Here is a 72089-nt window from a genome sequence, read left to right on the forward strand (position 1 = left end):
ATAAAACAAATAGAAAAACATGAATAAAACATTAACACATTGATTTTGATTGTGTTATTTTTTCTCAATTGGTTTTAAAAAATCTCCATTTATTTATAAAACTCCATTGCACTTTGTTTGAAATGTATGAATGGTTTACATTGTATTTTTATTTGAATTGAAGGTTATGAATGTTAAATATTAAAATTTTCTTTGTAAATACCCGTGGGTACCCGCATAACGAATACCTGCACGAATATGAATACGAGTACGAGGCGAATATTGGTCTAATGGGTAGGGTACTAGGGAGCTACTACCCGTACCCTACCTACCCTGTTGACATCCTTATGCTAGACATAAGAATAAAAACAACCAAGATCTTTAGAATGTTAACTAGAAAATTAGATAAGGGGAGGAGAAAATGGAAAGGCAAAAAATAATCAAGAAAAAACTACGGAGGGTTGTGGGTAGGATTTTGAGGGAAGGTGGAGATTGCAAGAGGAGCAACTGTGCTAGATTGTAGTGGCACTACTGCGTTCTAGGTAGAGGGAAATGTAACCTTCAAGAATTAGTACACGAAGTACAGGAAGCTAAACTTGTATATTAGTTTTCTCTTTTGTGGTTTGATGCATAGTTTGTGTGGTTCTTATTTAATGTATATACCACGATGCTTGAATGCCTTTTGTTTTTTTTTTATATTTTGCATTCGATATGTTTCCCTTGTTTGTTAGGTACGTCAACCCATTTGTGTGGGGTGGTGGGTTCTCCTTGAACCTTTGTGGACTTGCATGCATGAACCATATTGTTGGGAGTATGCAGTGTGTTGATCCAATGGTACAACATAGCTCTCATACAAAGGTGGATTGGCAAGGACCTATAATATGCAGTGTTTTGAGGGAATATTAGGTGTAGAAAGGTGGTTTTCCCATTTGTTTGTTTGTTACGTTATGAAGTTCTTGGCATGAACCCAATGTTTTCATGTTATTAGTGTATAGAGATATCTCATTCAAATGAGGGTTGGAGGCTTTCCTTAAAACATGGTTGATGTGCTGCAACAATGCATTTCAGTTATTGGGGTTTTTAGTGAGTTTTGTTTATTAGAAATCCATAGCATGCACATAAGGGTTTAAGTTGCAGTAGTGCATTCACATTTCTTCTACTATAACTATAAGAAAAGAAACTGGTAGGGACATTACCAAAACAACCCTATCTAAAATCGTGACAACTATCATTTTTATTGGTTTTTCATACTTTTTCACTATTTGTTTGTTTGTTACGTTATGAAGTTCTTGGCATGAACCCAATGTTTTCATGTTATTAGTGTATAGAGATATCTCATTCAAATGAGGGTTGGAGGCTTTCCTTAAAATGTGGTTGATGTGCTGCAACCATGCATTTCAGTTATTGGGATTTTTAGTGAGTTTTGTTTATTAGAAATCCATAGTATGCACATAAGGGTTTAAGTTGCAGTAGTGCATTCACGTTTCTTCTACTATAACTATAAGAAAAGAAACTGGTAGGGACATTACCAAAACAACCCTATCTAAAATCGTGACAACTATCATTTTTATTGGTTTTTCATACTTTTTCACTATCCCGGTCCACTTGTATTTTCTCTCTTCATGTAATGGTGCAAACACTGTATATGAAATGAACAACTTTCATTTCAGACTGCGGTAGTGGTTGACAAAGCTTCTAAGAATTAATGGAAGCTATATTTTGTTGTATGAGGTGTGTAAACCTACTTCCTTTTCTATTCCGCTCATCTGAAACCTCATTTCTCTATTTTTGTTTGGCTTTTGTTATGATTGTGAAGATTTTTTATACTTCATCTGGTGAAGACTAAATTACAATTTCACACAAAATAAAAATTGTAGACATTTGTGAACTTTAGTTAGTTTTTCTTAAATATTTATGTATATGAAAGGAAAAATGGTAAAGTATACTATAAATTCTAGTGTGGACAAAGAATTATCTTACTATAGATCCATCAGTACTAGCGCTAATCAAAGTTTAATATAGTTTTTAACTTTACTACACTACTATAAAAAATTTAATGACACACATTTGAATTATTTAGCGATTGATGAAGGATTATCTTCTTTTCTTTTAAGATTGTTGAATATGGTGTGAGTTGATTAAGAAAGCTAAGTGAAATCCCCACTGGACATTAAGATAGCAAGCTATCTAGATGTGAAGGTTCCTTTCACAAAGCTCAATAGAAGAAGATGATGGATTGCTTCAAAACAAAAAGGATATGGAAAACACATAAACCATAGAAAACCAAGAACAATTAAAGGAAGAAGAAAACATAAAATGGAAAGGAAAGAAATGGTAAAAATGTGAGAAGCACGCCACTACAAGGCTAGGCTAGAAGCCATGGCAACCTTGAAGATGAGTGGATGTGTGCCGCCACTTGCTATGCAAGATAAGGCTTAAAAGTATTCACTCCCAAGGGAGGAAACTCTCACAAATGGTTGAGACACAAGAGTGTTTTTACTTCAAAATGTTCAACCCTTTTACATGTCTAGGAGCACCCCTTATATAGACTAGTTTAGAGGCCTCTAAGCAAATAAAAGATACCTAAGGATGTCTCTACAAAAACCTAACCCTAGCTTCTAGAAACTAGGTCAAATAAGGTTACAAAAAATGAGAGACAAAAGAGCTAACTATGGTGTGTGCAAGGCTAATTTCGTTCTAGCACAAAAGGAGACAAAGAATGTGTCTCATATGTCTCCAAAAAGTGGCCAAAGTGTGCTAAAAACAAAGGAGACCAAAGGTACATAGGTACATTTGCTTCATGCCTTTTACTTTATGCTTTATGCCTTTGCTTTACTCTCTCCTCCACATCATTTATGCTCACCAATCACCATGCGCCACCTAGCATTGCTTTCTTACTCCTAATTAACCTACAAAGCAAATAAACATAGATTAGCATGTTGGCTTAAGTCAAGTCAACTATAGTCAACAAGTCAAACCTAGTCAAAGGTCAACAAGTCAACTAAAGTTGATTCAACTAACTCAACTTATGGAATCAAAAATAGCAAACACAAATGAAAGGGATGAATGATTAGTGAACTTCCTTTCTAAACATGCTTAGTGTTCTTAAGCATTTGCCTCCATCCTTGGTTGGGGTCAATCCTTCATCAGCGATTATAATGTTATAGTCATTATTGATCGATTATACCCTTATGTTTATTTTAAAATCAACATTAAATAAAAAACTGACATTATAATGAGTACATTTTCCAAATAAAATAATTCACAACATAAACCATAACATAAGGAATCTGCAAATGGAAGTAGGAGTTCAACTAAGAATAAAGGTTTAAAATTTCAAGTACATAAACATAAAGTACTTAATTTGAATAAAATACTAAAAGCAAAAAAGAAATCCTACTTTAATGTATGCTAACTAGTCCTTCTACCCGTGCAACGCACGGGTTTTTTTATATGTAATAATTGTGGTAATAGCAATGGGTTTTTGGATATTTAATAATCTATATGATGAGAATCTAATGTTTTAAAAAGATGTTGAAGTTTATCAATAGAATAGATCAATTTAGAATGTAATTAAAGTGGTATGTCAAGTTAATATTTGATTTCATTGAATATTATCGTCAACCACCAACAACAAAAATATGACTAATACACTACTTTGTTAATATAAGAATGAAAAAAGAATAAATTACATACCTAGAATGTATCCTTTGGTATTGAAGTTCATAAATTCGTTTTGTACATAATTTCCTTTTGTGTACACAATGACTTCTTTGTTCAACTTTTTCTGTACCATGATTTTCCTACATGGTAGAAAATAACATAAATCAATTGATATATATTTATAACAGTTTTGAAATGAAAAAAAAAATAGAAATGACATACCTATAATTGATTTCTTTTCAAAGAGTTTCAAAAATTTCTTTGTACACAACGTTTTTAGTTGTGTTTGTTACCTTTCCATCTTCATCCAATATAAGTATTTTCAATCCTCTTTTGGTTTTGACTCTAGAAATAGCAACATATAGTTGGCTATGTGTGAATACAGGTTCTGGAAGATAAAGGCCGACTCTAGAAAGTGTTTGTCCTTGACTTTTGTTAATCGTCATTGCAAAGCATAAAGATATCAGAAACTGTCTTCTTTGAAATTTGAAAGGCAACCCTGAATCAGATGGCACTAAATCCATTCTTGGTATAAAAATCCTGTCACCAATGTTTTTTCCAATAATTACAGTTGCACATATTATATTCTTGCCTAAATGGTTGACTTGCAATCTTGTGCCATTGCATAGACCTTTCGCTTGATCAATGTTTCTCAAGAGCATAATTGGAACACCTGTTTTCAACTTCAGTTTATGATTTGGTATCCCTGAACATTTGATATCATTTAAAAATTCATATGTAAACCATTCAGATTGCACTTCATCTTGTTCATCAGATTGGCAAGGTGTATCTGAACTTAAATAAGTCACCTCTTCACCACCAATTAAAGACAACATGAAATCATTTACTTGCTCTACAGAATCATTTGTTGGGCACAAAATTGCTCCATCATCAAAATAATTAGGATTCAACATGTTAACCACAAATTGAGGATACACAAAGTCAACCAATGCCAATAAAGGTAAATCTGTGTTTGTAATCAGGATTTGTTCTGGAATTTCAACCATGCACTCACCATTCTCATTTAGATCCATTTTCCCGTCTCCAATCTTCAATATCTAATCAGCAAATTCTTGAATATCATTGGTTGTTTCAGTATTTGATGTAGTACTTAATCTCATGTTCTTGGATAACTTTAGCACTTTACAACAATTCCATAACTCTGAATAGTTGATTGATGATTTTATGATATCAAACCTAGATCCTTTTTTGATAACTGGTAGAATTTGTCTAAAGTCACCTCCCAACACAACTGCTTTGCCACCAAATGGTTTGTCTTTATTGGCATCATCAACATTTCGCATAATATCTCTTAGTGTTCTATCAAATGCCTCAAAGCACATTCTATTCATCATTAGTGCTTCATCCCAGATAATCAAACTGGTTGCCATAAGAAGTTTTGCCCTGAGACTACCTTGTGCTATGTTGCAAGTTGATTCATCATTAATTAACAGTGGGATGCAAAAGGTAGAGTGTGCTGTTTTTCCACCAGGAAGTAATAAAGAAGCAATTCCACTTGATGCTACGTTCAAAACAATCATGCCCTTGCTTCTTAGACCAGCCGACAATGTCTTCCACATAAAAGTCTTACCTGTACCACCATAGCCATATAAGAAAAAGAATCCTCCCTTCTTTGAAAGAACAGCTGTCATGATATCCTGATATACATGAATTTGTTCATCATTCAGTGTTTTAAACAAACTGTCATGTTCTTTCGCCATGTCTTGTTTATTATATTGCAGCTCATCAACAATAAATCTATTATTGAATGTATGTACATCTGAAAGATCAAGTTGAGGTAATGAAGGATAATCTTTCAAAGTTCTACCATTTGACATTAGCATTTCCTCTATTTCCAGCAGACATAGTTTTTGTAATTCAGCATTCTGAATTTGAAGACCTGCAATAAGTAAATAATACAATTAAAATATATATGTATAGCAAATTAAAAAAAATATAAAATACCTGGTAAGTTCATCTCCTTCCTTTTTTGGTACAAAATTCCATCACATAAGATACTCCAAGTAGAATTCCAAACTATATCTGGTTTAGAAATTGTATTCATCGACAACAAAGTAACAAATAATCTTCTAAGTTGATACCCAGAAGCAAATTCACTTGCTTCTTTGATTGCATCAATATATTCTTTGTCGTCACCCAACAATCCCAAAACATAGCAAGCTTCTTGGTATGTTTCATAATACTTTCCATCAATTGTCTTAATGCTTTCATAATCAATACAACCTTTTTGAATGGTCAGTAATATCCTCAAATAATAAAGTTCTCCAGACCCAGGAGGAATATAAGTAAGTCTACCAATGTTGTAGCCTTTCTTCCTTGGTTTCCATTCTTTTTCTTTGGCAAACCACACAAATTTGCTTGGAAATTCTGAATAAGTCAATTGTTTTCCTTCCTCATAAACTTTGTTAGCATTTTCGTATCTGTTGAAGACCACATTAATATCATCATCATCTTTAAACAAAGGTGATTGTTGGCCAGGAAAATGAAAGGTCAATCTCTGAACAGGAGGCCATCTGTGATGGATGTCAAAAGCAAATATTCTCCAAGCAGCTTCACATGGTGATAGATACCTACAATCGTAATACCTTTTGATCTCATCAATAATGGTTGATTTTTCAGACTGTGCAGAGTTGTTGCTTATTTTAAGAGTAGCTCTATCGGGACCTTTGTTCACATATTTGAACAAATATTTTATTGAATTGGTCTTATTGCAATACTCTGTATTGACGTGTGCTTGATACCTCACTAGAAGTGGTGGATTGTAAGGAACAACACTTCTATTGTCCAGCTTAATTCCATTCTTCTCAACAAATCTACCATTATCAAGTCTTCTATAGCATGGATATCCTTCTTCATCAATTGAAGTCGAAGATGTGAATTTTTTTGGATAAAATTTAGAACATCTTCCTTCCTTCATGCAAGGTGAATTATGTCTTGCAGGTCCGCATGGTCCATGAATCATGTAACTTGAGACAACTTTTTCCAATTTGGGGTACAAATCAGCATTTGGCAATTCAGCTGATATTGCTTTATCAATATCAATTGAATTCTTCAACTTGCTTTCTCCATCCAACCATAAAAGTATATGTGCATGATGTAAACCTCTTTTTTGGAATTCTACTGTGTACATTCCTGCATATATAAATAAAAAATAAATATAGTTGTCAGAATTTAATTTAATAAAAATTTATATAATGTATATTACTTCATATATAACATACCTACAGTGCTTTTTCCAAAGAAGTCCTTTTTCTTAAAATCTGTCATCATTTCATCCAGCTTTATTTTGAACACTCTACATACAATATCAGGTCTATCCGAAGCTGATAAGCCTTTTGCTAAGACAAATTCTTTTATTTCACTCCAATTCACATTGCATGTTATAGTAATGAACAAATCCGGATATCCAAATTTTTTACAAATTGCCATAGCATCTTGACAATTGTTGAACATGTATCTGGTACCACCAGTGAAAGAAGCAGGCAAGACAATACGTCTTCCAATTAAAGAAGGATTTGTCTCTCCTCTATTAACAGCTTCTTGTAATCCATTAAGAATATCACAGCGAATTAACTTCTGATTAGCTCTGATGAATGACAACCTTTGGGCTTCAACCATTGTATAGCAATCGACCAGAAACTGTTGGAACAATCTGCATGCATTCACAATATTTCCTGCTTCTACAGCTCTTTGTTGTATTCCAAAGGCAATAAATTCTCGCAAAGAAATTCTAACTCTTACCCTGGATTTTGTTTTTGAATGAGATTCTCTTATTGGGATATCCTCTTGATAACCATCTTCTCTATATGGAAACATCAGAGGATATTGTAGTGGAATGAGAGTTGTGTGAGTTTCGTGCAGTTTGGTTAATTCACCAGAACATTTTTTGACCACTATATCTCTGCCTACATCCATATTGCCAAAATCACCAACTATAAATGCAGCTATTTCATCACATGAAGGTGTATTGTAGACTCTAGGGTCTTTGTTTCTGCCTTTAAATAGTCTTAGCGTGAAATCTGATTCCATATGTTCCAGTGACAAATCTCTTACTCTTCTAAAAGATTTCGCAAGAACATTGTGATTGTCAATCATTTCAATCAAATCAGCAACCAATGATTCATCTATAACAGATTCCTTGGTGTTTGAACTAAAAAATAATAAAGAGAATACATGTCAACACATGTATTTAAATATTTCATATAATCAAATTAGTTAATATATTCACTGACCTAAAATGCTTGACTCTGTTAGTCATTTCATTTTTGGTATCATATATGTACAGTGTGAAAATGATAACATACAGTCAGTGTATGCACATACTAAAGCAACATACATCTATACATATGATTATAGAACAAAGAACTTTTCATTATTCGTCCAACTATTAATCTTTCAATTGAATCATATATATTTCATTTGAATTATAGAACAAAATAATTTTATTTATGAATATCATACCATAACATGTATCACTTTTCATCTTTCAGAGAAATTCAGAGAAATTCAGAGAAGCTTCAAAGAGATTTCATTGATAAGAAGGAAGAACTATACATATGCATTGCTGAAAATAAAAAAACTTCTAGGTTGAAAACTACATAAGTGGCATAAATAAAAAGAAAACTATTTATACTAACTGTAAATTAAAAATTACAATATGTTAGCACTTTGACATTCTGATTGCTTTTTATGTGGTCCACTTCAAACACCAAGTCAATAGTTTGATGAAATCCATGAGCAGTACAAAATTCCTTCCAGCCACTTCCAATTTTGCTAGACTTCTTAGGATGATTTCTCAACAGTAGTTTGCACTTCACTGTTTTACGCGGTCCATAAAGAAAAATGTATTTAAATCTTCCTTGACTAAGATAATTGCCAAAATCAGCTGGCAAATCCTAAAACATACATAAAGTATTAATGAAATTATTATATGGATTAAATTTTTAAAATAATTTGGAAACATAAATAAAAATATGAAATAAACATCCATTTAGTAAAAAATATGAAATGAATCTCACCAGATGGCTAGCATTGCATTGATTTGGATTCAGAAATATGAAGAAATGCAACTTCGGTCCATTGAAAAGGGGTTGATCTGCCTCAATTCTTTTAAGAAAATGTGCAATAGACAAAGGTTTGCATTTACTGGGAAAAACAGTGATGTGGAAGCAAGAATCACCCACATATCCAAAATAAATAGTGTGGGAATTGTGAAGTTCATATATGTGCCTTAATTTAGTCCATCCTCCAATTAGCATTGGTTTTTGTAAATTCTTGTTATAAGTAACCACATGTCTATTCCCTTCTTCATCTTTTAAAGTCCATTGACGCTCAAAATCGTCATCATAAAGAATGGCGAATGCACGATCCACAAAACCAACAGCCTTCAAAGAGAGAATTTTTTAAAGAAAAAAATGGATTAGTTAAGGTTAAAATCAGGATATTGTAAAAGAGAAGAAGAAATCCGTCACACAAATAAAAAGAGTAGAAGAAATCTTGTAAAAGAAAATATGTATGAAAAATTTGACAATGAACTTACCTCGTCCTGAAGGTGAATAATAGAGAATTGGTACCTAATCATTTTATTAATAACGTCATCTTCATTGAAGTTGTTTTCCATTTGCTTGGACTTTGAGAGAGATAGTAGAGTAAAAGTTGGAAGAATGTAGAATATGATTGAACTGATCTTGAAGTTTAATCTTCATGGTAGAATGGAGATGAATATTTATTTATAGAAGACAAATGACACATGAAAAGACGGGACGATTACAAATAGATTCTTCAACAGTAATGTAATTATTACTGCATTGGAAAACGGGAAGACGATAATAAAAGAATAAAACATTAAAAAGATATAACGTTATTAAAGATATATTAAATTATTCTATTATGCTACACAATATCATAATATAATATATGTAATATATACCAATAACAAATTTCCAAAAATGAACTTCTGTAATATATAATATTATACGTAAAAATATAATATTTCATTCGTAATTTTTGTATAAAAATATCTTAATTATATTGTACAATGTTTAATAAGTTAGTAATTAACAGAAGATAAGTCAAAAAAAATAGTCAATAAAAATTGTATATGGCATCCAATTCTGTTGTGCCAACTTAAAATCTGTCAACAGATAATTGCTTTGCCATATTTATCTTATTTATGAAAAGTAAATATTATGAAAAATAGACATTTATAAATTCTGTTGTCAGAAAAAATAGATATATCTTATTTATGAGTCACACAAGTTTAAACAAAAGATCTTTTTCACAAAAGATATGTTATTTACGACTTTCATTACATCATGCTACAAAATGAAATCAATTTTCATAAGTTTTGATGTAGCTGGTAGTCATATTTGTTGACAAAAATTGAAAAATGTCAACAATATCTTGTGGACCAGCATATGAAATAAATAAAAATATAAATAATGTAACTCAAAAGCGCATAATATTGTTATCATGAAATTGAACATAGAAGTTGTAGTTCAGATGAAATTAAAGATGAAATTTAACATAGAAGTTGTAGTTCAGATGAAATTAAAGACAAAACGATGCGTAGACATATTACATTCCCAAAATGAAAGGCATAAAAAAATTTGTCTTGAAATAGAATAACTAAAATCAGATCTCAAATCACTGATTTTTTCTTCTTAATATTTCATTTTAAAAGCTTCAATGGAACATTGTCTTCTTCGATGGATTCAAGTGATGCAGTCTTCTTTCCAGATTCTCTCTTATGTGAACTGTTAGCATCATCGTTGGTTGGATTATCTTGGATTAGTTCAGGTGATTGGGATCCACACTCAATTGTTTCTTTGGTAAATCAGACTAATAAATCCTACAGTACATGTTCAAAATTGATAACATGATTAAAAGTATTAAAAAAATACATCATGTCAAAAACATTTATATAATTTGTATACATCTGAAATATTAACGGTGGACTCATTGACTATACGCATTTTTTCCCTGCTAAACTCACCATTCCCAGCATAAACATCCTTCAAATAGGTATAAATAATGAGATTATAAAAAAGAAAAAGATAACTGCATTATAATGAGATTATAATGTAACAAATTTGATCGTAAATTATATCTTACCACAGATTTCAACGAAGAATCATTAAATTTCTCAATTATATCAACATCAACACATATTTTCTTCACTCTGAAAGATTGCTCAAGTTTGAAATTCTGATTGTTTCTACCTTCCACTTTAAAAAGCAGACTTCTATCAACTAACTCATCAAACTGCTTAGGCAAATTTCCAGAAGAATTCATCTACAAAAACAAAATAATTAAACATTGTGTAATTAAATATATAAGTGGATATATTGAAGAGTATACCTTATCATGAGTGTCTAACATATCAGCACAAGTTTTTTTGAAAAGGGTAGTTGCATCCCTATCAAAGAGGACAAATGTGGTTGAATCGGAAGAGTCAATAACTTGGATCTTAATCCTATATCTGAAAATTGAAAAAAAAAAATTAATGAACAAAAGTTCTAATTACAATGTTGTTTTAAATTGACATTAATATTAAAAAACAATTAGTTAACCTTGGAAAGACTTTTATAACATGCTTGTTACACTTCTCACAAAAGAACATCTTGGAATCTGGATAAACAGCTTTGTTGCACACACAAGCAGTATACCACCAGTCATCGTCAACCAAGATATGCTTAATTGTTCCAAACAATATGTAAGTGGTGACCTTTCAATATAAAAAACATTAATCAAGAGATTATTGTGAATAACAAAAATTGCACAATAATAAAAAAATCTATTCTAACCTCTTTACAATCTTTTAGACCTTGAATGGTGGTCCTAGGTGTAAGTGTTAAAAAGTCCTCTTCGACAATATTTTTGGAAGTCTGAGAAAGTTGCGTTAATCCTTGAGAGGGAGATTCATTGTTCTCAAACATTCTGTGCAAAAGAAAATATAGTTGTTCTCATAAACAATAAATCTATTATTGAATGTATGTACATCTGAAATATCAAGTTGAGCAAATGAAGGATAATTTGCATTACAAAGTAACGAAAATATTGTTACAAAAATGGATTATAAAGTTCGAATAAACTGAAGAACAATTTCAATATTACCTTGATTTCAGTTCAGATGCTTCCTTGAAGTTAACATTGTACTTAATACGGGTGCAGAACTTACAATTTTGAACTTGAACCTTATCTATATTTAAAAATATAGTGTATGTGAGAGAAACATGGAATAAGTAGTACAAAGTACTTTGTAAAAGTAATAACAAAATTTTACCTTGAAAAGTTTTGACTTTCGCAAATTCTATACTTACAGCAGCATTTTGTACTTCTCCACTTGAAAGAAATACATTCAGTTCATCCACATAAATACCAAACAAAGTACACTCTATTCGAAACCTAAAGATTAAAAAAATGTTATGTCAAATCGTTATTTGAAAAGAAATATAAAAGGAATTTAATATAGTATAGATATAGAATACCCATAAGCTTCTATTGCTATGACATTTAATTTTGTTGTCTTTCCATCAACTTACAATTCTCTTTCAGTCCCCACTCCGACCAGTAATCCCAAAATATCTAAAATGCAATTCATAAATGTTAAATCATATACTTTAACAATAAATGTTTATTAATAAAAATATTAATAGTATTGGAACTAAAAAGATTGACTTACCAACTAAATAATCAGTATCAAATGCAGTGGTTATCAAGAAGGACAAAGGTGTGTATTGTGGTTTCATATCAGGAACCAAATTAACATTAAGCAAAGAAACTTTTGTACCAAACTGGAAATTTATCTTATAAGGGTGGTGTGTTGTTCTGTATATTCCAGAATTCGAAGCAACACTGAAATTTTGTATGGCATAAACATGGCCTTCAGAAATCTCATTCTGAAATTTGTAAATTAGACTACGTCTAATTGAAGCATGTATTTTAGAACCCTGAAACAGATAAAAAGAACATATATAAATTTAAGTATAAATATGTTTAGCATACAAATATTTAATTCATACAAATTTGTAAACAAAAGTAGGTGTAATGGAAGAATTTAAAGAATAACATGAATAATAACCTCTTTGTCTTGAATAACGAACTCCATGGAAAAAGGACACCTCTGTTTAGTGAAATCAGGAACAAACCATGAACGAATGACCCTAACGATAATATTCCAATTTTCCTTCTGGGGACTTACTTCGCTTACGCTCTGGCTTTGGTTTGGAACTTCACAGAGAGACATGTTGAACTCACAACAACAATATTGAAAAATGAAAAGTAAAAAAGTCAGGATTAGATTCGAGACATATTTATACTTACATAGAGAAATAAGGAACTAATAAGACAAAATTGTAATTCATCCAACTAAAGTAAAGAAATACTAAAAGAAGGTTGAAATAATAACTTTATCAGAATCTATTTTTTATTGGTCAAAGGAGAGTAAAAGAAGTGTAACGATTAATCAAAACATGGATATGGCAATTTTTGAAATGGTAGAAGAAAGCAAAAAGTAGAATATATTCAAATAAGGACTCTTCAAACATGGAGTACCAACGTTTTGACAGAAGTCATGCGAATATATATTGGTGAAACCTGCAAATAACAACTATTGATGTCAGAAGAAATTAAGTATTCATATTGATTTATTGACAGGTTTCATAGAAAAGGAAAATTAAGAGAGAAGCATTCTGATGAAAATAAAGCATGAAGCAGATGACTTGAAAGTGAATAAAAAAATTGTTGGCGTGATGGATTAAGCAGTGAACAATTAATTGAAACAGTAATGTGGAAAGAATCAAAAACTGCAAATACATCCTGGTTTCTTATGCATTCACAAAAGAGGAAATGTAGAAAAAAGTGATAGCAAACGATAATATCTTAGACGAAATTTCAGAACTGCAAATCTCATATCATTTCGTTTGTACAGCAAGACTACTATATTTGTACATAAAACAAATGAAGTACATACCTGTGATGAGTGGAAACGTTAATGGCTTGTAAGAATACGTGAATGGATGTGAAACGTGTTCTGGATGAAGAAACTGTGTTGGATCTCTACAAAAAGTCAAATAAAAGTGTGGTGTAGAAAAGCCAAAGAATCTTCTAGGAGAAGGAACTTTGTTAGAAACTTCAAGGAGAAGGCACTATGTTGGATTATTTAAGTTAATAACGTAAAAAAATAAAATAAAAAGAAATATAAATAGTACAATTAAATATTTAATGAAATGACGGATGCTTACAGCAAAAGAAATCTCATGGAAGGTGGAAGATAAAGAAACATAATGAAGCAGTGCAAAATGTCATATCAATAGACATTGAAATAAAATATTATAAAAGTATTATAAGGGATGTGTATGAAAAATGTTCTGGAAAGTGATATATTTAAATAAATATAAAAAATATTTAAAACGCAGAGACATGATATGATTTGTGTCTGACAGTAATTAAATGCCACAAATTTTCGTATATGGAAGAAGATATGGAGCAGGTATGAGTAAATAACTTTGCAGAAGTTCAAAATACACATAGTAAAACATATACATATATATAATATAATAATAAAAAATACAGATTATCAATCTGTTAAGTAATATTGTTTACAGATTCTTCATAGCGGATGATAATAATCATTTATATTACGAAGAACATTGACATCATTGCTTGCTTGTTGACCGTTAACCTCAAAAAGAATTAAATCTTTTTCCTCCAGTCCATGAACTTCACGAAAACGTTTCCATCCACTTCCTATCTTGACTGATCTAGGTCTAATCAACAACTTGCATTCAACTCGTGCCTTTGGACCGTAAAGCACAATGTGTGAGAACTGACTATTGGCAAAATATTGACGTAAGTCTGAATTTAAACCCTGAAAATAAAAAATATAAGAAATAATATAAAAAACAAATGATTTTGTATGTGTCAAGGTTAAAAAGAATAAAAAGAATTCCCAGTATGCCTTAAATAACATAGTTTGGGTGGTTGGACTTGATAAAACTTTCTTATATCAACCCAGCCATTAGTAATTTGCAGACCATAGGTATTCATGTTGAAGGTAACATGGTGAACATGGCCTTTTTTATCAGAAATAGTCCAACGTGGCCCCAGTTCATTGCCTAATTGAATGACAAACAAACGATTGACGAACGCAAAATCCTTCAAAATAAAACCAATATAAAAAAAATTAGTAAAGGATGTCGAAGAACAATGATGGTAAATAATGTATAAGAAGCAAGTTCACAAAAACCTGGTCTTCCATGAAAATAGTAAAGAATCCACCCTTCCACTTTGAGCCAAGTATGGATTGTTCACCAAGGATGCATTGCTTAGTGGTCATCTGTAAAATTGGTAAAATAGGTTTGTTTTTGGAAAAATAAATTAAACGCACTCTAACAATGTAAAACAAATTGTTGAAGATGATGAAAATAACAGATTATACGAACGTCTGTTTTAAAAAATGAAAGAAAGATGATGAACAGAACCGAATATAAAAATGACTGCTTACAAAAATCAGAGAAAGATGAACAGAAAAGATTATAAAAACCACTGCTTATAGAAACGTCTGCTTAGAAAAATGAAACGAAGATGAAGATCAAAACCGATTATAAAAAAGTCTGCTTATAAAAACATGCATAGAATATGGCGAGAAAGAAATATGGCGAGAAGATATAGGAGATGAAGAGAAGTATAGTTCATAAAAGGGTTTAACAGTCATACCTTTCTGTAATGAATAAGAACTTCTTGAAATGGCAGAGGATGGCTTGTTATCGCAGCGTAATGGTGTTAAGGTGAAGCAGAGAAGATAAGTGAAAATTTGATGATCTCTGAAATGTTAATTACTTTCATCCTGCAAAAAATATTAATGAAACAAATATATACCAGACAGTGGAAGAGTATGGAGACTGAGATAAGTATGACGCGGCAACAGACAGTGCAATCATTATTCTCGTGAGAAGTGAAAAACATAATGAGAAAAATGTTTCAAATAATTAAACATCTCTTGGAAAAAGAAATGGTAATTAATTTAATCGGCTGAATCAGTTGAAATAATGAATGAGTGTTGCAGATGATCGAGGAGTTCAATCATCATTACCTCGACCAGTGGAGTAATTAATGCGGGGAATACTAATAGAGAGGGTGATTTCAAATTAATTAAAAGGATTATTTACTGTAATATTAAATTAAATTAATATTACAAATTAAAAATTTAAATATTTTGATGTCTTCTCTACAAATAAATAATGAGTAATATTTTCTGTCTTTTAATGACGTGTAACATTAAAATTATATATGTAATTAACAATAATTGATATTTTGTTTAAAGTATTGATTTAAATGTAATATATTTATTTTATAAAAATATATTAGTGATTAATGTATTTGATAAAAATCTACAAAACTCGTCAATATGAAACGAAAAAAACAATTAACTTCATACACACTAAATGTATAAAAGCAAACACAGAGAGTAATATATGTTATAAGTGCATACAAAATATAATTCACCTTAAAATCTTCTTATATATTGATATATATATATATATATATATATATATATATATATATATATATATATATATATATATATATATATATATATATATATAAGAAGATTAACAAAAACAATATACAAAATGTTATAACTTAAAACCAGATTAATGGATAAAAAACTTTGATATGGTTGGTTGTTGTGTGACCTTCAACTTCAAAAAAAACCTCACGATGATCATCTGCAAAAAGTTGATGAAGATTACAAAAAGTTTTCCAGCCAGTTCCAATCTTAACAGAATTACGTCTTATGATCAATTTGCATTCGACTTCTCCCATTGGTCCGTGTAGAACAATAGATCTAAGACCACTTCTTTTAAAATAAGTGGCAAATTCTTTTTTCAAATACTGCAACAAAAAGGATAAAATATCTTACTTATTAAGAAGCCATGTAAATAAATAATCCAAAAAAATTAAAACTAACCAAGTGGCTGGCTCGACAGTAGTATGTTGATAGTTGAACTTCAAAATGCTTTAAGTTTGAAGTATGTAGAGGACGACGAATAGAAAGATGGTTGAAGAAGTTGGCTTTCAATGTTGAGTCGCAAACACGTTTAGAGACGTGTAGTTGGAAAGACGAATTTCCAAAATATTTGAAGACAATCAATTTGTCAGACTCATCTGCATAAGAAGATATTAAATCATTCTAGCCTTGGGTGATCATTGGAGTGTGAATATTCATGTTGTACGTAACATTATGAACATTCCTGTCGTAATCAACAATGGTCCACTGTGAACCAAGGTCCTTCATATTACGTATTATGAAGAGTCGATCGACGTGTCCAAAATCCTTGAAAGATAAGGAAGTTTAGAATAAAGAAATACAAACAAAGAATACAAAGGAATGTGAAGGAATAAAAAAATACCTGGTCTTTCAAAAACATAGTCACGAATCCGCCAAGCATTTTGCTAGAAAGTATGGCTTGTGGTGTACGCACGGATTCCATTGTTTGAGAAAAGAGTGGGTATGAAGAATAATTTGAAGAGAAGATAATGGGTCACACAACAGAAATAAGATTTGTCAGTATGTAGTCGCCAATATATAGAAAGAAAAAACGAAAAGTCATTACTGTTGCAAATATATAGAAAGAGAAAAGGATAAGTCATTCCTTTTGGTAGGGTCCGTACTTACAGGTGAAGCGTGCATCATAATTTTTACAATTAATTGTGAATATAAAAGTGAAAAAAAGTACGATTTAAAAGATAATAGGGTTGAAATAATAAAATAAATAAATAATTAAAATTACAAATTTAAGATTTGTGAACTATTTTTTTGACATAAATTAAAATATCTAAAAATATTTGAAATGTCGTGAAAAATGGAAAGTGGCAATCAGAACAGAATACACAGAGCTGTGAAAAATTTAAAGAAATAGTCGAAAAAAATTAAAAATAATAACAAATTACACATGAACAAAGCTGACATGCATGTGTTGGTAGTTTGGAGATCAAACCTTTAAACAAAAGAAAACTGATGAACATAAGAAGATGAAAAGAAAAAAGCTCAGAAAAAAATATAAAGCATCTCCAGAATCGGTATTTTGCGGTTAAAATAAGATGTTTGTGGTTGTACTCTTGATCTGAAGAATTAAAAAAACTGAATGTTAAGATGAAGCAAAGAATCAATTACAATTAATAATAAAACATAAAGAACCATAACATGAACGGAAAATCTCAAATGCATGTGTTTGTACTCGTTAGTTGAAGCATTTAAACAAAAGAAAAATGATGAACAAAAGAACATGAACAGAAGAAAGTTCAGAAAAAAATAGAAAGCATCTACAAACTCGATTTATTGCGATTTAAAAAAGATGTTTGTGGTTGTAATCTTCATTTGAAGAATTAAAAAAAATTGAAACTTAAGATGAAGCCAAAAATCAAATACAACTGAGAACAAAAAATAAAGAAACATACTTGTTGGCTTGAGAAAGCAAACAAAAAAAAGATATCGAGAAAAGAAACATAAGATGAACGAAAAATATCAAATGCATGTGTTTGTACTCTTAAGTTGAAGCCTGTAAACAAAAAAAAACATGATGAACAGAAGAAGATGAACAGCAGAAAGCTCAGAAAAATATATAAAGCATCGCCAGACTCGGTTTTTTGCTGGTTAAAAAAGATGTGTGTGGTTGTAGTCTTCATTTCAAGCATTTAAAAACCTGAAACATAAGATGAAGCCAATAAACCATTAGATCTTAGTAAAAAACATACAGAACCATACCAGTTTGGTTGAGAAAGCAAAAAAAAATGGTTTCGACAAAAGAAAAAGAAAATCAAAGGAGAATATCAGATGAATATGTTTGTACTCTTCAGTTGAAGACTATAAACAAAAGAAAGATGATGAACAGAAGAAGATGAACAGATGAAATGTAAGAAAAATAGAAAAAGCATCTCCAGACTCGGTTTTTTGGTGCTTAAAAAAGAGGTTTGTGGTTGTACTCTTCATTTCAAGCATTTACACAATGAAAAATAAGATCAAGCAAAGAAACCATTAGATCTTTGTAAAAAACATAAAGAAAAATACCAGTTAGCTTGAGAAACCAAAAAAAAAAAGATATCCACAACAAAAATGGACAAATGAACGGCAAATCTCAGATGCATGTCTTTTTAAGCGTCAGTTGAAGCCTGTAAACAAAACAAACATGATGAACAGAAGAAGATGAACAGATGAAATGTAAGAAAAATAGAAAAAGCATCTCCAGACTCGGTTTTTTGCTGCTTAAAAAAGAGGTTTGTGGTTGTACTCTTCATTTCAAGCATTTACACACTGAAAAATAAGATCAAGCAAAGAAACCATTAGATCTTTGTAAAAAACATAAAGAAAAATACCAGTTAGCTTGAGAAACCAAAAAAAAAAGATATCCACAACAAAAATGGACAGATGAACGACAAATCTCGGATGCATGTCTTTTTAAGCGTGAGTTGAAGCCTGTAAACAAATCAAACATGATGAACAGAAGATGAACAAATGAAATGTAAGAAAAATAGAAAAAGCATCTCCAGACTCGGTTTTTTGCTGCTTAAAAAAGATGTTTGTGGTTGTACTCTTCATTTCAAGCATTTACACACCTGAAAAATAAGATCAACCAAAGAAACCATTAGATCTTTGGAAAAACATAAACAAAAATACCAGTTAGCTTGAGAAACCAAAAAAAAAAGATATCCACAACAAAAATGGATAGATGAATGGCAAATCTCAGATGCATGTCTTTGTAAGCGTTAGTTGAAGCTTGTAAAGAAAAAAAATGATAATGATGAACAGAAAAAGATGATCAGAACAAAGCTCAGAAAAAAATAGAAACCATCTCCATAGTCTTTTTTTTGCGAGATAAAAACAAATTGATGAAAAGAAGAAGAAGAAACCATGATTGATCCGGAGAAACAGAGACAGAGAAAGAGAGAAAGAATAGGATATTTCGGTCGTATCTAGATCAATTTGTCGTTATATTCATTAACGACATACTGATATATTCTGAGAGTAGATAAGAACACGCGGATCATCTGCGAGTGGTATTGGAGGTACTCAGAGAGCATAAACTGTATGGGAAACTGTCGAAGTGTGAGTTCTGGCTGGATGAGGTACAATTCTTGGGCCTTCTGATATCAGCCCAAGGAATAGCGGTGGACCCAGCGAAGATTGAGACAGTGGTGAAGTGGGAGAGACCGCAGACAGTTACTAAGGTAAGAACCTTCTTGGGTCTGGCTGGTTATTACAGGCATTTTGTGGAAGGGTTCTCCAAGATGGTGAGTCCATTGACTCAACTCATCAGGAAGGACCAACCTTTCTCTTGGGTAGACGAGTGTGAAGTTTGTTTTGAGGATATGAAGAGGAGATTTACCACTGCACCTATATTAGCTATCCCAAACACAACCAAGACGTTTGAAGTGTACTCTCATGCTTCATACTAGGGCTTGGGGTGTGTGTTGATGCAGGAGAAATGACCTATTGCTTATGCATCTCGACAGCTGAAGGTACACGAGAAGAATTACCCTACACATGATTTGGAATTGGTTGCAGTAGTTTTGCTCTCAAGACGTGGAGGCACTACTTGTACGGTTCACAGTTCCAAGTGTTCAGTGATCATAAAAGTTTGAAGTACTTATTTGATCAGAAAGAGCTGAATATGAGACATAGGCGTTGGATGGAGTACTTGAAAGACTATGATTTTGAGCTTCTATACCATCAAGGTAAAGCCAATGTAGTTGTTGACGCTTTGAGTAGGAAGAGAGTTCATATGTCTGCTATGATGATGAAGGAGTTGGAGCTTATCGAGAAACTGCGAGATATGAACTTCAATCTATACACAAGTGCTGATCATATACGGTGCAACATGTTGCAGATAACTAATGAGTTCTTAGATGAGGTCAGGCAGGAACAGGGTAAAGATCAAGAACTACAGCAGATAGTGGGTGAGTTGGGCACCGAGAAGAGAAAAGACTTCAGGATGGGCAGAGATGGTATCCTGAGATTCAGGGAGAGAGTGTGTGTACCTCGCAGTCGGGTCTTGAGGAAGATGCTCTTGGATGAAGGGCATAAGAGTCGTCCTAGCATACATCTAAGTATGACTAAGATGTACAAGGACTTGAAAGCAACCTTCTGGTGGACGGGTATAAAACCTGATGTGGCCGACTATGTCGCTTCTTGTTTAGTATGCCAGAAGGCGAAGATTGAGCACCAAAGGCCGGGTGGCACATTGGAGCCTCTTGACATTCCCCAGTGGAAATGGGACAGCATTTCCATGGATTTTGTCACGCACTTGCCGCGGTCTGTGAGACGACATGACTCGATCTAGGTTATTGTAGACAGACTGACGAAGTATGCGCACTTCCTGCCGATTAATCAAAAGATGTCTATGGACAAGTTGGCAGATCTATACGTCCGAGAAGTAGTTAGACTACATGGAGTGCCTGCTAGTATTATGTCGGACAGAGACCCAAGGTTCACATCGAGATTTTGGCAGTCACTACAGAATGCCTTGGGTACCCAGCTGAGAATGAGCTCAGCATATCACCCTCAGACGGATGGGCAGTCTGAGAGAACCATATAGTCGCTGGAAGACTTGCTGAGGACTTGTGTATAAGATGACCTGGATTCTTCAGAATTATCCCTCCTATGGTATTGATAGGGTAATATTAGCTGAAATGCCATGCCCTATAGACAACCCAAAATTAAACCAATGTGTGAAAGAACATATGATTCATGGCCCATGTGGAATAGCAAACAAATCATTATCGTGCATGATAAATGGTAAATGCTCAGGATTTTATCCTAAAAATTTTCAACCCAAAATTGTTATAAAGAATGATATTTCTTTAGACAACCGTTTCGTTGTTCCATACAACCCCAAGTGGTTACTTAAATATCAAGCTCATATAAATGTCTAATGGTGTAATAGAAGTCCTTCTATCAAGTACTTATTCAAATACATCAACAGGGGTTATGATAGGATTACAACAACCATAGTCAATATTACTAATGAATCTTCTGCATGACATGACCTTATAGATGATATCAAACAATATCTTGATTGCAGATATATATCTTCAAATGAAGCATGTTGGAGAATATTTTCATTTCCCATTCATGGAAGGAATCCAACTGTAGAAAGACTATTTTTCCATCTTCTTGGAGAGTAGTCTATCTACTTCAAGGATAATGATCATATTGAGGACATAATAGGGAAAACAATTGTTGTTGATCATCCATGTTCACAAGTTGGATGGAATGCAACAAAATACATGAAGAGGCCAGAAATTTAACTTATCCACAAATTGTTTCCAAGTTTGTATGTCAAAAAAGATAGATCATGGAAACCAAGGAAAATGGGAAACACAATTGGAAGACTGATTTAGGTTGCACCAAGCACAAGAGAATTTTCTAAGGAGAATGCTAACAGTAGTTAAAGGCCCATTGTGTTACGAAGATATTAGGATAGTAAACAATATAGTCTACCCAACATTTATAAATCCCTATGAAGCGTTTGGATTCTTAACAGATGATAATGAATTCATAGAAGCAATTAAAGAAGCAAAAGATTGGGGATTTAGACATTTTCTAAGGAAACTATTTGTAACCATGTTATTTTATGACAATCTAAATACTCCACATCAAGTATGGAAAAAAACATTGGATTGGTTGTCTGATGGAATACTATAGAAAGAAAGAGTAATAGTTGGCAATCCAGGTATAAAATAATTTTCATACTAAATCATTTATTTATTACGAAATTATGAGTTAATAATTATGTACTGAGATCTTGAAAAAATTAACTTTCTGGGAAATCGAGCAGCTTCTACAAAATAATAGAAGAACCTTGAAACAATTTCCATCTATGCCTTATCCTGGTGGATTCGATACAGTGCATTGTTGTAATTGATTGATATACTGTGAACTTGATTATAACATTAGGGAATAATATAATGTATTCCAAAGGAACTTCAATTTCATGACAAGTAAGCCATTATTATCCACATGATTCTGATCATAGTATTATTAATTAAGCACTATAATTATACATATCAGATCAATCCTAACTGTAAGACCCGTGAAAATTAATTAATTAATTCAATAATTAATTAATTAATAAATACGGGTAGAAAGCACCTTTATGGCACTAATTATTGGTTCATGTGACGTGGAAAAGTACTAGCTCAAGTGGTTGAGAGTACTTTAATTGTGTGAGAGGACTTGGGTTCGAGTCCTATGTATGCCAATATTGTGTTGTTGTTTTATTATTGATTTTTAATAATATGTATGGGTATGGAATTGGCATTGTGAGCTTATCATGATTGGAATGTATCACTAACATGACTTGGTGGAATTGGTTATGTGCTTAAATAATGACTAAGTGGTCATGGGTTCAAACTTGGTTGGGAATGAAATTTGGAACTTTATTTTTTATAGTGTAGTTTTGGAGGGAATGTGAGAGTACAATAGAAAATCTAGAAGGGGAAGCCGGCATAGATCTAGGCCTCTTTGTTTGGTCAATCACCAAAGGCGGGGGGGAACCACTATGGGCGAGACCCCCCGGCCTCGATTCTTTTGCATAGTCCGGGGGCCGGCCGCTGCAGAGCTGCGGGGCATAGCGGCGCCCTCGCCTGGCGCCATTCCCGGATCTAGCAGCAGACGGGCGGGCCTGAATTCAGACCAGACTCTTCTTTATTTGAGCTGCTCCCACGCACGCAGACCGGAAGATCTCAGTTGTCCTGGACTGGACAAGTACGTAGAGATCTTCGTGGGACCGGGGAGGGAGTCTCAATCGATCTTTTCTAGGATTCCTTATCACGCCACGCACGGAGATCTTTCCATTGATAGATAAGAGGGCTCCCCCCTTGAACAAACTCTTAAAGGTTAGGTTACTACCTGCCTCTACGTAAGAGGTGTACTTTGTACCGCCCGGAGGTCATATAGATAGAAACCCGGAGCGATAAGAACGAAAGCCCTACCCACAGCTACCACTACTGGCGCTTCAAAAGGCTTAGATTTCTTCTAAGGGCGCTACAGCAAGCTACCTTTTTTTAGGTCGTGTAATAGGGAGGTGTAAGCCTCGAAAGCCTTTAGTACTTCGGTAGGGCGAGCAGCCCAAAAAAAAGGTTTGGAACTCTTCCCGTATTTCTTCATTTCATTCTCTATTCGGCCCGCCTCAAAGCTGGAAAACATCCTATAATGACCCTAAATGAGAATTAAACACACTAAAAGCCCAATTTCGTTTTATTTTTAAAACCCATCTTAAAGACACCTATAAAAGCCAAATTTTAGGTAAAGGGAAGGGTTTTGGCAGTGTGGTGAACTCGTATAGAGAGGAACACGAGATTGAGAGTGTGAGTTGAGTTTTGGGAGTGCAAGGGTTGAAGCAAAAAAGGAAATTGTGAATCAAGGGTCCTGTCTTTCTCAATTTTGATCACTAATTCCAAGTTAGGGGAGCTAAATCCAAAATTTGTGTTATTGTATCTTATTGTATGATTTTGATGAAATTATGCGCTGAAATTCGTGATGCACATGAAGGAATTTGGGGGTTGTGAATTTGGTACTATTATATTTGAATTTTGGACTAAATGCATGAAGAAAAGGGGTTTATACATTGTATATGCGGGAATGGTGTGGAACTTGGAATTTGGGAATTTTATGGAGTCTATACTATGCCTATGTGTTGTTGCAATGTGTGGAAATTAATGTGGTATGATCAAATTCTATTTTCGTATGTTTGTTGTGTGAATTGGGCAAGGTTGGGGTGAATTGAGTGCGTGAACAGACTCGAAACCCTGCAAGTCTCGCCCAAGTAGGTCCACCTCGCCTAAGCGAGAGTTGTAGAGTCTCACTTTGGGTTTTGGTTCGTGGCACTCGCCTATGCGACCAGGAAAAGGGTTGAGCAACATGGTCTCTCGCTCAGGCGAGAGGCACTCGTCTAAACGAGGTCGCGAGGAAACCCAGGAGTTTTGAGCGTGATATCTCACCCAGACGAGAGGTTTTGAGTTTTGAGCGATGGACACTCTCGCCAAGGCGAGAATAGCTCGCCTAAGCGAGTTCTCGAAGTGCATTGGTGATTGTTTTGTCGAATCCTCGTCTAGGCGAGGTCTGTATGTTGTTTTAAGTGAAGGTGACTCGCCTAGGCGAGAGGAACTCACCTAAGTGAGATAACATGATGCGGCCATTGTTTTAAGCTCGCTCATGCGAGGTGAACTAGCCTAAGCGAGGCAGAGGGCTTAGCTTGGGCGAGCGTCCTTGGCTTAAGTGAGTTTATGCGAATTGTCCATGTTTGGGTGTGCTTGTGTGTGTGATTTGGATACTTTACCTAAGTGTAGGAGGTATATGCATGTGGTGTGTGTTTGGGCTTGAAGGACTAAGTCCAATAGAGGTCTGGGATATGCTCGATGGTTGGACACATGATAGGCATGGAACTGGTTGAGTTTCCGTCAGCTACTAATGGGCGAAGAGTCCTTGGTATGGTGATTACATGTGTCGGGTGCACGATGGGCAAGGAACAGTTAAGTTCCCGTCGGCTACTATTGGGCTACTATTGGGCGAGGAGCCCATAAGTCCCCCCTCATGCATCTTAATGATTAAGAGTTTACGATGAGAACCACATGGAATGCATAGGCGAGCTTCTTTGAAAAGATATCCATTTGAGACATAGAAGCTGCCTTGGGACTTATTTAAAAAATTAGAATAGATAGGGGCAAAGAAGGGATCTTGACTATACAATTCACATATATTGTCAAACCCACGAATTTGAGATCCAAGTTTGGCTAAAAGCGTATATCTTCTAGAAAGTGCATCAGCCACAACATTGGATTTCCCTTTCTTGTATTTGATGATATAAGGGAATTGTTCGAGAAATTCAACCCACTTTGCATGCCTCTTGTTAAGCTTGTGCTGGCTTTTAAAATACTTGAGAGTTTCATGATCAATGTGAATTATAAACTCTTTAGACACAAGATAGTGTTTCCAAGTATGAAGAGCTCGCACAAGGGCATATAACTCTTTGTCGTAGGTGGGGTAATTATGAGAAGAGCCATTGAGTTTTTCACTGAAGTAAGCAATTGGATGACCTTTTGTTAATAAAACCGTTGCTACTGCAACCCCAAAAGCATCACATTCTAGCTTGAAGGTTTTCTCAAAGTTTGGAAGAGCTAGAATTGGTGCTTGAGTGAGTTTAGCCTTGATCTCCTCAAAGGCTAGTTGTTCCTTATCACCCCACACAAAAGGTGTGTCTTTCTTGACAAGTTCATTGAGGGGTGAGGCAATTGTGGAGAAGTGGGGTACAAACCGTCTATAAAAGCTAGCTAGCCCATGAAAGCTACAGATGTCCCCAATATTCTTTGGCACAAGCCATGCTTCGATGGCTTTGATTTTTTCGGGGTCAACATGTACCCCACCTTTATTGACCACAAACCCAAGAAAGATTACACTCTCTACACAGAAAGTGCACTTGTCTATGTTTGCATAGAGTTGATGGTCTCGAATGAGAGACAAGACTACCCAAAGGTGTCCTAGATGAACTTTGAAGCTATGGCTATAAGTTAAAATGTCATCAAAATAAACAACCATAAACTTCCTCAAACAATCCCGTAGGACATGATTCATTAGTCGCATGAATGTGCTAGGAGCATTGGTTAGACCAAAAGGCATGACTAACCATTCATATAGACCAAATTTAGTTTTGAAAGTGGTTTTCCACTCATCACCTTTGGCAATTCAAATTTGGTGATAACCACTCTTGAGGTTTATTTTTGAAAACATTTTGGCCTCATGCAATTCATGCAACATATCATCTAGTCTAAGGATGAGGTGCCTATACTTTATGGTAATATTGTTGATGGCCCTACAATCATAACACATGCACCATTTGCCATCCTTTTTGGCCACCAACAACATAGGAACATCATTGTTGGTATCGCGCAACGGAATGTTTGAGCGTGCTGAGAAAACCAAGAGGAGGGTGAATTAGGTTCTTAATAAAAAATTTTGCTTTTAAAATTTTCCCTTTTAAAATCAAAGATCAATTAAAATTATCTCCTTTATTTTAATAAACACAATAAAATAAAGAGAGTAGAGAAGAGAAAATTGCACAGAGTATTTATACTGGTTCGGATCAAAAGACCCTACGTCCAGTTGTTAATCTCTAAAACACGAGATTAACTCAATTACTAAAATAAACCAAACTTACAATCAATGATAAGAAAGATTAGGGTTTAGAAAACACCTCTCTTGAATCACACAAGAGATGAAGACACCTCCCTTGAAATCCACAAGGGATGAAAACACCTTCCTTGAATCACACAAGGAATGAGCACCTCCTTTGAATCACACAAAGGATGATTGGCTTCTCCTAGCAACAGCAGCAGCACTCAATCCCTCAAGATCCCACTTGATGAAAGTTATCGCTCTACCCACACTAGGTTTTTCAAAGCCTTCCCACAGAGAGTTCTCAAGTACTCAGACTTCTCTAACTTCTGTATTTTATAATGAAAGCCTACCACTCTATTTATAGAAGCCTATTTAGAAATTAGGTTAAGAATATGAAAAGTTAAGTCGCAACTGCCATAAATAATCGATTATCATAAGTGATAATCGATTATCACAGAAACTTTTATGAAAATATTTTTCTTGCTGTGATAATCTATTATCAGTCAGGATAATCTATTATCAGCAGGTGATAATCGATTATTCTCAGTGATAATCGATTATTCCAAAGGCTTTCTCAAAAATCAGTTTTAATTGAGATAATCGATTATCACTAAGAATTATCGATTATTCCAGTGAGTTTTGCAAATATATAAAATTCTCTTAGTGTTCTACTATATGGGTTTTGCCTTTTGACTCTTGACATACTAATTTAACTATTTCAAATAACATACACATATTACAAAACCTAAATAACTAAACCCATAAGTCTTCAATGTATCTCTTGAATCGAAGCATTCTTTTAAGTCTTCAACATTTTTCCATGCATCATCATCAAGTCTTCCATACTTCTTCATAAGTCATCATCATCATCAAAACTCCTTATTGGAGGAAGATGTTCATCTTCTTCTTTTTGTCAACAATCTCCCCCTTTTTGATGATGATCAAAATTTGCTGAAGACTTGTGATCTGTCATGTTCTTAATAAATAACTTAAGAGAAAAGAGTAGTTAATCTAAATAAAAGATAATTAATTTTTCTCTCCTTTTTAAAACATAAGGTATTACAATATATCAATAAACACATATCTTCTCCTTATATAGGTACAACTTATCACAAGATAATGACACAAATATATCTCCCCCTTTTTGATCATAATCAAAAATGAATTCTTTAGACAACTCCCTCTAAATCAGATAACTTAAGTTCCCCTTAAAAAATTGTTTAAGATATAAAACTCCTCCTACATGTAATATTTCTCCTTTTTGATACAAACATTTCAAGAACAAATACTCCCCCTTAATCAAAGACTCTAAAGATTAAAAAATATGGGTTTAAAGAAGGAAATGTTATATTAACAAAATGAACTCCAACGTTTAATTTGCATTTATGAAGTACCTAGTGGTTGCTCATGGTCTAAACTTTTGAAAAGCTCACTCAAACGGTAAAAAAAAAATTTGAAAATATGCGTCCTACTATGCAAGATAATCTATTATCAGCTTAAGATAATCGATTATTGGTTCATGCCCATGAACAAAAATTTCCAGATTTGCTGATAATCGATTATCACCTGAGATAATCGATTATCACAGCGGAGTTTTTCGGAAAACACTGAAATTAATGATTTTTACCACTTTTTCACATATCTAATATTCTCAAACCCATTATAAAATCATATAACTCACCAGGATACCAAAAGTTTGATAAATATACTAGATCTTTGAACATCCAAAGGGACTTTCTTGATTTTTTTTTTCTTTTTTTTTAAATAACCTGTGAGATAGAGAACAATAAAATTTTGGTCTCCAATAAACTTCTTTGGGTCCTTTGAGGTTAGAGACATGTTACTTTATAATAGGAATCCAAGCATATCTTCCATTAGAGACATCAAAATGTTTGATTCTACATTTATTTGAAGTGTGCCCCTTTAGCATACAATAAAAACATGTTACACAATTTATATTCCTAGAATAAGGTTTACCTTTTTCTACCCATACCCTATGGGCTCTTTTATTCTTATTCTTAGGAGCTTGCTTGTTGTTACTTAAATCATTTTTCTTAAAATTAGGCTTTTTAACACTTTTAATTTCTAATGCATCTTCAAGTTGTTTTTCTAGAATATTTAAATCAAACATATAGCTTTTACAAGATGCACATTCAATAATTTCAGTCTCTTTATTTTCTAAAATTGAAATTTTATTTTTCAAAATTTCTTCTTCTTCAAGAGATTTTTCAAACTTACTTTGTAACTCCTTAAAATCATATTTTAATTTCTTGTGAGCAGCATCTAACTTACTAGATTTATGAAGTAGTTGTTGAAATGCATCATACAAAGAATCATAATCATTGTCATTACTACAAGAACTTACCTCACTGTCAGAAGAGTCATGTTCAGCAATCAAACATAGATTTGCTTCCTCATCAGATTCACTAGAGCTGGTTGAGCTTGAAGAAGAACTTGAAGAAGAACTTGAATCGTTATCCTCCCATTTCTTTTTCTTGAAAACCTTTTTGCCCTTCTTTTCTTTACCCCTTTTAGCATTTGGGCAGTCCGCTTTTATGTGACCTATTTCACCACATCCATAGCAATTGAAATTTGAAACAAAGTTTTGGTTTTCATTTTTATACCTTTTGTGATGACCTTTGCCATTGCTCTTCATAAACTTTGTGAACTTCTTTATCATTTGACTTATATTCTTATCATCAGAGTCATCATCTTCTTTGAGGCTTTTGCTTTTTACAATCTCAGATTTGAAAGCTATGTTCTTTTTCCTTCTTTGGTCCTCTTCTTCATTTAAACGCCCAAGTTCAAGTTCATGCTCTCTCAATTTACCAAAAAGAGCCGCCATGGACATTGTTGTAAGATTTTGAGATTCTGTGATCGCCGTAACCTTTGGCTGCCATGTCCTGTTCAAAGATTTCAAAATTTTAATATTTAATTCATCAGTGTCAAAAGTTTTACCTAGACCTTTGAGATGATTGACGATATGTGTGAATCGTTTCTGCACATCGTATATAGTTTCTCCTTGTTGCATCCGAAACATTTCGTATTCTTGGATCAGGGAGATCTTGCGTGCTCTTTTCACATCGTCTGTTCCTTCATGGGTTACACACAATATTTCCCACATTTCTTGTGCACTGGTGCATACTGAGATCCTGTAAAACTCATCTAGGGTTAAGGCAGATGAAATTATATTGCTAGCTTTTACATCATACTGAGCATGTCTATTTTCGTCTGCTGTCCATTGCGAGAATGGTTTTGGTTCCTGCACATCATTTACAATATTAATAGGAACAAATGGACCATTTAAAATAGCATCCCAAATACCTCTATCAACAGATTCTAGAAAAATTTGCATCCTAACTTTCCAGAAAGGATAATTTTCACCAGTAAATAGAGGAGGTCTGTTGATAGACGCACCCTCGGCAAAGGTTTGATTTTGTCCAACCATTTTCGAAAATTTTTGAATAACTATCAAAGCAAGCTCTGATACCAATTATTGGTATCGCGCAGCGGAATGTTTGAGCGTGCTGAGAAAACCAAGAGGAGGGTGAATTAGGTTCTTAATAAAAAATTTTGCTTTTAAAATTTTCCCTTTTAAAATCAAAGATCAATTAAAATTATCTCCTTTATTTTAATAAACACAATAAAATAAAGAGAGTAGAGGAGAGAAAATTGCACAGAGTATTTATACTGGTTCGGATCAAAAGACCCTACGTCCAGTTGTTAATCTCTAAAACACGAGATTAACTCAATTACTAAAATAAACCAAACTTACAATCAATGATAAGAAAGATTAGGGTTTAGAAAATACCTCTCTTGAATCACACAAGAGATGAAGACACCTCCCTTGAAATCCACAAGGGATGAAAACACCTTCCTTGAATCACACAAGGAATGAGCACCTCCTTTGAATCACACAAAGGATGATCGGCTTCTCCTAGCAACAGCAGCAGCACTCAATCCCTCAAGATCCCACTTGATGAAAGTTATCGCTCTACCCACACTAGGTTTTTCAAAGCCTTCCCACAGAGAGTTCTCAAGTACTTAGACTTCTCTAACTTCTATATTTTATAATGAAAGCCTACCACTCTATTTATAGAAGCCTATTTAGAAATTAGGTTAAGAATATGAAAAGTTAAGTCGCAACTGCCATAAATAATCGATTATCATAAGTGATAATCGATTATCACAGAAACTTTTATGAAAATATTTTTCTTGCTGTGATAATCTATTATCAGTCAGGATAATCTATTATCAGCAGGTGATAATCGATTATTCTCAGTGATAATCGATTATTCCAGAGGCTTTTCTCAAAAATCAGTTTTAATTGAGATAATCGATTATCACTAAGAATAATCGATTATTCCAGTGAGTTTTGCAAATATATAAAATTCTCTTAGTGTTCTACTATATGGGTTTTGCCTTTTGACTCTTGACATACTAATTTAACTATTTCAAATAACATACACATATTACAAAACCTAAATAACTAAACCCATAAGTCTTCAATGTATCTCTTGAATCGAAGCATTCTTTTAAGTCTTCAACATTTTTCCATGCATCATCATCAAGTCTTCCATACTTCTTCATAAGTCATCATCATCATCAAAACTCCTTATTGGAGGAAGATGTTCATCTTCTTCTTTTTGTCAACAATCACAAGGACTTAGACTCTTTTGGACCCATCCTTTGTTTAACAACTCAATCACTTGAGTCTCTATCTCTTTAGTCTTAATTGGATTTGTTTTATAGGCTGGTCTATTAGGTAGACTGGCCCTTAGGATAAAATTAATCTTGTGCTCTATTCCTCTAAAAGGTGGGAGGCCTTGGAAGCCATCCTTAGGGGAAAGATCTGCAAATTCATGGAGAAGAGCACGGACAGAAGGAGGGAGATACTTAAGTGAAGGATGTTGGAGACATGTAAGGACAACATGACAAAGCAAAAGGTAGGAAAGGTGTTCAACATGAAGAGTTTGTAAAAGAGTTTTATGAGTGAGAAGCACTTCATGATGAACATCCTTAGAAGGAGAGACTACCTCTACCTTTGTCTTAGAATCCTTGGATAATTTAGTAGAGTTGATGGAACTCTCTTCGTCCCTCCTAGCTCTTATTTGAGCTTGGTCACTAGCAACTTGAGTAGGAGTGAGGGGATGTAACACAAAAGTTTTAGAATGATGTTGGAGGGTGATCTCATTGGTATGGCCATGGTGTGTGGTTTTACGGTCAAATTGCCACGGCCTACCTAAAAGAATATTGCAAGCTTCCATTGGAATTACATCACATAAAACTTTGTCTTTGTACTTTCCAATAGAGAACTTAACCAACACTTGATGCTTGACTTCGAGATCCCCATCTTCATTAAGCGGATGAAGTTTGTAAGGTTTGGGATGGGGTAACAAAGTCAAGTTCAACTTCTTAACCATTCTTATGCTACAACAGTTGCAACAAGACCCACTATCAATGATCAAAGAACAAGTATTGTTCAAAACGTCACAGCGAGTGTGAAAAATGTTTTCACTTTGATCATTGAGAGGAAGGGTTGGTTGGTTATTGAGAAACCTCCTAATCATTAAGAGAGACCCTTCTTGAGGGTAGGAATGAAGTTTGTCCTTAGACGACTTGTCATTGTGGGAGTCACTAGAGGAGGAAGATTCCTCAGAAGACTCCCCTTGACTGTTGTAGAGGTCTTGGCCCTTTAGTACAATGGTGCGCTTGGTAGGACACTGTGATGCCACATGACCTCTACTTAAACACTTAAAACACTTAATCTCACTACCTCGCTTGGAGGTCTCACCCTTATCTTGACCTTTTGTTGGGTGTCTATGAGCAGTCTCCTTGACATGAGAAAAATCTTTCTTTTGAAAATCAGATTTTGAAAAAGAGAGTGATGAATCCTTGCGAATAGGTTTCCTCAAGAGTTGTTGCTCCACTTTGATGCACATTTGAACAAGTTCATTTAAATTTTGATATGGGAGCAACTCAACTCTATCTCTTATGTTGTAGTTTAGACCACTCAAGAACCTAGCAATGGTTAGATCTTCTTCCTCATCTATCCCAACCCGCAAGATGTACCACTCTATCTTTTGCCTATATTCTTCCACATACATGGTTCATTGCTGGAGCCTTTGGAGTTTATCCATAAGCTCTCTTTTGTAGTATAAAGGAACATGGCGAGCATGGAGGGCCTCTTTGAGATCAAACCAATATTCAATCTCGGGAAGGCCTTTTTTTCGTTTTTGGAGGACAAGGGTTGTCCACCAATTTAAGGCATGACCTTGGAAGCTGAGGACAACAAGAGAGACACCTCTCTCTTCCTCAACCACCTGGCTATCAAACAATTGTCTCAACATTGTCTTTTCCATGGAATGGAGGCAAATCTATTCTTGTTTCTTTGGGGTGAGGAGGAACACGCCTTTGTCGCCTAGTGTGGGGAGATTGCCTTGGAAAGGGGCATTGTAAGTCCTCCTCCTCGCCACTAAGATCATGATGATGTCTTGATGGGGGCGAGAGGATCTAGGAGAAGCACGGTGAGTGTGTGGAGGATTCCTTAATTGCCCATATATGAAGTGCAAATTGGCTTGCATGGCAGCCATTTGATCCTTGATGTCACTCACCTCTTTGGTGAGTTTGTGAAGCATACAAGGGGAAACATCTCCCTCATCATCCGCACTGGTGTTATGGTGTGTGGGTGGTGGTGAATTTTGTTGGGTTTACACCCTTGCACGTGTAGCCCTTCTAGTGCTCATGATTGACACGATCTAGCACTTGAGACAAAGTGTGAATAAAAGTTTTAAGAACACAAGTGAACCTCCAGGTAGGCGAGGTGAGTCTAAAAAGACCACTTAATAACCAAGGCCAATCCTAGCCAAGGCACACTTGGGCAAGTTTGAAAGATATTGACACAATGGCTAAGTGCTAAATGATGAGAATCACTAGACACTAGTTGTCAACAAAGAACAAAGAACAAAGAAATCTATAAAACACTAAAAACGAACCCCTAATTGGCCAAAAATTTGTAGAGACTTTGGTCTCAAAATTTGAAGCCACTAAACAACGTGAAAACTTGAATATAAGCTATGCGGCCTAATATAAGGTGAGAAAGCACTTAGAACTTTCAACACACTTACAACTAAAAGCGAATTACTAATGGAGGATAAAGGTTCTACTTAGGAGATGGGATTGAACACCTTGTGGTTCCCCAAGACACCTAAGTAGGCCCAAATTAAAAGTTCAAAGAGAATTAAAATTGGTACACAAAGATTATGCAAAAAGGAGCAATCCGAGAGCACCAACTTTTAGTGAACTTTGGGTAAAAAATGAGGCACAAAGGATGCTCCAAATTGACCAAAATAAGTGACCAAATTGTAGAGAAACTAGTAAACTAAAAAGATGCAACAATTACAAGGCACAATGGCCAACAAAAATGCTTGAAATTGGTGTTTGGAAACTACTCCCGAGGCCAACTTAAACACCACAATTTTGGACAACAAAGTGATGAACTCCCAAGAGCACTATGGTTCCAAATGAAGCCTTAGTTGATGGCTTTGAAGTATACACCAATTGGAGGAATATTTGGACCCCCTTCCTTGTGGATGCAAAATGCAACACCAAACAGCAACAAAACCTAGCCAAAATAATGAACAAAAACAGCAAACAAACTATGCCAAAAGCATTGGTTAGCTCTTACTCAAGCAAGAAATTGAAGGCTCAAAACTTTCCAAAATATTGGGAAGGTGAGAGGAAGAAATCAAGCACACTCTCTAGAGTTTTACTTCTCAACCACCACCTAAAATGCTACTTTAGACTAGCAACCAATTTGGAAAACAAGATCACTTAATTCACAACCATGAGCATTGAAACCAACATTACTTGCCAATTGGAATGTATAACACAAGAAAAGCTAATTAAGAAAGTTAAACCACATTGAATATGATATGACAAGACTGAATTGAATAGCCAAAAAAAAAGGACAAGCAAGAAATTAAGGCGTGAAATAAAGGGAAGCACATCAAAAGGAATCCTAGAGTGGAACTAGAATGGATTAAAAATTGAAAACTGAAACTGCAGTGCTTATAAAATGCTTATGGTGTTCATTGCATTTGTGCCAATATGAGGGAACTAAACCACTCCAAATGGAAGCAAGTGATGGCAATATGGAATACACACATAAACAAGCAAATGTATAGAGCAAGAGCGCTGAAATTCTGAAGCAAAACACACCAAAAACGCACAAAACAATGATTTTCCCGAAAACACGGTACCAGAAAACGCTAAAAGATGCCTTAACTTTGAAGATTTATCATATTTTTTGTACTGGACATATTTGAATAATTATTGTTGCCCATTTTTCGTCCAAATGTTAAGAAAATTAGGCAAAAATCAGCAAGTGATTCGGTGCTATGAAACGTTCCAATTAAATCAAACAAGAAAAGTGTGCGTCAGGACACAAGTAAAAACAGCAGCAAATATGCACTGAAAAACGCAGAAAGTTGCTTCTACTTCAAAACTTTTTCTAAAATTCAATTCTCAACATAATTGAATGATTCTTGTTGGAGAATTTTCGTCTATGACTTAGCTTTTCGAAGCATGAACAAGACTTAGAACACAACTTGAACGGCGAAAATGTAAAATAAAGAAGAATCACCGAATAAAATGACAAGAAACACTATAGAAGCAATAAAATGGTGCTGAAATGTAAAGGAAAGCTAGTAAATGATGTGAACCATAGCAAGCATGGAAATCTACAAATAGAGTATAGAACACTCTTGTAGTATCATAGTTGCATGGAATCAATGGAGAAACACAATAGAAACACAATGGAATGGCAAATGAATGGTAAACGTGAAAGAGAAAAAATAAAATAGAAGGAGAAGAAGATAAGATAACAAGACAAAAAAATGAAGGAAACACAAGACTAGGAAAGAACCTTACCAAACCGTGAGAGACCATGGTTTGATGGCTCTTGATACCATTATGGTGGAGCTCCAAAGGTGCATGAAGAACTCCATGGGCAGCGGAAATTGGATGAAGGAATGGAGGCAAGTTTTGAAGGCACGTGCAAGCCATGGAAAGTGAAGGAAGTTGATGGATGTCCTTGGAGTAGGAGATGGAGGAAATCCATGGAGAATGTTGAGGAGAAGATGAAGTGCAGTGAAATTTGGAGAATTAGAGAAAGGTTGCTCTCGGAAATGGAGAATTTGGTGAAGATGAAGAGTAGAAGTGGAGCTATGGTATGGAAGGTGGCTAGAGGAGATGAAGGAGAAAGTTAGCCATGTGTGCTCTCAAATTAATAGAAGTGTGGAGTGATCTCAAACACTAGCATCTATTAGCAATTCAAGAGTAACCATTACAATATTTAAGTGGCTCTATTTATAGGCACATGGCCGGCCAAATAAAGAGAAAATGCAACAAAGATGAAATGCAAATGTAGCTTGGAGAAGAAGCTTGATTGTAGACCATGTGATGTAGTAGATGAGTCTAGATGGTGCCAAGTGGCGTATCACACTCTCCTTGCCCAAGTCACACACACCATGCTTCCATCACAAGCTCCTTGCTTAGTTCATGCTTTGCTTGCATCCAAAAGGAGAGCCACTCTAGTAACTCTTGGCCAAAGGTGGCACATTGGGCTCGGCCCAAATGATCCCAACAAGTGTTCTAGCTTTTATTGAAAGCAAAGCCTAAACAATGGCCCAATTTAAATCTAGACTACTTCCTTCATGCATCATCTCATATTTTAGAGATTTCTTTAGCCCATGTAAATAATGTAAAAAGCCCATGATTGACTTGATCATCTTGTGAGAGGCCCATGTGAATCTTTCTCATCATGCTTCTAGTGATTGGGCCTTGATATGGGCTTGGGCTTGTTGATGCACTTGAGCTTGGGCTTGTTGGGGTCACATCATCCCCTCCCCCTTGAAGAGGATTTGCCCTCAAATCTTGGTGGTCACCCTCTTCATCAAAAATACCTACAAAAGGAACCAAATCAGTAATGTTGAAAGTAGGATGCACACCATATTCCGGAGGAAGATCCAATTGATAAGCATTATTATTGATCTTCTTGATGATTTGGAATGGACCATCACCTCGGGGACTAAGTTTGGATTTTCTTATATTAGGAAATCTTTCCTTCCTTAAGTGCAACCAAACTAAATCTCCTTCATTAAAAGACCGAACTCTCTTTCCCTTGTTTTTAGAATGAGCAATCTTTTCAACATGGGCTTGAATTTGGTGTTTAACCTTCTCATGAAATTCTTTTATGAACTTGGACTTAGAAACCCCTTCTTTATGAATAAAATCAAAAGAAGTTGGAAGAGGTAATAAGTCCAATGGTGTGAGAGGGTTAAAACCATAAACTACCTCAAAGGGTGAGAGTTTGGTGGTGCTATGGACCACTCTATTGTAAGCAAATTCAATGTGGGGAAGATACTCATCCCAAGATTTATGATTCCCCTTAAGCAAAACCCTAAGCAATGTGGAAAGGGATCTATTGACTACCTCAGTTTGCCCATCAGTTTGTGGGTGATAAGAGGTAGAGAAAGAAAGTTTTGTTCCTAGCCTAGACCACAAGGTCCTCCAAAAATGGCTTAGGAATTTAGCATCCCTATCAGACACAATTGTTTTGGGTAATCCATGAAGGCGAACCACTTCTCTAAAGAACAACTTTGCTATGTTGCTAGCATCATCTACTTTGTGGCATGGTATAAAATGTGCCATTCTAGAAAAACGGTCCACTACCACAAATATAGAGTCAACACCCCTAGAAGTCCTTGGAAGCCCTAGGACAAAATCCATACTTATATCCTCCCAAGGGGTGGAAGCAATAGGCAAAGGAGTATACATCCCTGCAGGCATTGCGCTAGACTTAGCATGCAAACAATTCAAACAACTAGCGCAATAGTTTTGTATTTCCCTTTTCATATGGGGCCAAAAGAATTTCTCTTTAAGCATGGCCAAAGTTTTGGCGACCCCAAAGTGACCCATAAGTCCCCCCTCATGCATTTCTTTGATCAAAAGTTTTCTATGAGAACCTAGAGGAATACATAGGCGGCCTTCTTTGAAAAGATATCCACTTGAGAGATAAAAGCCGCCTTGGGACTTAGTGAGATAATCATGATAAATGGTAGCAAAGAAGGGATCATGAATATACAATTCACATATGTTGTCAAATCCAAGAATTTGGGATCCAAGCTTGGCTAAGAGAGTATATCTCATTGATAGTGCATCAGCCACAACATTAGCTTTCCCTTTCTTGTACTTGATAACATAAGGGAATTGTTCCAAGTACTCAACCCACTTTGCATGCCTTTTATTCAATTTGTGTTGTCTCTTCAAATACTTGAGAGTTTCATGATCACTATGGATAATAAACTCTTTTGTTACAAGATAATGTTCCCAAGTATGAAGAGCTCGCACAAGAGCATATAGCTCTTTGTCATAGGTGGGATAGTTACGAGAAGGACCATTTAGTTTTTCACTAAAATAGGCAATTGGATGGCCTTCTTGTAACAAAACCGCACCTATTCCCACCCCAGAAGCATCACATTCTAGCTCAAGTTTTCTCAAAATTTGGAAGAGCAAGAATGGGAGCTTGGGTGAGCCTAGTCTTGATATCATCAAAAGCCTTTTGTTGTCTTTCACCCCACTCAAAAGATATGTCTTTCTTAACAAGTTCATTGAGGGGTGAAGCAATGGTGGAGAAGTTGGGGACAAATCTTCTATAAAAACTTGCTAATCCATGAAAACTTCTAATGTCCCCAACATTCTTTAGCACACCCCATTCTTGGATGGCCTTGATTTTTGCGGGGTCAACATGCACCCCACTCTTATTGACCACAAATCCCAAAAAAATACACTCTCTACACAGAAAGTGCACTTGTCAATGTTAGCATAGAGTTGGTGGTCTCGGAGAAGAGATAACACAACTCTAAGATGACCCACATGAAGTTTAGAGCTTGTACTATACACCAAGATATCATCAAAATAGACAACAACAAACTTGCCTATACAATCTCGCAAGACATGATTCATTAGGCGCATGAATGTACTAGGAGCATTGGTTAGACCAAAGGGCATGACTAACCATTCATATAGACCAAATTTTGTTTTGAAAGCAGTTTTCCACTCATCACCTTTTTGAATACGAATTTGGTGATAACCACTTTTGAGGTCTATTTTTGAAAATATTTGTGCTCCATGTAACTCATCCAACATATCATCTAGTCTTGGGATTGGATGCCTATATTTTATGGTGATGTGGTTGATAGCCCTACAATCACAGCACATACGCCACTTTCCATCTTTCTTGGGCACCAACAACACAGGCACAACACAAGGACTTAAACTTTTTTGAACCCATCTTGTCTAGCAACTCATTCACTTGAGTTTCTATCTCCTTGGTCTCAATTGGGTTTGTCCTATAGGCAGGTCTATTAGGAAGACTTGCCCCTGGGACAAAATCAATTTGGTGCTCAATCCCTCTAAAAGGTGGGAGACCATGAGGGCCATCCTTTGGAAAAATATCTTGAAATTCATGAAGGAGAGCACGAATGGAAGGAGGTAGATCCTTAAGAGAAGGATGTTCAAGACAAGTAAGGATTGCTTGACAAAGTAAGAGGAAGGGAGGTTGCTCATTATGAAGAGTGTGCAAAAGAGTTTTATGAGTTAAAAGAACTTCATGAGCAACATCCTTAGAAGAAGAAACTTCCTCTACCTTTGTCTTGTCCATAGAATCTTTAGAAGCATTAGAGTTCTTGGAACTCTCTTCCTCTCTCCTAGCTCGCATTTGAACTTGATCACTAGCAACTTGGCTAGGAGTGAGGGGATGCAACACAAAAGTTTTTGAATGATGTTGGAGGGTGATATCATTGGTGTGGCCATTGTGTAAAGTTTTATTATCAAATTGCCAAGGCCTCCCCAAGAGAATATGGCAAGCTTCCATTGGAATTACATCACATAAAACTTTATCTTTAAATTTCCCAATGGAGAACTTGACTTTCACTTGATGTTCAACTTTGAGATCCCCATCTTCATTAAGCCAATGAAGTTTGTAAGGTTTGGGATGGGTCAACAAAGTCAAATTCAACTTCTCAACCAATCTTGTGCTACAACAATTGCAACAAGATCCACTATCAATGATCAAAGAACAAGTGTTTTTCAAAACCTCACATCTTGTGTGGAAAATATTTTCTCTTTGATCATTGAGAGGAATGCTAGGTTGGTTATTGAGAAGCCTCCTAATCATCAAAAGTTTCCCTTCATTTGGATATGAATGTTCTTGAGAATCACTAGAATGAGAAGTGTCGGAGTCACTTGAAGATGACTCCTCTTGGCTAGTGTAGAGGTCTTTGCCCTTAAGCACAATGGTGCGTTTGGTAGGGCATTGAGCGGCCACATGACCTCTACCTAGACACTTGAAACATTTGATGTCACTACCTCTTTTGTTGGTGGAGGATTCACCCTTGTCACTTACCTTTGTAAGGCTCTTAAGAGTGGACTCTTTTTCTTTTGAAAAATCTTTCTTTGGAAAATCACTTTTAGAAAAAGAGGGAGAATCCTTGCGAGAAGGACGTCTCAAAAGTTGTTGCTCCACCTTGATGCTCATTTGAACAAGATCATTAAAATTGCGGTAGGGGAGCAACTCAACTTTATCTCTTATGTTGTAATTAAGTCCACTTAAGAACCTAGCAATGGTAAGTTCCTCTTCTTCTTCAATTCCGGCTCTCATGATGTAGAGCTCCATCTTTTGTCTATACTCTTCTATAGACATAGATCTTTGTTGGAGCCTTTGGAGCTTGTCCAAAAGCTCTCTTTTGTAGTAGGAGGGAACATGGCGGGCATGAAGGGCTTCCTTAAGATCATTCCAATACTCAATATCATGTATCCCTTTTCGCCTTCTTTGGAGGACTAAGGAAGTCCACAAATTAAGAGCATGCCCTTGAAAGCTAAGAGTAGCTAGAGACACACGCCTCTCTTCCTCCACAACATGACTCTCAAACAATTGTTCTACTTTGGCAACCCAATCAAGAAAAACCTCAACATTATCCTTCCCATAGAAATGAGGCAAATCAATTTTGACTTCCTTTGGGTGAGGAGGTATGCGCCTTTGCCTTCTTACACGAGGCGATTGTCTAAGGTTAATGCACTCATCTTCCTCCTCTTCAAAATCATACTCATGCCTTGAAGGGGCACGAGAAAACCTAGGAGAGGCACGGGTATTGTGGTTGGGAGGGGTAAGTTGATTGGCAATTAATTGAAGATTGGCTTGTATGGAAGCCATTTGAATTTTAAGGTCCCTAACCTCTTGAGAGAGATTATTTAGGACTCTAGGATCAACCTCAACCTCCTCATCACCACTTGTGTGGAGGTTGTTTTCATCATGTTGTTGATGTTGGGTACTAGCACGAGTAGCCCTTCTAGTGCTCATGGTGATTGAAAGAACTTAGAATTTTAACAAAATAGTGAAAGAAGAAACCAAGCACAAGTAGACCTCCAGGTTAGGCGAGGTGAGTCTAAAAGACTTCTTAAGTACCAAGGCCAATCCTTGCCAAGATGTACTTGCAAAAGGTTTCAAAGATCACACAATTGTTTAAGGCTAAGTAAATAAAATCACTTGATACACTAAGCACTAACAAACACAAACAAGACTCAAAGAAAAGAAAAGACTAACACTAAAAACGGGCCCCTAAATGGCAAAAATTTTAGAGACTTTGGTCTCACAAATTTAAACCACTAAGCGTCTAACTATGCGGCCTAAAAGTAAGGTGAGAAAGCACTTAGAACTTTCAACACACTCACTTACTAAAACGTTGCACTAGAATATGAAAAAGGTTCTACTTAGGAGATGGGATTGAACACCTTTGGTTCCCCAAGACACCTAAGTAGGCCATGGATACAATGGAATGTTCAAAGCAAAAGAAATTGATGCACAAGTTTTGGTACAAAGTGAATCAAACCGAGAGCAAATTGGATGCTAGAAAACAAGATTTTAATGCTTTTTGGAGAACCAATAAAATGCCTTAGAATGCTTCAATTGTACCAAAAAGAGGTGTCCAAATTATACACAATTAAAGAACTAAAAGGTGTTGCTAAAATGAGGTCCAAAATGTGCAACCAAAGACTCCAAAACAGCACCAAAACAAGCTCTCCAAGATCACAACTGCTGAAAAATCCCGAGAGCAAAAGAGGCTTTAGGAGCCTTTGTATATGACCAAATTCAAGCACCAAAATGTGGAAAAGTGTCCTTGGCAGCACCACACTACTACAACATCCAAAAACAGCAACCAAATCTGCAAAAGAGTGAAAGAAAGAAACAAAACAAACTATGGCAAGCAAACTAGTTAGCACACACTCTCTCAAATGAATAGGCTCAAAACTCTCAAACTCTCAAAGGTGAGGAGAAGGCAAGCATATAGAAAACACACAAGCTAAAATTCTACTTCAATATCCACCACCTAAGATGCTACCATATCATATAAACCATTCTAAACTCCATAGCATCATTAATCAACCAAAACCGAGAGACAAGTAGATAAACCCAAACAAAGGAGAAAGCAAGAAAAGCTAATTAGAAATGTTAAACCAAAAGATAATTGAAATGAAACATGACTAGAAGGAGGTTCAATAAGTGACAAGCAAGAAATTAAAGGCTGGAAAATAAAAGTGACACGTGTCCTGTACGGACACGGTGTTAACTCCAACTTAACGGAGAGGACCAAATTGAATCTCTTTAGAAAATTGGCGTACCAAATTGAACATTCCTAAAGTTCGGGTACCAAATTGAACTTTTCGAAAAAATTTGGGTACCAAATGTGTATTTATACCTTCTTTTATATTAGTGTCAAAGAATTTTGGAAGCTTGATGGGACACGCCCATTTGTGGCAGCTTTTCTGTTTTCATTAATACTCATCTCACATGCTTAAGTGGATATTGGAAGACCGTGGGCCCACATGCAAATTCAACTTTCTTCTTAAAGCTTTTAGGGTGCAGACATATAAATGCATGGCGCATTTGTCTTAATACTTTTAAGGATAATGATTCAATGACTACCGAAATTTGACTCCTATGTTACTCCCTGACGTGGAAAGTAATTTTTAATTTTTTTTTACTTGCAAAAGAGAGTGTGTCACGTGAGGGAAAGAGAAGTTAATTAATGTTAACTTTTTCAAGCTGTGAAAGTGAATGGAAATGGCTAAAAGCGGTTTTGAAAAAAAATCATTCGCAGACCATTGAGAATAATGTTGGAATCCTTCCAAACTTCACTGTGCCTACGAAATCTATATTTTCCTCCATGCGAAATCCACGGTGCTGGTCTTCTTCCTTGGAAAATCTCCACACTCCCTACGAAAGCCACAATCTTTGTTCCATTCCGTGAGAGAAGAGAAATGCAAAAAGGAAAACGAGTGGGAGAAGGCAAATACGGAAGACGAAGAATAGTCACAAGCATCGAAAAGAAGGGTCTGTCGCATAGGGTTAGGGAGAAGTGGTGAAGATGAAAGTGTGAGGAAGAAGACCCCATTTTTTCGAAATCCCCTTTGGAAGTTTTTTCGTTACCATTAAACCCTAAAGGAATGGTACAAGTTTAGCACCCTAACACCAGACCCCATTTGATATTGATGTGCAAAAAGTAATGGGTAGGTCACTATGTAATACATCAGGGGTCACTCACTAATGCAGTCACTATTATCATGTGTGTGAGGGGGGCACTTGTGGGCCAATTATTCCATAGGAATATTTCTTATGAGTAAATATACCTTCCATACATGTTTTTTAGGTATTTCTAGATAGTATAAATGTTTTAGTTGTGGACTTCCTTACAATAGAGCAATGTGAAAAATGTTCAAGGTAGGTCACCACTTAATAAGTCAATGGTCACCAATAATTCCATGCAGAATTTACAATATATATATATATATATATATATATATATATATATATATATATATACATATATATATATATAAAAGTTGGATTTCGTGGACCAATTATCTCACAACAATTTTTATTAGGTTCAATATACGTTGCAGATATGCTTTGAAGGTCATGTGAGTCACTGTGAATGATGTACAAGTTTAGCACCCTAACCACATACCCCATTTGATATTGATGTGCAAAAATTAATGGACAAGTCAACATGTAATACATTAGGGGTTAATGCAACCATTGTTATCATGTGTGTTAGGTGAGAGTTGTGGGTCAATTATTCAATACCAATTTCTATTAGGAGTAAATATGCTTTCCAGACATGTTATTGAGGTCTTCATAGACAACAAACATGTTTTAGTTGTCGACTTCCTTACAACAAAGCAGTGGTGAAACGAATGTGCAAAAGGTTCAAGGCAAGTCACCACTTAATAAGTCAGTGGTCACCAATTATTCCATGCAGAATTGATACATATATATAAGCTGGATTTCATGGACCAATTATCTCACAATTTTTATTAGGTTTAATATACGTTGCAGACATGCTTTGAAGGTCATATGAGTCATTGTGAATGTTGTACAAGTTCAGCACCCTAACCGCAGACCCCATTTCATATTGATGTGCAAAAAGTAATGGGTAGGTCACTACGTAATACTCAGGGATGACCAGTTAATACAACCAGTTATCACATGTGTTAGGTGGGAGTTGTGGGTCAATTATTCCACACGAATTTCTCTGAGGAGTAAATATACCTTCCATACATTTTATTGAGGTCTTCCTAGACAGTAAACATGTTTTTGTTGTGAACTTCCTTACAACAGAGCAATGGTGAAACAGGTGTGCAAAAAGTTCAAGGCAGGTCACCACTTAATAAGTCAGTGGTCACCAGTTATTCCATGCAGAATTGATACATATATATAAGCTGGATTTCATGAACTAATTATCTCGTAACAATTTTTATTAGGTTCAATATACATTGCAGACATGCTTTGAAGGTCATGTGAGTCATTGTGAATGGTGTAGGAGTTTAGCACCCTAACTGCATACCCCATTTGATATTGATGTGCAAAAATTGATGGTCAAGTCACTAAGTAATACATCATGGGTGACCAGTTAATGCAACCACAATTATCACGTGTGTTAGGTGGGAGTTGTGGGTCAATTATTCCACACCAATTTCTCTTAGGAGTAAATATACCTTCCATACATGTTATTGAGGTCTTCCTAGACAGTAAACATGCTTTAGTTGTGGACTTCCTTACAATAGAGAAGTGGTGAAACTAATGTGCAAAACGTTCAAGGCAGGTCACCACTTAATAAGTTAGTGGTCACCAGTTATTCCATGCAGAATATATATATATATATACATATATATATATATATATATATATATATATATATATATATATATATATATATATATATATATAATGTGTGTGTGTGAGTGAGAGAGAGAGAGAGCTAGATTTCGTGGACCAATTATCTCGCAACAATTTTTATTAGGTTCAATATTCGTTGTAGACATGCTTTGAATGTCATGTAGTCACTGTGAATGGTGTACAAGTTTAGTGTCGTAACCACAGACCCCATTTGATATTGATGTGCAAAAAGTAATTAACAGGTCAACATGTAATACATCAGGGGTGACCAATTAATGCAACCACTGTTATCATGTGTGAGCTGGGGAGTTGTGGGCCAATTTTTCCACACCAATTTCTCTTATAAGTATATTTTAGTGACTGGAGTCAATTTTGGTGGAGCCTTTGGCGAGAATATAAATAAAAAAAAGAATCAAAATGGAACACAATATCCACCACACTACATCCTAGAGCCTCCTCTTTCTTGGCCTTCGAAAATCTGCACTTCTTCGTCTCATAATTGGAGCTGAAGAGGGAGATCTACTGTTGGGTTTAGATATTTTAGGAATAAAGAACAAAACTTTGAAGAAATCTTTGAGTTTCAGTGAATTTCGTAGGTACGATGGAGTTTGGAAGGATTCCAACACCATTCTCAATGATTTGCGAATGGGTTTTTTCCAAAACCGCTTTTGGCCATTTTGTTTCACTTTCACGGCTTGAAAAAGTTAACATTAATTAACTTCTATTTCCCTCACGTGACCCACTCTCTTTTGCAAGTAAAAAAAAATTAAAAATTACTTTCCATGTCGGGGAGTAACATAGTAGTCAAATTTTGGTAGTCATTTAATCATTATCCTACTTTTAACCATGATGCTTGTACCCTAGCTTTCCATTGGTTTCATCTTTGCCCCCCTGGATATACATTTTTTTCTTTCTCGATTCATGTTTCTTGTTGCTTAATCACGAAAACACAATTGTGAGATGTTTAGGAGGGTGTGTCTGGTATAAAGCTGGTGGGATTGAAAATCCTGGTCCGCATTAAGTAAAGGATATATTTCGTAGGTTAACATAAGAGTATGAAAGTGTGCATCCGGTTTTAGTCTTTACGAATAACATAAGCCACTACGTAAATAATGATAAATTTTATTGCTGTGTTCTTGATTTTTCTGCGGGTTCGAGGAGAGTCCAGCGGCGTGAATGCCTAGGTAACAAAATCGTGAATGATGGGAGTGTTTGCTCTGACTTGAAAAGCCTTCGTGGGGTAAGTTAAAGGGACGTTTTCTGTCGTACCTAGAACTTAAAGTCGACTCTTTCGCGAGTGAAAAGGGGATCTTATGCCTGTGTGAGGCAGCTGAAGAAAATGAGTTCGAGTATTGTACTCTCTCGAGGCAATGGAGGGAGGAATTATGTTTTGCCTTAGTTCGGTTTGTTGCTGAGTATAGTGTTCGGTGTGAGATTCACAGAAGTTGTTACTCATAAGTCTTTGAGGAACATGGGAGACAGGTATGGTGCCGCGAGGACAACACAACTCCAACCATCGGGTTCGATAAAATTGGATCATGTGGTAGGGAATAGGTGATGAAAAACCAAAGAGTGGTTGTGGTTATCATACTTAAGTATTGCTTTTGGTTCAATATGATGTTTAGTATTACTTGAAATTGCTTTTCTCGCTAAATTTCTTTTATATATTATTGTTTATGGTTAGCTTACCCCTATTTGTTTTGTGTGTGCGATGATCGTATGACATGTGTGTTGTATGGGCGCAAGTGATAATGCAAATGTTACTGCTGTGGAGTAGATTGACGAGAGGATGGGATGAACTCGGGAATTTGTTCTATTTTATTAAGTTGCTTTAAAATAAATGTTCAAGATGATGTATTTTACTTTGTTTACTGTTGTTACTTTGATCTTTTGGACAATTTATGTTTTGAACTACGAATTTAAAATTAAATTATAAACTTTCGCTTAAGTACGTTTTCAGCAATAATCTTTTTATGGTAAATGTGAATGAATTATATTTTTCCATGACATCCTAAATTGGGGTGTTACAAAAGTCATTGTGTTCATTATTTTGGGTAGCACTACAAAAAGAGGAAAAATATAAGCCATGAGAAAATTTTCAGTGGCTACCATAGTAGCAACATGTATAAGGGCAAAAATTAGAGCATGCTACTACATAACATCGAGTAGCCATATACATGAAGTGGAAATCAGACAAATTTTGCAATCGAGCAACAAAATAGCAAGAAGGCAAATGGATTAACAAAAAATATATTCATTTCACTTTTAGAAATCAAATTATTATTTATGGTTCCAAACCATACATATTGAAAAATTGACCTATTCTTGATTTGATGAATAGGATTCTAAGAGAGACCACTTAAGAATTAGGATTCTAAGAGAGACCACTTTGGACCTTGAAGCCTTAAGGAGGAGACAAGAAGAGAAGGAGTTAGACACCTTAGAGAGGAACAAGCATAATTTTTTATTGTATTGTAAAATTGTGTTGTTTTAAGACTTGTATTCACAAACTTGTTAGGTGTCTTAGGGGAGTCTTTGATGCTCAATCTCATCTCCTAACTAGAACCTTTATTTTAAACTATTTTTCATGTTTTTATTTGGTGAGGTTTTGAAGGTTTTAAGCCCTCTAACTCCACCATTATTTGGCTACAAAGTTAGTTTACTTGCTTTCCTTAATTACTTTCTTTTTTCTTATAGTTCAGTGTTTGTCCACTTTTATCTCAAACCTATTTCCATTTGAAAAGTTTAGTGCAAGAGGGCTTGAGGTAAACCTTGGTTAGGAAAGACTAGGATTTTAAGTAATGTTTAGTGATTATCCTCCCTTTCCTAGAAATGAACTTGAGATTCTTTTGCCTAGGGGTGGGCAAAAAATTTAATTTTCTTGATCCAATCCACTTTTGCTCCAATCCACTCCATTTATAATCCATTTTATTAAAAATCTAATCCATTTAAAATCCATTTAATGGATATGGATTCCAATCTAATTTACATTTTATATATCTTATGGATTGGATATCCATTTTATAAATCAAGATTTTTAAATATGGATAATCCAAAAAATCCAATCCAAATTTTCAATTTAAATTTTTAGTTGGGTTAGACTAAAAGTTGAGATGAACTATGCTATATTCAGACTTGGATGGGCCTTGCTCGACGACCTATACGGATCGGACAGGCCCGACAACCATAAGAGGTTGGGCGGGCCTAAAGATATGAACGAGATAGGCGGGCCCGACAAACCGAACGAGTCGATCAGGCCCAATGACCTGATAAGTCACGCGGACCCGAAAACCCGAACGGACCAAGCAGAACCAATGACGAAAACAGGTCAGGCAGCCCAAAGACCCGAACGAGTCAGGCAGGCCCAAAAACCTGAACAGGCCTGACAACCCGAACGGGCTCGAAGACCCGGATGGGCCGGACGACCTGGCGACCCGGATGGGCCTAACGACCTAGACGGGCCCGACGACCCGGATGAGCCCGAAGACCCGTACGGGCCCGACGACCCGGATGGGCACGACGACACGAACGGGCCGAACGACCCGAATGGGCTCGACGATCCAGACGGACCTGACGACTTGGACGACCCTTACGGGCCTGGCGACCCGGACGAGCCTGACGACCTCCACGGGCCTTACGACCCAGATGGCACGATGACACGAACGAGCCCTACGACCCGGATGGGCCCTACGACCTAGACGGGCTCAACGTCCCGGACGGGCCCTACGACCCGAATGGGCCCAACAACTCAGACGGGCCTGACGACCTTGACGTACCTGACGACCCAAACGGGCCCCACGATTCGAACGTGCCCGACTACCCGATTGGGCCCGACTATATGGACTTGTCCGTCCGGGTCGTCTGGCCCGTCTGGGTCGTTGGGCCCATACGGGTCGTCCGTCCCATTCGCGTCGTCGAGCTGGTTTGTGTTTTCGGACCCGTTCGGGTTGTCCGGCCCGTTCGGGTCATCGGGCCCGTTTGGGTCTTTCGGGTCGTCGGGCCCGTCTGGATCGTCCGGGTTGTCGGGTTCGTCCGGGTCGTCGATCCCATCCGAGTCATTTGGGCCTTAATGACACAAGTTTTAAGAAATTGAATTTAAATTTCTATTATTAAAAATGGATTCTGGATTTTAAACTTGATCCAAATATTTGGATTGGATTTAAATCTTGATACAAATATTTGGATCTAGATTCTAAAAAAATCCACACTACTTTTGCTAAAAAATGGATTTGGGTCAAAAATCTAATCTAATTATTTGGATATAAAATGGATGTGGATTGGATCATTAAATATCCAATCCATGTCCACCCCTACTTTTGCCTCCTTAAATCTCTTAAGAATTTAATTTTGAAATACAAGTTTGTTTGCCCAATGCATATTTCAAAAAACCTTAAGAATGTCTAAGGCACCTTCTTATCAAATTGGTAGTGATTCTAGTGAAGAGACCTAACACACTTTAAAAAATTTGGCCAAAGAACTAAAATTACTAAAAATTTGGCAATAGCAAGAAAACCTTTTGAAAGAAAAATAAAGAGTTGAAGGAGAACAATATCTTAGTTCTTTAGAAGAAGAGCTTAGACTTCTTAATTAAAAATAAGAAAAGCTACAAAAAGAAATAAGAAATGGAAACCATCAAGGAGGAGTTCTTGATGAAGGATTATCTTGTTTCTTTTTAAGATTATTGAATATGGTGTGAGTTGATTAAGAAAACTAAGTGAAATCCCCACTGGACATTAAGATAGCATGCTATCTAGATGTGAAGGTTCTTTTCACAAAGCTCAAGAGAAGAAGATGATGGATTGATTCAAACAAAAAGGAAATGGAAAGCACATAAACCATATAAAACCAAGAACAATTAAAGGAAGAAGAAAACATAAAATGGAAAGGAAAGGAATGGTAAAAATGTGAGAAGCACGCCACTACAAGGCTAGGCTAGAAGCCATGGCAACCTTGAAGATGAGTGGATGTGTGCCGCCACTTGCTATGCAAGATAAGGCTTAAAAGTATTCACTCCCAAGGGAGGAAACTCTCACAAATGGTTGAGACATAAGAGTGTTTTCATTTCAAAATGTTCAACCCTTTTACATGTCTAGGAGCACCCCTTATATAGAAGAGTTTAGGGGCCTCTAAGCAAATAAAAGATACCTAAGGATGTCTCTACAAAAACCTAACCCTAGCTTCTAGAAACTAGGTCAAATAAGGTTACAAAAAATGAGAGACAAAAGAGCTAACTATGGTGTGTGCAAGGCTAATTTCGTTCTAGCACAAAAGGAGACAAAGAATGTGTCTCATATGTCTCCAAAAAGTGGCCAAAGTGTGCTAAAAACAAAGGAGACCAAAGGTACATAGGTACATTTGCTTCATGCCTTTTACTTTATGCTTTATGCCTTTGCTTTACTCTCTCCTCCACATCATTTATGCTCACCAATCACCATGCGCCACCTAGCATTACTTTCTTACTCCTAATTAACCTACAAAGCAAATAAACATAGATTAGCATGTTGGCTTAAGTCAACTCAACTATAGTCATCAAGTCAAACCTAGCTTTGAGAAAGTTATTCTTCATCTTTGTGTGATCACGCTTGTGTCCTTGTTTTTTGGTGTGAGAGAGGAATGGGTTGATAAGGAGAGTGACTAACTTGCTTTAGGTTCTTTTTAAGGAGAAGTAACACTTTGGTTAAAACTTGCCACTCTTCTTTTTCCTTTTCTCTTTGCTTTTTCATTTTATTTTGGTCCTCATTAACCCCTTAAGGTGATAGAGGTACTAAAGTGACTTTTTTCCCATGAGAGTGGAAAATGTATTTGTTTGTATGACCATTAAGACCTGGGAAAAATAATGACTTGATTAATATTGTTGATTTATTTAATTTAATTAGGTTATTAAATTATGAATTAGGAAATAATTATTATTAGAGTGATTTAAGTTATTGTGGTATTTATAATAATTATTTGAGTGATTTAAGGAATTATGGTTTGTGGAGTATAAGTGTTTTAATACTTATAATGCATACTATATCAGGTGAAAGTGTACAGCCTAGTGGTTAGTGCATCCTGTTGTTGTGTGTGAGGTCTCAGGTTTGAACCTAGTTGGCCAAATTTCGTTTTGTATGTTGGCTTTAGATTCTATTTTGATTTTTATCTATTCTTTGTACATATTTTTTTTGAATTGTGATTTAAAATATTACAACAGCCAAGAAAAAAAATACATTTAAGTGGGAGAATATTAACGGGGTTTATAGGTTGAAAGTTAGGATTTTAGAAAGGAGGGGTGGAGAGAAACAAGAAGAGAGAACAAGGGTGCAAGATTTCAGCAGCTGGGGTAGAGAAGAGAAACATTCCAAAGAGACCCATTAGATGAATAGGTGAGGAAGGTTTCCTTTGGCTTTTTTCCTTTGGATTGTTTTCCATTCACAATATGATATAAAGGTGAACAAGGATCAAGACCTGCACATTTAGTTCTGGTTTTCTCTTTTCATTGGGTGCAGTTTTTGTTTTTTTTTTCTCTAAGAATAGTTTTCTCATTTTCTTCTCACGTTGCAGCATTTTATTTCATGAGTTTAAATTTTCTCTCTCTTCTTTTGTTTTAGTATTTTTACGTGAATGGGTGCAGAGGCATTAGATTTGCTTCTTCTTCTTTTAATTCTTGATATCACGCGTATGGTTGGGTGCAGCGTGTTCCAATTTTTATAATAATAATTTATTTGATTTACTTTTGAAAAGGTGTGTAGACCTGTATGGGTTCTTTAGTATCTCTCTTCATGAAATATTTTTGTTCAACCTTGTTTTCTCTTTCCGTTTGCAACCTTGCTTTTCTCTTTTCGTTTTGCAGCCTTGCATTAAGTGTTCCATTCTTTTCCTCCATTTAACCCTTGGGTGCAGGTTCGTTATTGAGTTTTTGAAAAGAAAGAAAAGCCACATTATTATTCTAAAGCCATCACTTTCTCTTTCTTCCTTTTTCTTTCTTCTATTCACGTGCGTTAGTGGGTTCTTTGTCTTGTTTCCATTTCTCTCTCATCATATTGGTTTGAATGGGGAAAGGTCATGGTTCCACATGCTAGTTTCTCTTTCCTCCTTTTTCCTTAATTCTCTTATGTAAATGAGGATGGGTTCATGGTTTTTGCTTTCCCTTTTCTACCTCTTTCCTATTTTTTTTCTTCATTTTCCCTTAATTCTTTCATGTAAATGTGGGTGGTGCAATGCATGTTTTAACAATTTCTTATATTTTAAGGAAGTCAATATGTGTAACTTTGATAAGACACTTGTTGTACGTTAGCTATTTTTTTGGTGCAGCTACATTCTTTTGTTCTTTAAATATTTATGTTGTTAGGTGAGTGGTAATTGGTTGGTGAAAGCCCTGGGGCAAGACCAAACGTGCATGTGTGCTATTAGGGGCAGCTTTGGGAGTTTCTCTTTCTATCGTTAGTGAACCTTGCGTCAAGACATTAATGCGGTTGTGGTTAGTTTTGGTTTTGTTTGAAATCCATAATTTTCATAAAGTAGTTTTACGTTAAGGTGCAACCACTTTTCTTTTTCTTTTTTTTTTCTCGTTTTGAACAAACAACGTAAGGATTTGGACTACCCTTTCTTCTTTTTACAAAAAGATAGTATCTATTTTTCTACTCTTTAAAAGTATAGGTGCTGGTTGAGTTGTAATTTATTTTCTTTTCTTTCCCATGCATTTTATTAAATATTTGGTGTGTATTAAATACACGAGTGATATATGAATTTGGTTTGGTAATGAGACTTTATTTTTCAAGCATGATGTGATGGTGTGTATTTGGTTGGCAATAAGTAATCCTCATGTGTTGCATGTTGAGAGTGTTTGCCTTGCTTGAAAGCTCTTGGTGGAATTAAATGTTGTGTGAGGTTTTTCGTATCTAGGAACCCAGTGAAGACTCTTTCGCTTGTGTGCAGAAGTGGAAAGGGGTCCTCTTCGCCTGTGTGAAGCAGTGGTAGAGGATTGGTTCAAGTGTTGTACCCTCTCGCCTGTATGAAGTAGTGGGGAGGGGAAAGATGTTTCACTTTATTTTGGCTCATTGCGAGTATATTGCCCAGTGTGTGATGCATCGACATTTTTACTCATAATTCCTTGAGGAATAAGGGAGATAGTCTGACTGCGATAGTGGGACACATCGAACCATCTGTTCTAGGAAACTAGATGTTGTTGTCGGGTGAGAGGCCACGGAAAACCCAAAGATTGATTATGATCACTATGGTTGAAGATTTGAGATGAATGTGACGCTATGTTTGGTTTGGTATGATTGGTTAGATTTTGGGGTTTGTGTGTTCAAACCAAGGATTGATTTTGATCATAATGCTTAAGTGTTATTTGAGTGCGATGTTGAGTATTTATGGACATGTTTTATTTACAAAATTCTTTTATATATCATTATTTATGGTTAGCTTACCTCTATTTATTTTTTTTTTGTGCTTGTTGCCTGTGCGATGATCGTATAACGTGTATGTTATACGGGAGCAGATGGTAATGCAGATGTTTTCGACTCAAAGTAGATTGCGGAGAGGATGGAATGAACTCAGGGGGGATTATTATTTATTTAGTTGATTTCAATCAAACATTGAAGACTATGAAAATTTCTTTTGCTTCCTAGTATTCAATTGGAACTTTGTTTTTTTATTATTACTATTTCAATGGAAGTATTGGATTTCCTATTTTACATTTAAGTTTTAAGTTTCTTTTAAGAGTCTTTGTGTGATATAATCGTTTTAATTTCAAACAAAAAGAGCAATGATAGCTTCTCGTGACATCCTAAATTTGGGGTGTTATAACCATCAAGTAAGGTATGTTTATCAAAGTGCCATGGCCTACCTAGCAAAATATGTGTGGCCTCCATGGGAACGATATCACATAGAACCTCATCCTTGTAGCTTCCTAGGGTGAAGTTAATTAGGACTTGTTTATTGACATTTATTTCTCCATCCTTACATATCCAAGTAAGCTTATACGGCTTCGCATGAGGAATGGTTTCTAAGCCAAGTTTTTCCACCATCTTTGTGCTAGCCACATTTGCACTACTTCGTCCATCAATAATTAAAGAGCAAACCTTATTTGTAATGAGGCATCTAGTATAAAAAACGTTTTCTCTTTGAGCTTGTTCAAGCTCCTTGGAAACTTGAACTAGCGTGCACCACACTAACAAAAGGTCTCCTTTACAAGGATTGGTTCAAATTTTACTTGAACAACTAGCTTCTCTTGAAAGAGATGGTAGAGATAAGTGTTCCCTCTCTACCTCACCACTTGGCTTTGAGGATATGGTCCTCTTGGTTGGGTAATTCAAAGCAATGTGCCAATACCCTAAATAATTAAAATATTTAATGGAACATGACCTTTGACAAATGGAATGGTGAGTGTGACTACTTGGTGACTTCTTTTTAACCAGTGGTTCTTGTTGAGATTTCGAAAAATGGTTTATCATGTTTTTTCCCTTCCATTAGTAGCTATAATAGTAGTTTGGTAAGTAACTTTTAGAAATGTAATCAAAGTCTATTTCGTCACATCTATAGTATATTGTGAAACAAAAGATCAATTAGAGGAAATACAAACTAGATTTTGAATGACTATCTATTGCAAAACATGCCTTTTATGTCTGGTATTTTGAGCTTTTGAAGTATTTTTTCTAATAGAATTAGATTTAACAAACCTAAATTTTATGTCTTTTGGCAATAACAAACTTAAATTATATTTGTTGTCAACAAATTTAACTTCCAAGTCTGGTGTTGACTAACATACTTAAAATTGAAGTTTGTTGTTAACCAACATCTTAAATCAGAATAGATTCTACATTGAAAACACTAAATTGAAGTTTGTTGTGAAAAAATAAAGGCTTAAATTTGCTGCACTTTTTATATTAATTTTGTTTTAGCACGAAAGTAAAACTTGTAATACAGAAAATGTCCTAAAACAAAAGATATAATTGAAATTATTCATATCTATTACATAATAAATAGTTCAAAATAAAAATAATTATTAAGATGTCTAAATTAAAATTGTAGTCTAAAACTTAAAATAAGATCTAAAATAAAACCTAATTTGCACATTGGAGGAGATAACTTGTCTATTGGTGTGTTATTTCAAACATATTCTCCTTTGATGTAGGTGAAGGATCATTGAACACCTAAAAGAAATGATGTTATTATGTAGTAGAGTACCTTCGTTGTCTAGTTATCATAAATTTGGTCCTAAATGATAGCTTATTGTAGTGTAATAAAAGAAAATTTGATATCATACAACTTGTACACAAAATAGTTAATTTAAGATAAAATTTTATATCATAGAACTCACCATAGGATATATAATTTGAACTTGCTTTTGTCTATTCCTTTGACATAAAATGTTTATGCTACCCATAACTTCTATTAAATTGAAGGCACATTAGTCATAACTGTTATGTACTTATTGGATGATATGAGTGTTGTATCATTAACCTTGTATTAAGTTGTTTATTTCTTTGTCGAATTTCTCAATAAGAGAACAGAACCAGACAACTAGGCAAACTTTAGGAACGATCTCTACTAATTGCCAATGGGACCTATAATACAAGAGAAATGGTTAGTTAAATAATACCTTTGAAAAAAAAAATGTTACAGTTGGTGAAGGCATGACCACCACATCTAGCACCATGGACGCCAGTCCAAGGAGAGTTACAAGAAGCATGACAAAGGGGAGGCTTTTCCATCTCTATCTTTATTTAGTATTGTTTTAGTTTGATTTCCATGAAGTTGGCTTGGTTGACTGTTCTTAATTGACTTGTTGACCTTGATCATAGGTTGAATTGTTGACTCAAAATTAAGTTAACTTAAGCCAACATGCTAATCCAATTTTTACTAGTTTTGTAGGACCATTAGAAGGTTGTGCAAATGAGAGACAAGTGGTGCATTCAGAGAGCACATGCAGAGGAGAGAGAAGGAGCCAGACATTCTAGAAACATCTAGAATGAATGACCACATGTCTTAACCCATAATTCACCTAGAAGCATCTAGAAGTGGTGCCTCTTATGCCTTGGCCAAGAAGCATATTGTAGCATGCCTTGGATTGCACCATTTGGACCTACCTTCTTGATTGTAAGGTTTTTATTTTACATTATAGCCCTTTTTGGAATTTATGTGCTTTTACTTAGAGACCCATGTACACTTTTTGTAAAAGGGTTAATCATTTTACGATATATAGACACCTTTGTGTTGAACCTTGTGAGAGTATCCTCCTTTGAAAGTGAGACCTTTAAGCCTTACCTTGAGCCTAGACTCAAGTGGAGGCACTTTCCACTCATCTTCAAGGTTCCATGGCTTCTAGCCTAGCCTTGTAGTGACGTGCTTGTCACATATCCTCTTCCTTGTCTTTCCATTTTCATGTATTACTACTTTGTGTTTTGTTTCGACATTTATGGTTTAATCGCCCTTTATTTTGCTCTTATGTATCAATATATTTCTCTTCTTCTCTAGAGCCTTGTGAAATGAAATTTCACTTCACATCTAAATAGCTTGCTATCTTAAAATCCAATGATAATTTTCACTTGGCATTCATAATCCACTCTCACCATATTCATGAATCTTAAAAGGAATCAATATAATCCTACTTGTCAACTGTAACACCTCTTTCAAGATGCCACGTGTAAATTTTTTTTGTAAAACATAAAAGACATCCTCTGATACCATCATATTAAATAGGAATTCCACCATCATTTATTCTCAAAATGACACCTATGACATCCCATTTTAATAGAATAATTCTAATAAATAAAATGTCGCATGATTATAGTATAAAATAGATCATCGACAGAAAGTATATGAGGATTCACTATTACAATTATCCCAAAGTATATTGGAAAGGAAAAACCACTAGCACCGAACAATGTCGTAAAACATAACTTAAAAGGGCAACAATTTAGCAAATGATTGCTCATAGAGCAATGAATTCAAGTAAAACAATTCCAAAAGTGTGCTCAAAGAGCTATAGAAATTAAGCCTAGTCTAAACTATTGCATCGCTGACATTCTCACAATTGCTAGGAGCCTCCACATCTATTCACACCAACATTGATGATCATTGCAAAAAGGAAAACAAGACAAGGAAACAAACACAGAAAGAAAGAAGGGTAAGCTAGTGTATTTAAGCATTTATACGTAAATATAGTTACATAAGTACATCACTAAAGAAACACATACATGGAGAAAACAAACATTAACGTACAAAGTTTTCACTCAATTAAAAACCCAACTAACTCTTGACACAATATCCAGATTATGCACTTGATATAGAATTCTAAGGAAGTATGCACTTGCATTGATTTCTAAACTCTGCAGAGTCTAGCCATAAAGGGGTTATCACCTAATCACTCAAAGGGTTAATCCCAATATGTCTCAAGCTTAAACTCTTCCCAAGACTAGGATCTCCTGCCACTCTCACCACATAATCACTATACTCTATATGAGTGTGAGTGATTATTAGAGTTCAAAATACCCTCCTTATCTAGACATCTCCTATATCAAGACATACACTAACCACACCATCACCAAGAATTTCCCTTGAAACTCTTTTACTATCTACATTCCACATGTTATCTCAAAATAATTATCATCCCAAACTAAACACATCAAGTGCAGGTCAAAAAAATGCGACATCATACATCATATTTTTAACATTAACTCAGTCAATCACAAGTTAAAGTAAGGAATTAAAATTTTGTAGCAATTCTCGCTTAAGCTAGACTGATCTCGTTTAAACTAGAAATTCTCGCTTAAGCTAAAATTCGAAAAGAGATAAAAGCGAAATTTTATTGTTCTTGCTTAAGCTAAAAATTCTCGATTAAGCTAGAGTAACATATTTCCATAGGTTAGCATGCAAAAACCTATATTCCCAAACAACAAAACTAAAAAAACATAACATGTTCACATGAGAATTAAGGAGATCAAGGTTTGACACCCCTTACCTAGAGTTCTTGCTCAAAGATCACCTTAGCTTTGCTCTACCCTTATTTGTTCTCAATCTAGCAGTGCCTTCCAAACCAACTATACTCTTTCTCTTTTTTCTAATCCACACATTCCTTTCCTTTCTCTCATGTAAACCCTAACTTTTATGTTTCACTCCAACCTCTATATTTTCCTTAATAGTCCATGAAAAAAAACTTCTAAAAATAAATTTTAGGCTTCACAAATTTTATTTTGGTTTTTTCTGGTCCAAGCTTTTGCTTTGCTAGGTGCACCAAGATTTTACTATAAAAAATGCACCATTTCATCATTTTTGCTATAGTTAGGATTCAAACACACAACCCTAATACTTAAGCAACACTCCAAATATGCACTCCTAAACAATTATAAAACAAAAGAAAAAATATAATTATTCCAAATGCACACTCAAGGATCGAACCCATGACAACTAATTCCATGAGAGGCTCTAACCAATTATGATACTCTTCATCTTTCTTTATAACCTTACGTATTAATTCAGTTAATATTCCTCACCACCAATTATTTCTTAGAAATATAATTATTTTCCTGGGTCTTACATCAACCACTACCCATATAGAGTCTACTCTTTTTGTCCTTGGCATGTGGGTGACAACATCAATTACCACACTACTTCTTATCCATACTATTACGTCTAAAGGTTTCAACAACCCTCGAGTTTTTGGGGTTCTATCTTGGCTTTCTGACAAGTCAAACAACTCGCCATATATTGTGCCATATCTATCTTCATCCCTAGCCACCAGAGAGTACACTTAAAGTCCTTATGCATCTTAGTCACGGTAGGATTAATGCTAAGATGACTCTTATTGTCTTCCTCAAGAACCTTATTTTTCATACGTCAAGTCAACCACTCTCTGCTCCTCTCCTTGAGAATACAGTCAGAATGATCAAGGTAAGCTCCCAAAGCCCCCTCTCCTCTTGCTACTATTCTCATGCTTCAAAACCATTATGTTAACATATGCATGCATCACATTCACCATACATATTCCATTTCATAAATTTATTATCAACCGTCTATATTAATCACAGTCATATCATTAAAACATTGCATTGCATGTACCATTTAAACAATGCCCAACGCGTATAACTTAGCACAAAACTGCCCAAAATTTCAAATCAAATTTATCATCACAAATCTAAACACAACAATTTTGTGTGAAATATTTCTCAAACTACAACCTCAAATCAACGATCCCAACGGTCAACAAGAGAATTATATGTTATAAACTAACAATCACAATTTCAGCTCGACCTAATGGTTAACAAAGTCAGAAACACGATTTTACCGAAGCTGTCCAGCGTAAAAAAAAAATGTTGTTACCCAACGACTAGTTTTTCTCGTGCCAACGAGAGTTTTATCCGAAAAACATCATTTTCTTGTCGCTTGGTGACAAAGTCCTTGCCCAACAAAACTATGCCTAGGAACACATAAATTTCTGGTCACCGAGTGACGTATAACCCCACCCATCTGTAAAACAAAGATAAAACCTACTCTAGAATTTATCTATGACTTTTTTTAACTTTTTTTCCTCTATTTTTCCCATAGCTCTTACACAACAACAATTATTTCTCCCTTCTTCTACAATTATAGCACATAACATGATTTAGCCCTCAAATAATCCTAATTATATTAGAACAATAATCACCACAACTTCTAATCCCAATTTGTATTCTATTTGCTACAAACAACAAATGTTCCTTTTTAGCTCCTTTAATACTCCACCAACACCCCCAAACAATAACTGGTTAAAAATATTATACACCTCATCAATTTCATCACTATTATATCTTCAAACATAAGCAACATACTAAAAAAATCTTCACTTCCCATATTTCTTCTTCCATAAAGCATAAAAAGTAAGGATGATCATGTATTGGATATTAAATGATCCAATCCAGCTCCATCTTAGATCCAAATAATTGGATTACATTTTGGATCCAAATCCATTTTTGCTATAGAACTAGTTTGGATTTTTCTAAAATCTAGATCCAAATATTTGGTTCAAGTCCAAAGTCCATTTTTTATAAAAGAAATTTAAATTAAATTTTCTTAATCTTGTGTCGTCAGACTGACATGATCAAATTTGGTTGAATTTGGGCCAGGGTTGTTGACTAGACCGAAGATGCCTGAATTTCAGCTAGCACCAACTCAACTGAATATGGCTAAACTCTAGCCAAGGATGACCTTACCGAATTTTTTTTGAGACCGAATTAGTCAAATACAACTGAAGTTCAACCAGGGTTGAGGTGAACAAATTTAAGTAGAGGCCAACGCGACCGAATTTTGGCCGAGGCCAATGTGACTGAGTTTGGTCAAATTTCAAGTCATGTTGTGTAACACTCTCTATTTTATATTAATTATATTTAACTTTCTTGTTTAAATATGTAGTGTGAAGTAATTTTATGATTTCATTAGTAAATTAACAAAGTACTTTGTACAATGTAAATGATGATTATTTTTGTGCTAACTACTTCCTATTATAGAGTTGTCTAAGTAACATTGTGATCAAATACTCATAAACCATTGGATTAGGCTAAAAGTTGTGTAGAGCATTTTTATAACTTAGTTCTTCACTATGATTGTTGGAATTTTGAATTGGGGGTGCATGGTGTAACACCCCAATTTAGGATGTCACGGAAAGATATAATTTGTGAACATTTTAAAGTAGAATGATTTTTTTTTCAAAAACGCACTTAAGTAAAAATTGATTATTTAATTGTAAATACGTAGTTCAAAAATTCAATTGGTAAAATCAATTCCAAATAATTTGATTTAAAACAACTAAATAAATTACAATAAACTCATGAGTTCATCCCACATCCACTCATTGATCTACTCCACGTCAGAAACATCTACATTATCACCTGCTCCCCTAGAATACACACATCATACGATCATCATATACAACAAACACACAAACAAAGAAATAGGGGTAAGCTAACAATAAACAATATGTAAATTAAATTTAGCAAAATATGACATTGCAAATAATATTCAACATCACATCCAACTAAAATACTTAAGCATAGTAATCACATTCAAGCATTGGTTTTTCGCCACCTTTTACCCCACCACATTATCTAGTTTCCTAGAAATAAATGTTTCGAGTTATCATGGTATCATAGCTAGACCATCTCTCTCATTCCTCAAGGACTTACGAGTAAACACTTTGATGCATCGCCACAAGGCACTATACTCAGCAATGAGCTCGACTAAGGCGAAACATCTTTCCTTTCCCCACTGCTTTGCATAGGCGAGCGAGTACAACACTTAGACCAATACTCTTCTAGTGCTTCACGCAAGCGAAGAGAACCACTTTCCACTACTTAACACAAGAGAAAGAGTCATCAAGGTCTCTAAGTACGAAAAACCTCACACATAACTTATCATTAATAATACTATACTTTGGATACATTATCATTAACAAGACTAAAACATCATATATCCATGGTACCAGAAACCAGGGTCACCTCAATTTTTTTTATAACTAATATTTTTATATTAAATTTAGGTTTAATTAATCGTATAGTACCAAGTTTGGAGCTAGTGTGTCAAATAGGTACCCAGTTTTAAAAAAGTGTCAATTACATCCCAACTTTTGAAAATTGCTTGAATTAGGTTCATTTCAGACAGAGTTGACTAACGCCGTTAGTCAACGTGCCACGTGTCAATCTGTGGTTTTTTTGATTTTTTTAAAAAAATTTTAATTTTTTTTTAAATTTTTAAATTTTTTTAAATTTTTTTTTAAATAAAATTTAAAAATGCCACGTGTCAAGTCCCTGTGTGTGACATGTGGCATTGTTAGTGCCACGTGGCATTGTAATGCCACGTGTTAGTGCCACTATCAGATGTCATTGTGTTGATTTCGATTTAGTCCCCATATATGTTTTTTTGTTTCAATTTAGTACCTAAGTATGTGTATCTGATTCAATTTTGTCCCAATTTTTTTTTAATAATATATTTTTGTAATGCATTTTTTATAAGATTAAAAATAATTAAGTATAAATATTTTTACAAAATTAAGTACCAATATTTATAATGTTTCTCTCAATTTCAGACCAAATTTATTATTTGTATAAATGTTATACTAATATATTTTTTTAAAAACGAGTTTTTAACATATTACTTTATTAATTACTTTTTTATTAAGCACTCATGTTTTGTTAATTTTTTTTTTCAAAATAGAACAATATTGTCTCTTACTAATTTTAAATCAAAATTTCTATTGGTATGAATGTTATACTAATTTTTTTTATTAAAAATGACTTAATAAAATGACTTTTACCACTAAATTTTAATATAAATATCAAATACTTAATTTTTTTAAAACTTTTATACTAAATTGAAACGAAAACACATAAATAGGGACTAAATCGAAATCAACACAATGATATCTGATAGTGACACTAACACGTGGCATTGCAATGCCACGTGGCACTAACAATGCCACATGTCACACACAGGGACTTGACACATGGCATTTTGAATTTTTTTTAAAAAAAATTAAAAAAAAAGTAAAAAATTTAAAAAAAAATAAAAAATTTAAAAAAATAAAATAAAAAAACTACAGATTGACACGTGGCACGTTGACTAACGGCGTTAGTCAACTCTGTCTGAAAGGGACCTAATTGAAGCAATTTTCAAAAGTTGGGTTGCAATTGACACTTTTTTAAAACCGGGTACCTATTTGACACACTAGCCCCAAACTGGGTACTATACGATTAATTAAACCTTAAATTTATTATAAAGTTATGTTTAAGAAAAAGTACCTCAATTTAATTTTACTAATATACCTTTATTAAATTAATTATAAAATTGTTTAAGAAAAAGAAGGCCTAAAAAAAGTTATTTCTAATATGTTTGAGAATAAAATTTAATTAATTATTATTAGTGTCGGTTAATTTTTATTGGTATTAAAATATACAATTAATGAGTTAGAACCTTTATTTAGTAAATTATAGTTTTGTTTACGAAAAAGAGAATGATTAGTTATCTTTATTCTCTTATAATCAATCTGGATTCTATTCTCTTCTTTTATCTTTTTATCTTTATGAGACTTGGTTTGTCTCTCCTTACTTCCTTCTCTTCTAAGAGATATTTTCTGGGGTTTTTATTCGATTACATTCATTGAATCTCTCAAAACTCATATTGTATGTGTGTATCAATTTTTTGATTTTCATTTCAAGTTAGTATGTGTGTTCTTCCTATTTGTGTTGTTGTTGCTTTTACTTTGTTTTGGTTGTATTAGTATTTGAAATGCATTTCTTTTACCTAGTTTTATTTCTTTTACCATCAATCTAAGGATGATAAGTCGAACTCATGGTGAGTTTGCTACCCATAGCACTCTGTAGCGTCTATCAGAACCAAGACGTGAACCGCGGGTCTCTGTCGAAAACTATGCTCGAAGGCACCCCATGAAGCCTTACTATCTCCTTAATGTACAACTGGGCCAACTTGGCCATTGACATCCTCAAGTTCATCGCCAAGAAGTGAGCACTCTTGGTCAATTGATCCACTATTACCCAGATAGTGTCATTCCCTCTAAAGGTTCGTGGCAAATGGGTCACAAAGTCCATGGAGATGCTGTCCCATTTCCACATTGGTATTTCCAAGGGCTGTAGATTTCCACCGGGTTTCTAATGCTCCACCTTCGCCTTCTAACAGGTCAAGCAGGCTGATACGAACTGAGTGACATCCTTCTTCATTCCTTGCCATCAGAAGGACTCCTTGAGATCTTGGTACATCTTAGTCAAGCCAGGATGCAGACTAAGACGACTCTTATGTCCCTCCTCAAGGATCAACCGTTTTACCCCAACATCGTCAGGTATGCACACTCTGCCCTGGAACCTCAGTATGCCATCATCACTCAAAGCAAAGTCTTTTGGCCTCATCCGACCCAAGTTGTTCTCCGACCCTGTTTAGATTGGCATCCAATAGCTATCTCTCTCTGATTGAGTTTAGGAAATCGCTAGATATAGTAAGGGTACTACACCTAATGGACTCGGACCCCAACTCTACCTGCAGCTTTATGTCTTTAAACTTCTCCAGTAGTTTCACCTCCTTAATCATAAGGTGTGCAGCATGTACGGTCTTCCTACTCAAGGCATCGGCCACCACATTTGCCTTCCCTGGGTGATATAGGAGCATCAAGAAATTCCATCCACCTCATCTGCCTCATGTTCAACTCCTTTTGGTCAAACAAGTACTTGAGGCTCTTATGATCGTTGAACACACGAAACTGAGCACTATAGAGATAGTGCCTCTAAATCTTCAAGGCAAATACTATAGCTGCTAACTCCAGGTCATGAGTGGGATAGTTACGCTCATGCACCTTAAGTTGACTCGAAGCATACGCTACAACCTTCTTCTCTTGCATCAGAACACAACCGAGCCCAAGGTGAGATGCGTCACAGTAGACTTCAAACAGTTTCCCCACATCCAGAATTACCAATATGGGAGCACTAGTCAACCTCCGTTTAAGCTCCTGAAAAATCTCCTCACACTTGTTCGTCCAAGTGAAAGATTGGTCCTTCCGAGTAAGCAATGTCAGGGGTGCCACTATCTTGGAGAATCCCTCTATGAATCTCCTATAGTAGCCCACTAACCCCACAAAGCTCCTGATCTCTGTGGCCGACTTAGGACTTTCCCACTTTACCACTGCCTTGACCTTCGTTGTGTCCACTGCAATCCCCTAGGCGGATATCACATGCCCCAAAAACTGAACCTCACCCATCGAGAACTCAAACTTGGACAACTTGACACACAGTTGCTTCTCTCTCAGAACGCCAAGCACCAACCTCAGGTGTTCTGCATGCTCCTCCTGAGTCTTGGAATAGATAAGGATGTCGTCTATGAAGACTACGACAAACTTATCTAGGAAGGGCCGGAAGATCCTGTTCATGTAGTCCATCAACACCGTCGGAGCGTTGGTCACACCAAAAGGCATAACCACATACTCGTAGTGGCCATATCTGGACCTGAAGGCCGTCTTCTGTACATCATCAGCCTTTACCAAAATCTGACGGTATCCTGACCGTAGATCTATCTTCGAGAACACTGATGACCCATGCAGCTGATCCATCAAGTCGTCAATTCTCGAGAGAGGGTACTTATTCTTGATCGTCATCTTATTTAACTGCCTGTAGTCCACACACAGGTGCGAACTCCTATCCTTCTTCTTTACTAACAGAACTGGTGCTCCCCAAGGCGAAGTGGTGGGTTAGATAAACTACTTCTCCATCAGCTCCTCTATCTATTTCTTGAGTTCCACTAACTTTGCCAAAACCATGCGATATGGGGCCATTGACACCGGGCCTGTTCCTGGTACCAGGTCAATAGAGAACTCCACCTCTCTATTGGGAGGCAACCCTGGTACTTCATCCGGGAACACATCTTCAAACTCATGTACCATAGGTATAACTGGTGTTCTCTCTCTCCCCCACCTCTATACAGGCGAAGATTATGAAGCACTACGCGACTCTGAATCTCCTTTACCACCCCCTGAGGGGACACCAACTCGAGCTCCCCTGAGTCGGGAAACAACAACCTCTTCTCTCGGCAGTCTATAAGGATGCGATTGGTAGAGAGCTAATCCATCCCTAGGATCACTTCCAACTCTTGGAGAGGCAGACATATCATATTCACCTTATATTTGCGTCCTTCCACCTCTACAGGACACCTAGCACACAAGGACGACGTCCTAACCAAACATGACGTCGCAGTAGATACCACCAACTCACATTGTAGCTCACACATCGATAAACCCAGACGATTCACACAAGCATCTGACACAAAAGGGTGTGTCGCTCCAGAATCATACAACACACAGCAAGAAGTACCAACTATCATGCAACTACCCATAACTAAGTTACCTGAGCCTGATGCCTCGACTCTTGACATAGCATACACCCTACCGATCGCCTGAGGCCTGTTGCTGGTGGGGAGCCTGAACTGGAGGGCGTGTAGCTGCCCTAGCAAGAGTGGGACAATCCTTCCCAAAGTGGCCTTCCTTACCACAGTTGTTGCATCTGCGGTAACCCTCCATGCCCGATCAAGCACTCCTCAGGTGAGGACCCCCACATATATAGCACTAGACTCGACCCTACTGGGGCGGAAGACCCCTAGACCCTTGAGGCTGATGGTGAGGTCGGTCGTATGGTCTCCTCCGCTCGTCATGTTTGGGCTTGGACCTAGGTGGCTCACCAATCCTCTGAGGCTGCTGAGGTCGTTGACCCTCTACCTCATTCGTCATCTTCGCCATTACTATGGCCTTCTCTACTAGAGCAGCAAAATCCTTGATGGAGAAGGGTGCCACCATCAAGCGAATATCTCCCCTGAGGCCGTTCTCGAATTTCCGGCATCTCCACTCCTCATCGAGCGGCAAGGTATAGAAGCGGCTGAGATGCTTGAACTTCTCAGCATAGTCCGTCACAGTCTTCCCTCCCTGGGTCAGTTGGAGGAATTCCACCTCCTTGGCATACCGAACGCTGTTTGGGAAATATTCCGAGAGGAATTTCCCCCTAAAGGCCTCCCACGTCACCGGTTTGCCTCTCTCCTCTAAGATGAATTTTGTACTGATCCACCAGTGCTCCGCCTCTCCGTTGAGCATGTATACCGTGAAACCCAACCTGTTCTGCGTTGGGCATGTTTTTGCATCAAAGATCCTCTCCAGATCCTTCAGCCACTGGTCTGCTGTGTTAGTGCTTGTCTTCCCGTTGAACTTCACGGGATGGTGTTTCAAGAAGTCTTCTAGACTCCACTCCCTGACTGGTGGTCGTGGCTCTAGGCCAAACCCAAGGGCAGTCGCCTTGTTCTCTTCCAACTGGCGGAGGGCCTCCATATGTTGCCTATGCGCATCCTCGACAGCAACACGTGCAACCTCCATCTACTGCATCACTGCCTGTTGTTGCTCAAGCGACGCCGCCTGCCGCTGCATTGATGCCTCATGCTACTGCATCATTGTCGTGCTTTGTTGCGTCATAGAAGCTACCATCACCTCTATTGCCCTGGCGATATCGGGTACGACACCCTGGGATGATTGTGGAGTCCTACGAGGAGGTGCCATAGTTCATTGACACATAGAAAATCACTTGGTTAGGCTCGATAAAGGCAAGAATTTAAATAAGAACACTCAAAAGACACATAGAAAGCTAAGCGGACATCTAAGTCCACAGACCTAAGGAATGACTGTTCTGATACCATAAATGTAACACCCCATTTAATTAATAGCGTAATTAAAAGAAGCGTCACGCTTGGGTAATATCCTAATACAGTCTCAGAGTTTAAAAGCAACTCCATACAACTAACCAGAACGTAAAACGGTGCCAAGAGAAATAGTTACAATTGTTCTACAGTAATGCAAATGCAAATTTTAAAGGACAAAGCTACATGGGTCGTGGACCTAAAAGAAAGATCATAAATCAAGATCCAGCTCAAGCGGGCTATGCAGCGGAGTCACCATTCCCCTGTTGACCGCGAGAACCTCTCGCTTCTACTCACATCAATAAATTGATGATCATTGCAAAAAAGAAGTACCACACACAAGACAATCAAACAAGCAAAGGGTAAGCTAGAGCCAAAAACCATTTCATCAAAGAAATCAAATACATATTCACAGCCCATTACACAAACGTCAAACAAGCATGTTACGACCTTTCAAACAATACACTAAGACTCGACTCGACTCATCCGGATACGTATAACCTGGTCAGATTCAGCGGATGCTTGCACTTGTGGTGGATACTTCTGCTCACCCCAGAGCTATGTGTTACAAGTGTTACAATAAATCAATTTTCCCTCACCACAAGGTTAGCCCTTAAAGAATTTTAGGCCTCCTGCTACTCTCACCACAGGAGTTAGTCCGCTCTAGGTGAGACTAACTGACTCCTTAGAGTGTCAGGATGCAACCTTATCTTGAATCCTTACCTAGTAATACATATGGGACACCACCATGGACACCCACTAGCAGGGGCCATGGGATTACGTCCCGACCACTGAAGCACGACCTTGAGAATCTCACCTAGAGATCCCAAGGAATTACGCACTAACACAGACTACCATTCTTAATTGATCAAACGGATTCAGCATGCATACACACATAGATACATATACATCACATACAAATTCTCATAATTCACCTCTTTCGTATTCCCAGCCAAACCATACCAACTCATTATTCTTGAACCATGAATATGGAACTCCGTCTCATATCATTATCATGTCACATTGATACCAACCCTTTCGTGTCTCATGTCGAACTCATACCAACTCATCATTTCAATTCCATGAATAATCTCATACATATATCATACTCACATCATGTTAACTCATAAGTCACAACTCATACATCATCCCATTCATAAAGTTCATTCAGTTCATATTCTTAAGGTAATACCCATACAAGCATATTGTCAACATTTGAAATTAAGGAAAACATCAAGACTAACCACCTTCTCGCCCAGCTTCTCGCTCAGGCAGAAGGGTCTTGCCGAGGGGAGGAGGACCCTCGCTCAAGCGAGCACCCTTTGCCTAGGCGAGAGCTCGACATTCAGTACAGGGGCCTTGCACGCGTTCTCGCTCAGGTGAGACTCTCCTCGCCTAAGCGAGACGTTCGCTCGCTAAAAAAAAAGCAATGGGTTGCCTGGGCGACCATTCGTGGAAAATAGCTTAGGCGAGCCTCTGTTAATCTTGCCTAGGCGAGACTAGCTCGCTTAGGCGAGTTTATCAGTGCTCGCCACTATTTTCACCTGCAGCAGACACATGCATATCCCAAACAACGATCCCACCATATCATGTATCCATAACAGCAGGCAAAACTCAATCAATCACGAATAACATAGAATAACAAACTTCGCACCACATAAATAGGAGGGTTCTAGCGTTCCTTACCTGGAAAACAAGCTAGCAGCTGGGTCCTTGGGTACTAACAGTGAACGCAACAGCTCCTAGAGTGGATTAGCAAGCTGGAAAACAGGGAAACCAGTTCAAAACGAGCTCACCCCGACTGACCCTAGTTGGAACCACGAAGAAGGAATAAATGGAACTAAGGTACGAGTTAGAACAGACTTACGTGAAGTGGAGGTCTGGTTGGAGTTGACTTGGAGGGGTTGACGGCTAACCCTAGCAGAGCTCTGAAACGAAAAGGGAGGCAGTGTTTAGGTTCAAATTGCAAAGTGAGGCTGAAAGGGAAACCCTAACAGCTTTAGGGCCTTAGCACCCTATGGGCCAGCCTTTAGGCCCAACAGATTAAGGCCAGCCCTTAAACATTAGGGCAGAGAAATGAATCTAGGCCTTACATTTTGCATTTATCTTAATGAGGAACTGTAATTTTTTCTACAAAATTATTAATTAGATTAGAGTTTAGTCTTTTGGTGGATAATAAATTAGTTGGAGAATAATTCAAAGTTTGGTTTTCTGTAAAAAGATAATTATGTTTTGACAAAAAAGACTTACTATTGAGTTGAGAAGAACGATAATTATTTTTAGTAATGATTAATCTTAAAATGAATTCTGCAAGTTTGTGAAAAAAAGAGACTTGAGAAAGAGAAAGAGAAAGAGACTTGATAAAGAGAAATAGAAAGATATTTGAGACTTCAAAATACTGTAAGTCTACTATCGAGTTTACTTTCTTTACAACCAGAGTCATGTTTTATTTTATTAACTCATTCGTTTTATATAGTTAGCTTTAGCAATGTTTTATATATTATAATTTTTTACTAACTAGAAAATTTGATGCTATTCAAAATCTCAAAAGAAGAGAAGAATTAAGGCTATAATTTTATCACAAAAAGGATCTATGAATAAATTTATAAAAATAAATAAGAAAAATGAATTAGAAAATATAGGGTTTCAACAATGCTCAATAAAGATTAAATGGATTAACCTTATTATCTATTGAAAAAGAAATATTAAATAAAATTAATTATGACAATATAATAAATAATTTTGCATAAAAAAAACTCAAAGTAAAAATTTTAATCAAAGCCTAATTTTTTAAGTTTGTTTTAGGTCTCCCAAACTCTTGAATCGCCCCTACCAGAAACCATACACGTACACACCATACATATGTCTCCACTAAAAACTTGGTACAATTGCACAAGTCAATGAAATGTAATGGAAGAGAATAAATAAAGACGAAAGAAAATAAAACAAAAGCTCATGTAACCTTATAATAATACCTAGCCATGATTACCTTTATAAGTAAAGTAAAAATTTCTACTAACTAAAACACCAAAACATAGACAACGTATGAATTATATACGTTTAACATATTAGAGAAACTAAAGACAAGAGAAACAAAAACATCAAAAAAATACAATGGAGAATCTAGACCATGCTAGTGAGAAACTTAACGTAAACCAATTTACTTGTGGCCCACGGTTATCTATGAATTAGACCAAAACATGATATAAAACAAGACAAAAATGGCCCCACCCCAAATGCGTGAGTCAAATCAAAGAGAAAGTGAAAGAATCATGCCTAAGGGTGAGAAAAACTTACATAACTTACGTGTGGTCTGCATAGAGTGAACCCAATTGCCTTTCGTAATTAAAAGACAAGACTAAGGAAAGAGAGAGAATGAATTTTATGTATGTTGTGGCCGGTGGCGGATTTTGACCACCATTTCTAGGGGAGCCAAAATAATATACTTAAAATTTATATATTTAACATTTTTGTTACTCATTCACTTAAAATTAATACATAATTTAATATAGTTATAACTATATCAGAAAATACACATATCTAAATGATTGTCATTCGTTTTTTCATATTCTTGAACTTATCAAATAATTTAATCATAACTAAATTTTTCAGCTATTTTTTGTTCGATGTATATAATAATATTATATGTAAAATATTCATTTTCCATTTTATTAATGCGCACATATCAATTCAAAAGTCATCACAAACTTTCATTTCATCATTGTTATGCTTATATGATGAGCAACCTTATTGTCTTGTTCTCGTCTTCCCTTCTTTTTTATTAATTTAAAAAAATGAATTTATTCTTTTATTTTTTTATCAATATACCTATCTATAAAACAAGTTTAAGACCAAAATTTTATTATTATAATATAATAAAAAATTGAGAGACATAATTACTGAAAAAAATGTATGATAATCGAGTTACAATTAAAAACCCTCTATAAAAAATCACATAATACATTAATTTCTCTTCTATATTTATAAACATGAATATACAAAAGGCTAATGAGATAAAAAAAAATAGGGCTAAATATTAAATAATTATTGCACTACCAAGTGAGACAAGATAATTTTTTTTTCTTTAAGAATGAGAGAAGATACGAAAAACTAAGGACAGAAATAATGAATTTTTGTTAACTTTTTTTTTTATTCAATAACAAAAAAAATCAGGTAAAGATGAGAGATGAGTACAACACGTAAAAAAACTCAAAAAATAATGTGAAGATAAAATAAAAATCATCTTAACAATTTTATTTTATTATATTCAATTTTATATTGTACTATTTATTAACATTAAATATTATACTTTATAAAAGAAATAAAAAAATACCTAATTTAATTTTCATTAATTTTTAGTGTATTATTATCTAATTTAAAATAATAAATATAATTTAAAAAATTAAAAAATATATAATTAAAAATTTTAAATATATATAATTTAGAAAAAAATTAAAAAAGTTTGGGGGTCGTAGCCCCCGCCTGCTCCATCGAGGCTCCGCCACTGGCCGTGGCCACACCCATGCACTAACCCAACATGCTAAACTTGACAAAATTACAAGGAATGCTACTGCACCCTTAAAAAGATAAAACAATTCTATGATAACATCCTTCTTTTGAGGTATTGGACCCCAACATCATTTGTTGTAGCATTATCCACAATGACACTAAGGACTCACTTCAACTCCTAGTTATTCAAACAAGCCTCAACATGTTTAGCAATGAGCTCCCCGCAATGACCCGTTGTTTGAGAAAAATTCGAAATTTTCT

General features: G+C 35.5%; 1 protein-coding gene and 2 pseudogenes across 1 annotated transcript; all 3 read right to left on the bottom strand.

Moving 5' to 3' along the window:
• Window positions 1–3881: 3881 nt before the first annotated feature.
• Window positions 3882–12910, bottom strand: LOC146881580 (uncharacterized; annotated as a pseudogene).
• A 10800-nt stretch (window positions 12911–23710) lies between these two features.
• Window positions 23711–32946, bottom strand: LOC146881581 (uncharacterized). The gene is made up of 6 exons (XM_085669247.1): window positions 32295–32946; window positions 31549–32081; window positions 29878–30101; window positions 29078–29742; window positions 25413–26088; window positions 23711–23873 (listed from the first exon to the last, which is right to left on the bottom strand). The coding sequence occupies exons 1-6, from the start codon at window positions 32944–32946 to the stop codon at window positions 23711–23713; spliced, it is 2913 nt and encodes a 970-aa protein (XP_085525373.1).
• Window positions 32947–38602: 5656 nt separating this feature from the next.
• Window positions 38603–43353, bottom strand: LOC146881582 (uncharacterized; annotated as a pseudogene).
• Between the last annotated feature and the right edge of the window lie 28736 nt (window positions 43354–72089).

The sequence above is a fragment of the Vigna unguiculata genome, chromosome 11 (genome assembly GCF_037176805.1).
Source record: "Vigna unguiculata cultivar grain cowpea cultivar isolate G323 ecotype 2 chromosome 11, ASM3717680v1, whole genome shotgun sequence".
Classification (NCBI taxonomy): Eukaryota; Viridiplantae; Streptophyta; class Magnoliopsida; order Fabales; family Fabaceae; genus Vigna; species Vigna unguiculata.

Coding starts and splice junctions, on each gene's coding strand:
- LOC146881581 (XM_085669247.1), bottom strand. CDS start 32,946: ATGTATGTGGAAGAATATAGGCAAAAGATAGAGTGGTACATCTTGCGG. Junction 29,743..29,877: donor CTGATCCAAGAATACGAAAT/GTTTCGGATGCA, acceptor ATCTTTGAACAG/GACATGGCAGCCAAAGGTTA. Junction 23,874..25,412: donor TTTGACAATATATGTGAATT/GTATAGTCAAGA, acceptor GGGTCATTATAG/GATGTTTTCCAGCTTTGAGG.